The sequence below is a fragment of the Pseudochaenichthys georgianus genome, chromosome 17 (genome assembly GCF_902827115.2).
Source record: "Pseudochaenichthys georgianus chromosome 17, fPseGeo1.2, whole genome shotgun sequence".
Classification (NCBI taxonomy): domain Eukaryota; kingdom Metazoa; phylum Chordata; class Actinopteri; order Perciformes; family Channichthyidae; genus Pseudochaenichthys; species Pseudochaenichthys georgianus.
Window position 1 is genome coordinate 28,373,503 of NC_047519.1, and position 72,089 is coordinate 28,445,591.

At 42.5% G+C, this 72,089-nt stretch overlaps 3 protein-coding genes across 5 annotated transcripts; 1 reads left to right on the plus strand and 2 right to left on the minus strand.

Moving 5' to 3' along the window:
* Nucleotides 1-30,446: 30,446 nt before the first annotated feature.
* snap47 (synaptosome associated protein 47) lies at nt 30,447-37,641 on the minus strand. 3 transcript variants are annotated; one of them, XM_034103974.2, is made up of 5 exons: nt 37,552-37,641; nt 35,797-36,318; nt 35,106-35,608; nt 34,693-34,817; nt 30,447-31,896 (listed from the first exon to the last, which is right to left on the minus strand). In XM_034103974.2, exons 2-5 carry the CDS (start codon nt 36,291-36,293, stop codon nt 31,750-31,752), a joined length of 1,272 nt encoding a protein of 423 aa, XP_033959865.1. In that variant the 5' UTR covers nt 36,294-36,318; nt 37,552-37,641; the 3' UTR covers nt 30,447-31,749. The 3 variants fall into 3 exon arrangements, with proteins under 3 accessions (XP_033959865.1, XP_033959864.1, XP_033959863.1); XM_034103973.1 differs by lacking the exon at nt 37,552-37,641 and adding an exon at nt 37,109-37,168; XM_034103972.1 differs by lacking the exon at nt 37,552-37,641 and adding an exon at nt 36,931-37,152.
* Nucleotides 37,158-44,965, plus strand: jmjd4 (jumonji domain containing 4). Its single transcript, XM_034103971.1, has 6 exons — nt 37,158-37,868; nt 37,973-38,138; nt 38,227-38,352; nt 43,829-44,096; nt 44,201-44,347; nt 44,450-44,965. The coding sequence occupies exons 1-6, from the start codon at nt 37,616-37,618 to the stop codon at nt 44,783-44,785; spliced, it is 1,296 nt and encodes a 431-aa protein (XP_033959862.1). The 5' UTR covers nt 37,158-37,615; the 3' UTR covers nt 44,786-44,965.
* A 14-nt stretch (nt 44,966-44,979) lies between these two features.
* Nucleotides 44,980-47,547, minus strand: iba57 (iron-sulfur cluster assembly factor IBA57). The gene is made up of 3 exons (XM_034103975.2): nt 47,109-47,547; nt 45,799-46,148; nt 44,980-45,681 (listed from the first exon to the last, which is right to left on the minus strand). The coding sequence occupies exons 1-3, from the start codon at nt 47,447-47,449 to the stop codon at nt 45,290-45,292; spliced, it is 1,083 nt and encodes a 360-aa protein (XP_033959866.1). The 5' UTR covers nt 47,450-47,547; the 3' UTR covers nt 44,980-45,289.
* Nucleotides 47,548-72,089: the final 24,542 nt, after the last annotated feature.

The following is a 72,089-nucleotide window of genomic DNA, read 5'->3' on the forward strand; positions in this document are numbered from 1 at the left end:
CCCAGTCAAGTCTTAATAGGCTTGAATACTGTTATTTTATCTACTGTGTTCATAGTGTAATATCAAACTGTTTCTAATTAGAGGGAGGTGAATGCAGGGAGAGGCTGGGAGGTCTCAGGAAACCGAGCCACCGTAGGTGTGAAAGATGAGGACAGATGTTGTGTTGTCTCTGATGGTGAGGTCACTTTGATGGCTTTGACCTCATGAGTGCGAGTCAGCAGGACTCTCGCAGCCAACAGGTCATAAATATATGCCTGGGATCGTGAGGCAGACATTACCAACATAGTGGTGCATGACCTAATGATCTGGCAAGCTAAGGACGTCGTAGTGTTTTGTTTTGCTGTGCCCCTACTACCATTCATTCAGCAAAATAATGGAAAAAAAAAAAGATTACTCTACTGGCGTGAAAATAGTAGAGCTATACTCACCAAAGATGGTTATAAGTTGTTCTAATAAAATGTAAAGAATACAATACAACAGTGAATGTTAATTGAAGAAAAGTTTGAAGAATATTTACATTTGCACGTTTTATGTAATGCTTATTACGGGTGTCATGTCAATAAGATGTCCTTGACCTACATGTAACACTTGCACAACAGCAGTGGAATTACAAATTGGCCAATTGAGCACTTAAGACTCATTATAAAAATGAGTGTTGGTCTGACCGTGACCCCTTAGTCTGTGCTCGATAAATTACCGAGAGTCATGAAGCAAGAGAGAGTGACACACTGCCAACTACAGGCAGGAATGCATATTAACAATATGGTCAACATTACACCCCACATCCATCACCTAGCCCTGTAGGATTTCGTGGGTCTGCTTTACGTGAGCTTTGTTCTCTTCCGAGCATGTTTGCGGACTTCAACTCTGATGACGTCCACAACGGCCCTCAAGCTCTTCCCTGTTGTTTTGCAAAAAAATGACTGTATCAGTGGTACGTCCCCAAACAGGTCAGGCAATTCCAGTTGCGAAGCCCGCATGGAGGATTTATTAGAACCAGATGGGCTGTGCTCCCTTACAACCCGGCCGAGTCAAAAAACACTGGGCTGGCTTCTCCCAGGCCTGCTCTGGGGGAACGGAGAGCGGCTGGTCCACCCATTTCCTTTCCTTGCCCTTCCCAGGCATGTCAGAGAGGAGCCAAGCCAAAAAAAATCAGACCTGCAGTGGCTTTTGGACAGGCTAGGACTCGAACAGTGTGGTAATTACCGATGGCAAGAGGGAAGGTGTGCGGTAGAGAGGAGGGGGGCTGCCAGGCGAAATCATCCCATGCCAAAGGCTTTAAAAGAGCCACAAAGGAACTAAAAGAAAAATAAACAAACATATTGCTAAAAAACTTTTTTGTTTTTGACATTACCTTGACACTGACTTTCAAAGTGAGGTATCTAAGGATGGGGTTCTTAATAATCTTTAATGGTGACGTGAGACACGAGACCCATTAGGTCCCTGCCAGGAATGAAGAAGACACTCCACAATCAGCATCAATGTATCTGTGAGTCCTATCTCCAACACAAGTCTCTCTAGACATCTCCCACCCAGCCTTAAAGTCCTTTAATTATTGCCAACAGAAATTTACACTTGTCCTTACGACTCGTTTACTTCTGTCCAACCACCTGTTTTTCATTGGCTAGACACACTTCTGGTATCCCTCCACATGTCTTAACTGAGGCAGCCGCTCTGCTCAAATGGCTTAAACCTGGCTGGCAGACATATACTCAAAGTGGTTTTTAAAAGGCCATATCTTGGTCGGTGCAGGAATCAAAAATAAATGACACCTATCTGCATGTACAGAACATGTACTCTGACCTGTTACAATTCATGTAGGCATAGTATTCGTTACTTTAAAGTGTAATACAAACTGTGGACTTGACACGTCGGCTCAAGAAAGACAGTCAGAAAAACAAGACTTGGACTTGATTCTTTCTTTCTAGAGTAAGTTTGAGAACAATTATTGTTTTCGTGACTGTCTGAAATAAAGTTTCTTCCCTCAATTATAGCTTGTATTATATAACTTGTAATTAATAGCATTTATTTTTCATGTCTAAAATCATGATGTGGTGTTCTGGAGTCGACCGTATGTGTGCTTGAATCTGTGTTGAAAGACATTATCCCACATCGGACAAGATGTTTTTTGGTCAATAAAGAGCACATTCACTCTTTGAAGTCTTCCAGCTGTAAGCAGTGGAGTTAGTGTGTGTACAATTATTAAATGTTAGATTTAATGGAGCTGGAATTGGTTGTTCAGTTTGGTTTAATGGAGCTGGACTCAGCTATGGGACATCAAGGCTCAGTTCTTCCACATGTTTCTTTTGACATGTCTTCATGAATCACAAACAATATGAGGTGTTGCAAAAGATGAATCTGCAGAATGATTCATTCTCTCCACGTTTGGGTGCAAAGCATTGCCAAACTTTATTTTCTCATTAAGGGCCTTGCCTATGATCCTTCACAGGGACCAGAAACGATTCTAAGATATTTCCAAACAGGTGGAGAAACTTATGACCATGGGTGGATTTCCTGAGGAGAAGCATAAAATAAAGCAGAAAACTGGAAAAGTAGCACAGCCCTATTAGGAGGATCTGGCGTTTTCTCCTGTTAGTAGTAAAGCACTGGAATAGTATAACATTTCACAATTTTGCTTTGGGTGGCCTTGCATATCCCCCCCAAGAAAGTATAAACAGCCGCTGGAATGCCCAAACATATTTTATTGCTTGAGGAGAAGTTTTTACTTGCAGCTGTCATATTTTGCCATGACAAGTACATATCTCAGAAGGATCATGTCGGAGAAATATTGGCTAGATGTACAGTTGATTTATTCCATGAGTTGCTCAACATGAGAGGGGCTTTTGTTCAATCTGTTGACACAGATTGAGGAAACAGGTAAGTATCAAGGCCAAACACAGAAAAACAACCTGGTAACGAGCTACTGTTTCATGATGTCAAGGACAGAGGCATGTCTTCAGTTCAGTAGTTTGTGACCGACAGTTTGAGACATCCGGGACAGGGTGGATAATAAAATGACTGAAAACCTTGGAAGAAGAAAATCTATCATTATTTATTTGTCAGAGGTTTTATTCAAGCACCAGATTGCCAGAGATTCGTATTTCCAGTAAGGCAAGTCGGTTCTATGAGACACAGATGAGATGAGAATTGTAGGATTTACATTACATTGCAATGCCCAGGAAGAGCCAGCAGAATAACATGCAGTAACATGTAGCTGTTAGTAAATGATTTGCCTGTTAAATGCCACTCACTTGGAAGAACATCAGTCAACTAGTGATGGGGTCAAGTCAATAAATTATGAAAATGTGGCATTCATAGGTTACACAAATATTTAGATGTGGCATTTAAAAGTAATTATTTTGTTATAATTAAGTTAAAGTCTTTGTCTCTTTATTAACATTACATGTTTTTCAAGATGTTTTGATCACTCACTGATGTCAGGGTTCAGTTCTTATAATTTGGAATACGTTGGAATCAGTTTGTACATTCTGCAGGTAAAGTACAAAGCACAAACCTAATAGCAAAGTAAATGAAACACAATCATGATAACTGATGGCTAAGTAATGAATGGATTACTGTGTATAAATACTTACAAACTGGGCACAGTTTTAATGGCATTTCATTGTAGCATGATGTGTGGGTAGGGTGAATATACAGTAGGTCATGCATGGTGCAAAATGAGTGAAACCATTTTTATTTGGTGTGCTGTAGCTACTGCCAACTTTGCAAAAGACACCAACAAAACTGTTGCAAGAGCGTCTCCCTCTCTCCTGCAGGCCGGCTCGAGCACTCCTGTCAAAGCAACGGCGAGCTTCTTGATGTGGTCTGTCATTTCCTCTAAGCTGGCCTCACTACAGCATGGGGGTTCGAAGAGTGTGGGAAAAACCAGTGTGAAAGGGAATAGAGGAAGTGTGTATTTATCTCTGTTGGTGGGGCATGATTCCAACTTTGATCTGTCTGCAGACCAGCTCCTTGCGGGCAGCAGAAGCCATAAGGTCACTGCCTCTGCCAAAAAGACTCAAGTCTGATGCTTGGGAAGCACCTGTAGATAAAAGGCAAAACTGCTCAAACATCCAGTAATGTAACAGCAGGTGCAGTCATGTAGTTTGTCGACCTTTGTTACACTTTAAATGATTGACAAGTCACCCCAAAACATAGATGATATCATGTTGTTCAAGTGTCATGACAACGTCCATACTTAATTCAAATAAAGAATAATTTATTATTGATTGCTCAACAGAAATCAAAGGAATTAAACAGACTTCATGATGACAGACTCTGTTCAATGCTAATGAATTGTGAAGTGTATTTCATGGAGGAGATTTACAGTAAACGGTATGATATCATGGGGTTTGGTCTCCTTTGTAGTTATCCATCTTCAATCCATCTCCAAATCTTAGTCACTGAGCAAACAATACTTTATTTGCTCTTCTCATTCAGCTGATTAAAACATCAATTTTCCATTTTCTGGAAAATGTTATATTTAATTCAAGCACATGCTGCATGTCAACACCTCCCACGGTGTACAGAATTATATAATACAGTTGTATTCACATGACAATATGTCTTCAATTTGTAAGCAAGACCGCACTTAGCTCTGAATTTAAACTAGTTTTCCAACCGGCTGTCCCTCACCAGGAAGTGTATATCCCAGTGTTCAATTGCATCTGATGTTTTGTAATCGTCTCCTCCTGCATGTATATCTATACTCAGGATTTCCATCTGCTTGGACATCCACACCCTCATCACGTCTGTCTGTGTGCAAATGGGGGAAGTCGGTCAGTGAGAGTGCAAGTGGCACATGGTGAATGGTGGCCTGATTAGCTGCTCCTGTGTCTATCTGGTGCTGACAGTTCACACAGGCCCTTTTTTCCACTGCCCCTGGGCGTATCAACACACTGTTTCCCTTCTCAGAGGGCTCTATCTCCAAGCCTCAAGGCTAAAAATGTGAAGGCACACTGTATACAAAGCTCAAAACATAGATGTTAAAAGTAAATGCTTAAAAAACTGAATTGGTTGATGAAAGTTGGTCAACATCTTGTCATGATCTCTTTTCATGTAAATGTTGCATTGTCATATTTTGATATCCCAGTAAAAATAAAAACATTAAGGACTTGATCCTTTATAGCCCTAAAAGTCCCTGTTCTTTGAAATAACTCATGAGTATGTCAGAAGAGCAGTGTTTCTCAAAGTGGGGGGCGCGCCCCACCAGGGGGGTGCAGAGGCATGACAGGGGGGGGCGCAAGAGACCAGGAGGAAAACATTTTATGACAAAAAAAAAGAATTCATAATTTGAAAGATTATTGATTCGAAAATAATATGCTACAGTACAGCCCAAGTACGTCTGGGTCTCTGTGTTTCATTCAAGCTCGGCTCTGTGTGTGTGTGGAACGAGCCATTTTGTGTGAATGGGCGCGCGAGGGAGAGAGCGCACCGGTACCGGAGATCGTTGTTGTTAGCTTCTGGTGCTAGCGAGCTACGCTAATGGGTATAAGGAGCTTTTTCAACAACAAGGTGGAGGAGAGTCCTACTTTGTAAACAATTATTTCCAAGGCACACGTTTATATGATCATTATAGGTATACACAAATTGAATAAATGAAAAACAGGTATGATTGAGTGATTTGTAAAATATCCATAAAGAAAAAGAAAATCTGCTTACAGTTCTGTTTCAAATGGGTGTTGAGAGATGTATCCATAGATATCTTCATGTTGCTCTCAAAATGCACCAGATTGATGCATTTAACTTCAATATTTGTAAATGGGAAACCTTACATGTTTGAGCACCCTCTATGAAACGTCAAGCTACCCCACAGCACCCCCAAAAGAAAATCTCTGGCGCCGCCACTGAGCCTGCAACCCCGTTTTGAAAAAATGTAGAATGCAAAACAGGCTCATTGCAGCCACCTGTGATAAGACACACTTTTTTGCCAAATATCAGCATTCTCTTTCTTTTCATTTTTTTGCACAGATTGAAAAGTGGCAAAGTATTATAACGTATTGTTCTAGCAAAGGGATTGCACAATTGTATTATGTATATATTTTTTTGAGCACACAGACTTATGGAGCATTGTCTTATTATCACTGTTCTAGCAAAGTGATTTTTTTGAAAGCATTGCTCACGTTCATATTGATGTATTTTAATACATTTTAACTTGGCCCATTACGTGACTATTTGTGTTGGGGGGGCCAGACTTTTTTTTTTCTCCAAAAGGGGGACCTGACAGAAAAGGTTTGAGAACCACTGCAGTAGAGTAATAGTGTTAATGTCTGGTTTTATCACACTGGTGTTAACCTTTTTGTTTGTCCAAACAAAAGCAATTGTGTCTGAGCTTATCGGGTGAAAAATCAAAGGAGTGTTTTTAAATCTGGCAGAGCTGATGTTAATGAGTCCCTTCTAGTTATTAATTATTATTTGATAATAAGTGCAAAGGAATAGCTGATAGCTTAAACAGTGAGGTGGTGGGCTCAAGGCGAATGAACAATTGTATGATGATTTAAATGTCAAGTTATTCATAGCAACTCACATATTGTTTTTCTGATATTCAAAAAATTTGCTACGCACATTACTCAAATAGTTGCGAACATATTTCCAATTGGCTTCCATTGTGCTAATCTATCTGTAAATCGGCTATTAGGCTTATTGTTCAATTTTCTTGTGTTTTTAGCCATCTTTTACAAACTCTTCCTACAGTGAGGTCATAGACTCAAGGAGAACACAATATTTTTGGGGGATTTTCATGTGTTTACTAAATATTGTAGGCTATTTTTCATTTCATTTCAAACCTTTATTTATACAGATAAAATCCCATTGAGATCATTGATCTCTTTTCCAAGGGAGACCTGCTCAAGTAGTTCCACATGAAACATAAACACATAAATAGAACAACAAAAGGACATCATACAGCATCATTTACAAAATTATCCACATAAACAGGTACCAATAGCTTCCGATTGAGTAGCATCCAACCGAGCTTTAAAAACATTTAGTGGCACCAGATTGTTCAGTTTCCATTTAATTTGCAGACTATTCCATGACAGTGGAGCTGCGCATCTAAAAGCTGTCTTCCCTAAGACAGTCCTAGCAGTTGGCACATTTAATAAAACCACAGCATTCGATCTCAGGCAGTAGCCACTTACAATTCTCCTTGAGATCAGGGAGCAGATATAAGATGGAAGTTTCCCTAACATGGCTTTGTATATAAAAATGTACCAGTGACTGAGCCTCCGTACAGTTAGTGAAAGCAAACCAGCCCTTGCATACAGGGTACAGTGATGGGTTAATGCTTTACAGTTTGTCACAAATCTCAGTGCACTGTGATACGCAGCATCTAACTTGACCAGACAATTGGCAGGTGCATTCATATAGACCAGATCCCCATAGTCCAGCACAGGTAAAAAGGTCACAGTGACTAGCCTTTTCCTGGCCTCAAGCGAGAAACAGGACTTGTTTCTGAAAAAGAACCCTAGCCTAACCCTCAGTTTTTTTAGCAGGTTATTGACATGAAGTTTAAAAGAGAGACAATCATCAAGCCAGATACCAAGGTATTTGTAACAGGCAACAACTTCAAGTTTTGTTCCTTGTGTAGTTACAATATCTAAAACAGGCTCTGGTGTCTTTTTTGCTTTTGAAAAGAGCATTACCTTGGTTTTATCCACATTTAAAAGAAGCTTTAGTTCAGAGAACTGAGTCTGAATAGTGTTAAAAACAGCCTGTAATTTAACAACAGCCTCCTTAATGGTGGGACCTGCACAATACATCACAGTATCATCCGCATAAAAATTGAAAGTAGCTTCATCCACATTATCACCTACGCTGTTAATATATATGGAGAATAAAAGTGGTCCTAAAACAGAACCTTGTGGTACACCATTAGAAATGTTTAACCACTCAGAAGACAGTCCATCACAAATGAACACATTGGGACCTTTCAGAGAGGTAGTTCACAAACCACCCCACTGCAAGGCTGGATATGTCAATACTGAGTAGCCTCTGCTTTAAGATGCAATGATCAACGGTGTCAAACGCTTTGGAAAGGTCAATAAACAGAGCTGCACAACTCTGCTTATTATCTAAAATACTAGTAATGTCATTCACCACTTTCATTGTGGCAGTGATGGTGCTGTGTTTCTTTCTGAAGCCTGACTGATGATTAGACAGGATGTCATTTGTACATAAAAACTCCTTTACCTGTTCACTCACTAGGCGTTCAAGAACCTTAGCCAGAACTGACAATTTAGAGATTGGCCTATAGTTATTTAAAATAGTTGCCTCCCCTCCTTTCAGTAAAGGCAAGACATAAGCAGACTTCCATACTTTTGGAATTGTATTTGTGCTGAGCAGTGGCGGCTGGTGGAAAATATTTTTGGTGGGGCTGTTGAGTATATTGAGAGAAATGACGCCTTAAATGAGGACTTCTGGTGATGTAATGGCGCGTTTCCAGTGCAGCGAGGAGCTCGCTTTAATGCTGCGTTCAGACCGGACGCGATGTGAATATTCGCTTCGCTCTAAACGCTCCTATCGCATCGCTCTAGTCGCTCGAGTTTCACCGCGGCTGCCAGCTGTGTTTACTCGCATCATTCAAACAAGACACGCTGGCTCGGGAGCTACAACTACAACAAAATGAACATATTTGACCGTGATTAAATTGTAATACACGTTTCTAAATGATGCCGACGTAACAACATACTGATACCGGTTAGTAAAAACCATGAATTAATGCTTTGACAAGTCTGCAGACAGACGGCAGGCGAAAAACCTTTTAGAATGCTTGTTTTCTGAATGGAGATTGGGTCGACCAGGCTAAGCTAACGTTGTATATGCTCACTCCACACTCATAACAACGGCCTACAGACATAAATAAACCAGCGACTGTATTCGCCATGACACAGACAGTGCCGAGCCGTGCGGGGCCCGTTTTTGGTTGCGTTTCCACTTGGCCTAGTACCGGCTAGCGGGTCCTAATTCACAGTTTTTCTGGCCCCATAAAATCGTGGTTCTAGGGCCAGGAACAACCAGGCTGAGTCGGGCTGAGTATGCTAAACTAGAGAGAGAATCGCTGGCAAGGGGGCTACAACTACAACAAGATGAACATATTACTGTGATTTAATTGTAATACACGTTTCAAAATGATGCCGAATTAACAACATACTGATACCGGTTAGTAAAACCATGAATTAATGCTTTGACAAGTCTGCAGACAGACGGCAGGCGAACAACCCTTTTAGAATGCGTGTTTTCTAAATGGAGCTTGGCTAAGCTAACATTATATATGCTCCGACCGTCCACACTCACAACAACGGCCTATAGAGACATAAATAAACCAACGACTGTATTCTCCATGACACAGACAGTCTGTGGTTTGTACTTGTTTAACTTTTGTCTAGTTTCTGAACAGATCGTATCTGTCCCCGGCTGTTTGAAGAGCAAGCATGGGAAACAAAAGACAGCATTTACCTGTTTGCATCCAGCTAGCCATGCCTTTCTGGTGTACCAGCTACGTGAGAAGCCTCGTTGATACGTTTTGTCTTTTTCACGAGCTTGCTGCGATATATACAAATCGGGTTGGTCCGGTCCAAGGTCTTTAAGCAACAGTTTATCTCCCAAACTTCTCCTTTCGAAAGGATTGGAGATTAGCTCTTGAACGGAATTGGGCGGGGACCGAGGTCCGGCGACTCCACCTGCACACAAAGCCATTCTCATCCAACTACTGCGTCACCTTGGTCACTCACGAGTCTAAATAACAACTCACGTCAACGCACGTCAGCAACGTGGGCGCCAACGTGAGCGCCCTCGTCACCAAAATAGTTGACGGCGCTGATTGGCTGAAATTATGTTTCGGCGGCACAGTTTAATATTGAGACTTTTGCAACATGCTGGTTGCTGCTGTTTGGCTCGGGGCTCCTTGCACGGCGCCCGGTAATGATAAACTAATGCCACGGGCAAGGCCAGGCAGGAAACATGTGACTTATCAGTAACTTTAGACATCGTAACACAATTTTAAACGAGATTTTATTGTAGATCATACATTTTACTGATACCAATTGTATGATATTTACCTTGTTCATTAAAAATAAAAATATAAAATATAAATATGTTTTAACTATTTTTTTTTTAAATATTTTTTTTTTTATTTAATATAATATTTTTTGTTGTATGTGGGAAGAGGTGGGGCGGCGCCCCTAGCGCCCCTATGGGCCGGCCGCCACTGGTGCTGAGGGAGAGGTTAAAAAGAGAAGTAAGAGGTGGAGCAATAAAATCTGCAGCTATCTTTAAAAAGAAAGGTTCTAAGTTGTCCGGGCCAGCCGGTTTCCTAGGATCTAGCTTAGATAAGGCTTCATGAACAACAATGACAGTAAAAGGAGTAAAACTGAAAGGGTTTTCCAGACCACGTTGTTCAGAGTCACAGACTGTAGTGTTCACAGAAGCAGAGTTAGTCACAGAATCAAACATAGAACCGCAGGACACAAAATGCTCATTAAAGCAATTGAGCATAGTAGCCCTGTCCGATATAGAGCCAGATGCTGTGGTAAGGCACGGAGGTAGCTCATTACGGATATCACCGGTTGATATCGATTTTATTGCTTTCCAAAATTTCCTAGGATTATTTAGGTTTTCTGTGGTAACTGACAAATAGTACTTCGACTTTGCACTTTTGACATGTGAAGTGAATCTATTCCTTAGCTGCCTAAAACGCAGCCACTCTACCTCTGAGCCTGATTGCCTAGCCTTTGCCCAGGCCTTGTTTCTCTCATGAAGGACACTAGACAGCTCAGCAGAAAACCAAGGATTGTCTCATCCCTTTACTCTAAATGTATGCAGGGGTGCATGTCTATCAATGATCTCCATAAAACCAAGATAAAAATAAGACCATGCGGTTTCCACATCAGCACACAGATCGATTTTACCCCAATCAAAATCAAACAGATCATGCACAAAACCCTGCTCCACAAAATGTTTTATGTCTCTCTTGATGATAATGCGAGGTTTAACCTTTTGGACCTTAGTGTCCCTAATTGTGGCTACAACACAGTGATCGCTCAGATCATTTGCAAATACTCCCACAGATGAATATTTATGGGGAACATTAGTTAAAATGATATCAATTAGGGAGGATTTATTAGGGGACTTAATATGTGGGCGAGTAAGGCAAGGCAAGGCAAGGCAAGGCAAGGCAAGGCAAGGCAAGGCAAGTTTATTTATAGAGCACTTTTCAACGCAAGGCAATTCAAAGTGCTTTACAAAACAAAAAAAACAAAAAAAAATGAAAGACATTAAGCATTAAAAAAGAAAAGCTAATCAAATAAACATTAAGAAAAAATACATGGATAAAAGTTACAGTGCAGTCTAAAATATAAATAGTTCAATTAAACATTACAAGAAAAAGTACATGGATAAAAGTTACAGTGCAGTTTAAGATATGAATAGTTCAAATAAAAGCAGCGACAAAAAGAAAAGTCTTTAGCCTGGATTTAAAAGTAGTCAGAGTTGCAGCGGACCTGCAGGTTTCTGGGAGTTTGTTCCAGATATTTGGAGCATAATAACTGAACGCTGCTTTACCATGTTTAGTTCTGACTCTGGGGACAGAAAGCTGACCAGTCCCTGAAGACCTGAGAGATCTGGATGGTTCATAGTTTAGCAGGAGGTCAGTAATGTATTTTGGGCCTAAACCATTCAGTGCTTTATAGACCAGCAGCAATATTTTGAAATCTATTCTTTGACACACAGGAAGCCCGTGTAAAGACTTCAGAACAGGAGTGATGTGATCCACTTTCTTAGTATTAGTGAGGACTCGAGCAGCGGCGTTCTGAATCAGCTGCAGCTTTCTAATAGATTTTTCAGTGAGAGCTGTGAAGACACCATTGCAGTAGTTCAGTCTACTGAAGATAAAGGCATGGACAAGTTTTTCCAAATCCTGCTGTGACATTAGTCTTTTAATCCTATTATGTTCTTTAGGTGATAGTAGGCTGATTTAGTAACTGTTTTAATGTGACTGTTGAAACTCAGGTCAGAGTCCATGACTACACCTAGATTTCTGGCTTTATCTGTTGGTTTGAACATTGCAGACTGAAGCTCAGCGCTAACTTTTAAACGTTCTGCCTTGGCTCCAAAAACCATTACCTCAGTTTTATCTTTGTTTAATTGGAGAAAGTTCTGACACATCCAGTCATTGATTTGTTCAATGCACTTACTCAGTGTTTGAATTGGAGCATAGTCTCCTGGTGAAATTGTTACGTAAATTTGTGTGTCATCTGCATAGCTATGGTAACTTATTTTGTTGTTCTTCATTATCTGAGCCAGTGGTAGCATGTAGATGTTAAAGAGAAGAGGCCCCAAGATGGAGCCTTGAGGAACCCCACAGTAGGACTGTCCACAATCTGAGTAACATTCAATGAGATACAAAGGTTTTTAAAATCCTCTGACACTGCAGTTAACCAGTCCCAGTTAAAATCTCCAAGTAGGAAAGGCCACAACTCTCTCACCATTAGTTTGGTTGACTGGAAATGTTGATTTGGCACACATATCCAGCTGAATATGCTCTGCAAATAAAGGTTCAGGCAAAGCCCCGCCCATCTGGAAGTCGGCCATTTTGAATAATGTGCGATAATGCACGTTTCCTGTATTTTCAATGAACCTTTACTAACTCCTCCTAGAACGTACTTTGATTCAATTCAAATTTTTGATGTAATAACCCCTCGTCAATAGCTAAAAACGATGAGGTCATAGGTAAGACACACACCATTTATGACAAATTTCATGTGCGTACTGAAGATTATCTGTTGTGTTTTTGAAGGCCATACCTCTCTCAACTTAAGTCCGACTTGACATTTGTCACACATATCTAGCGGAATATGCTCTACAGAAAATGCTCTACAAAAAAATCCAAATGTAACACAAGGCTGGAAGTTCTATGTTTGGAAGGGATACAGTGGGGCAAAAAAGTATTTAGTCAGCCACCAATTGTGCAAGTTCTCCCACTTAAAAAGATGAGAGGCCTGTAATTTTCATCCTAGGTACACTTCAACTATGAGAGACAAAATGAGAAAAAAAAAATCCAGAAAATCACATTGTCTGATTTTTAAAGAATTTATTTGCAAATTATGGTGGAAAATAAGTATTTGGTCAATAACAAAAGTTCTTCTCAATACTTTGTTATATACCCTTTGTTGGCAATGACAGAGGCCAAACGTTTTCTGTAAGTCTTCACAAGGTTTTCACACACTGTTGCTGGTATTTTGGCCCATTCCTCCATGCAGATCTCCTCTAGAGCAGTGATGTTTTGGGGCTGTCGCTGAGCAACACGGACTTTCAACTCCCTCCAAAGATTTTCTATGGGGTTGAGATCTGGAGACTGGCTAGGCCACTCCAGGACCTTGAAATGCTTCTTACGAAGCCACTCCTTCGTTGCGGTGTGTTTGGGATCATTGTCATGCTGAAAGACCCAGCCACGTTTCATCTTCAATGCCCTTGCTGATGGAAGGAGGTTGTCACTCAAAATCTCACGATACATGGCCCCATTCATTCTTTCCTTTACACGGATCAGTCGTCCTGGTCCCTTTGCAGAAAAACAGCCCCAAAGCATGATGTTTCCACCCCCATGTTTCACAGTAGGTATGGTGTTCTTTGGATGCAACTCAGCATTCTTTCTCCTCCAAACACATCTAGTTGAGTTTTTACCAAAAAGTTCTATTTTGGTTTCATCTGACCATATGACATTCTCCCAATCCTCTTCTGGATCATCTAAATGCTCTCTAGCAAACTTCAGACGGGCCTGGACATGTACTGGCTTAAGCAGGGGGACACGTCTGGCACTGCAGGATTTGAGTCCCTGGCGGCGTAGTGTGTTACTGATGGTAGCCTTTGTTACTTTGGTCCCAGCTCTCTGCAGGTCATTGACTAGGTCCCCCCGTGTGGTTCTGGGATTTTTGCTCACCGTTCTTGTGATCATTTTGACCCCACGGGGTGAGATCTTGCGTGGAGCCCCAGATCGAGGGAGATTATCAGTGGTCTTGTATGTCTTCCATTTTCTATTAATTGCTCCCACAGTTGATTTCTTGACACCAAGCTGCTTACCTATTGCAGATTCAGTCTTCCCAGCCTGGTGCAGGTCTACAATTTTTTTTTCTGGTGTCTTTTGACAGCTCTTTGGTCTTGGCCATAGTGGAGTTTGGAGTGTGACTGTTTGATGTTGTGGACAGGTGTCTTTTATACTGATAACGAGTTCAAACAGGTGCCATTAATACAGTTAACAAGTGGAGGACAGAGGAGTCTCTCATGCCCCTTTCACACCAGCGCCTTTTCAGCTCCGGCTCGGAGCTAGAGCCTGAAAAGCGCCGGGTTTTCCAGTTCACACCGGAGCTGCGCCGGCTCTTAGCTCCGGAATCCGCTTCATTTCCAGCTCCAAGCAAGAGCTTTGGAGCTAAGAGGTGACGTCGCTTACGTCTCTCTTACGTCGAGGCGTGCAGGAAACTAAACCCACCTCCCATGGGTCGACTGTTATGCCTGCCTACAAGCAGTAGTGCCTATAAACACACTTTATAAAGTCAGGCAACACTAACCAGGCTTCGTGTGATTCTGTTTATTTGTGCCTTACTTTGACCATCCGTTCACTGTTATCGATCATTGTGGAGAGAGGCAGACGTGTTGTTTTGTATTATTGCAGCTATCGGATGCAAGTAGTCAGTTTAGCTTCGGTTGCTATGCTAACATCACCCGTTTTATACCAGAGAAACTTTCATAACAGCGTTGTGATACCAAACAGTGTCAATTCAGACTGACACACATTCACTTAGGCTAAGGGGAACTGGGGATATGCATCAGCTGCTTGTGTGAGTCGGACAGTGAATACTTTAGAGCAGCCGCTGCAGTGTGAGCTAACCGGGAGCTAACGGGAGAATAAACTCCCGTGGAAGAGCAGCCAGCACTGCAGCGGTCGGTAAATTCTGCAGAAACACATTAATAAACAATGAACCACGGCACTCTGGAGAAAAGTATAAGGTTGGAGAAGTCGTTATTCAATTTATTCTGGCTTCGTGTGATTAAAAGCAACACGATCATCGACCCGACGCAGTTGTTGTTGTTGTTGTGAGCTGCCGTAATGGCTGCCGTTGGGGGGCAAATCAGCAATGTAAACGGTGACGTCATGACGCAGCAAGGGCAGCTCTGGGGCGCCAGTGGGCGGTGTGTACAGAGCGGGAGCTGAAAAGGGAAACCGGAACTGAACCAGAAAAGCTCCCGCTCGGAGCTAGAAACTGAAAAGCGCTGGTGTGAAAGCCGCATTAAAGAAGAAGTTACAGGTCTGTGAGAGACAGAAATCTTGTTTATTTGTAGGTGACCAAATACTTATTTTACTGAGGAATTTACCAATTCATTCATTAAAAATCCTAAAATGTGATTTCCTGGATTATTTCACCCCATTCTGTCTCTCATAGTTGAAGTGTACCTAGGATGAAAATTACAGGCCTCTCTCATCTTTTTAAGTGGGAGAACTTGCACAATTGGTGGCTGACTAAATACTTTTTTGCCCCACTGTAACTGCATGTCAAATGTGATGCAATATTAGGAGCATACTGCATTTTTTCCACCATCTGTCATTATCTACGAAATTCGCAAGAATGCCAATTGTATAATGTGGATGCATGTATGCCCTTATGCACACAAAGGAGAACCAACATGTACAAATCATGGCTCCATATACTGTAGCTCCAGTTGTGGTAAAAACTCACTTTAAGAAGACAGACGCATTGACGGATTATGAGTTGATGTGCCCCATGGGCACAGGTTGCTTAAAAGGCCCCTCATTCCACATGAACCCCTTTCTTTGATGTGACATCTTTAAAGTTAAGATTTACATTTTCAGAAGGATTTGATTAAATGACTTTGACTCTCCAGCAATAAATGTTAATGTCATGTCATACAGATGTTCTTTCTTTGGGCCCCCTGACCTCCTGGGCTCCTGAACCTGTGTCCAGTCAGGCAATTGACACGTTTGATGGGATCCTTTCCTACGTTCAAACAGAGTTCCCATCCTGAGGTAAACTGACACCTTGGCACTGTTTCCACTGCTCGTCATACAAGAGTAGAAAATGGTTATGTGCAGCCATCAAGTCAATTAAAGGTATACTCATTGACTCATCTTTGGCAAAGCTGGCTCACGTGTTTACTGTGTGTGGTTATTCAAGGTCAGAAACACACAGACATTTGTTAAGCATCCGGTTTCTTTATCCGAGTGTCTCTCAACAAGCTCACCCCATGCCTTCACCCCTGACCAAATTCTCAGTTTTTACCCCAGCCACCCATTAGAGCACTCATCTGCTTCATTATCTTTATTAATGATGTAACTTCCCTCTCTGTCACACCAGAGGCTTTCACTTATAGTTCTGGTGATACTGCAGGTCATTAGGGCAGCTCAAAGTGTGGGATCCCATCTGGACTATCTCACACAAATGTCGGGCCACATGGGCTGCCGAGGGTCCAGAAAACTTTCAACAGTTGTCTCAGGCAGGTCCCCGTGCTCTGGAGTAGGGCTTTAAGAGAGACAGAAAGTCTGTTGGTTGTAATTCTCCATACAGATGGCTCACTGAGTGCGCAGGAAAAAGTAGTCATATTATTTGGAAAAGCCTTGAAGAGGAAAATTAATGGATATTAAGAGTGGATGTGGGGGACAAAGGCAGTCGTAAAGAATTTATTACAATGAAATTAGCTTTTCATCCCAGTGAAAGGAAGAATTCACAAAGCATGATAACATTTGATGTGTCCTTCCAGCTTTGAGTCATTTAGACATATCAAATGGCAAATCATTTAAAAGGAAAAAGAAAAAAGCCAGTTGTTACTGATTAGCATAAATAAATGAGAAGTAAATGTTAGCATTGGAGCCTTGACAGTGATGAAGGGCTGCAAAATTTCCATTTGCAGTCACGCACAATAATGTCATCGCTTAAAGGGAATTCAACCCCCTTGTAGATTAACTATCCCAGGAAGCTTTGCAGAGCAGGTTCAAGCACCTGACGTCACGTGCTGGGGTGGGAGTAGGGTCTTTAATATAGAGTGGCATGGGTGTGGTGCTTTGAGCTTGGAGACTATTAAACTGTCACCACTCTATTTCTGAGGTGGGACTACACGGATTTCTACGGTCCCCTGTAGCACTGGTAATGATGAGATTTGAGGTCTGACAGCCACTTTGCTGTGTGCAAAATCAAAACTCAAGATGCTACTGTTGAGCTGCAGCGAGCATGAGCATGTGGAGATGTTGTGTGCGCACATTGTACACATGTATTCTCGTGTGCTGGATGAGGTCAATAAGGGTGAATGTAGGGCACATGTAGTCATGTAACAGACCTGCAAAGGTTAACCAGACCACACTTTTTTTCTGAGTGACTGATTGTAAATCTACAACTCTTTAATAAAGTAGAATTATAGCCCTTCACGAAAAACAATTAAAAACGATTAAAGATAATTGCCAGGTATGTCTGCACCATAACATAGGCATGTCTGTTACACAGTGTGCTGAACGGTAACTATAGCAACAAATGTTTTTGTGTTAATCACTGTCAACTTACAGTTTACAGCTGACTTAATTCAAGGGTTTCACTGCAAAGTGCAGTTTTGCTATTATTACCATCTTATTTTAAAAGCGGCTTGTTGTAGACTAACCTTTCATTTTGTCTCATGGAAGGAAATATCAGTTTAATTTGAAAATGAATTACCATGCTATGCTTTTATGAGAAAAACTTCAAGGTGGTTGGGGATAAAAGATAGTTGAGTCAACTATGAAAAAATTATGTAGCTGTATTGGGAATGCATGACCCCTCAGGCAGTACAGAGTGCAGGATGACGTTCTTAATCATTCGTTACGGGAAGTCAATTTGGATGCCGACATTATAAAACAATCCTGATCTCTAAACACGTAGCATTTACCCGTTGCCTGTTTGGCTTTGTTGCAGCCGTGCTACTGCATAGCAGAACAGGAAGATACAGTAGCACCACCTTGTGTTGTGGCAGTCAAAGGTTAAAAGGTCTCCAGAATACCCCCTCTTTATATATCTTTATATTATAATATTTATATCTTTATACAATTTGTTTAATCTTAAGCTTAACATGCAACAGGAAAAATACATTTCAGAATAGTCACTAGACTGAGTGACCAACATGATATCATTAACGATTAACGAGAAATGGCGATTTCTGCTCTTGAGAATTTCTCACATCGCCAATGACGAAGCTGGGCGGTATGAGGGCATCCCCTTGGCCTTTGTGTCTTACGCACAGAGAAGAGGAGAATGGCTTGTGTTGGCTATTCCTCTGGCTAAACGCAGCCAGACACTGAGTTGTTCTGGCATAATTAGAACCTGCTGCAGATGTCTGAAGTATTACCTCACTGCAAAGAACACGGCTTCCCCAGCTAACAGGCCCAGCTGGCTGGATCTGGATTCTGTTCCACTACTGATCAATGGGGAGCTCCCTGCACTTACAGCCACCAGTGGTGCTGTATATTGACCGAATCGAATAGGAGGGGAGGCCCCCAGGGTAAGATGTGCTCTTCCATCAAGCTCTTTGCTGAGTGGGAGCCAGGTTTCCCTGTATGAAACTGGCTGTTGCCACTCTAAGCGCCTTACACCGATCATCCAGAATAAATGATTTCCTCAACATGGATATTAACATTATTCACTTTGAGGATAGGACTCTTCTCTTTTTACTCTATACTATCAGTCTTGCAAAACACAGAACTAAATTAACACTCTTTACCAGGCAAATGCTGGTAAAATACACGGCTAGTAGATTTGCATCATTCATCAGCCAAAAGAACAATGGAAATGTTTTTAGTGGCTCGTAAAATGTATAACAATCCAGCATTTTAATTTTGCCCCTTTTTTGAAAATGAAACAGAAACCAGAAGAGGCCATGCTCCGAAGTATGAGAAATATAGTCTGTATTTTTTCCAATGACATTCAGTAAGTACTCAGAATTTGTTAATAAAGAAATTATTACTGCACTTATATCATACACAGGCTCTAAAATGTCTATGCGCACTTCCCCAGTGGCAAAGTATAAGTAGAGTCTCAAAGTATAAGCATGTGAGGGACAGCCCGGGGATCAAGGCCGTCTCCAAGGTCTCCTAACTGCCTGAATCTAAACTTAAGGTCATTCCTCTGCTGCTAGAACCAATTACCCACGCACGCAGCTCTGCAGAGTCTCAGCCAGACGCGTTGGCTGAATTGTTCCAGGACATCCTCCTGTGGGTTTTCATTGGAAATATGTGCTGCCATCGACTGACATTTTTTCATAAACTAACCAATACACAGAGGACGCGGGGGATTGATTTTTTAAAAAGCCAGTTGCAGTTAGTCTGGTAAATATACATTTGCCATGTGGCGAGAAAGATTTGCTCTTTTTTTTCTCTATTTGATTACGAAAGTGGCATTCAGTGATATACCACATCTAAAACACATCTTAATATTTGTTGTATGTCATAGAACATATGTGTAATTACTTCCTAAAGTTTTCTCAGGGATGTGAACGCTTTTAGTATCCGAGACATAGTGTCATTGACATCCGGCACATATTTGGAGACGCTGTTTGGCGGGTGAGTCATGTCATGACTCGTCTGAATGTGTGTTCCATAACCTCTGGTCCCGGCAGAGAGTCTCATTACAAGGAAAATGGTGGTGATTGTTTTTGTGTGACGGGAGGAGTAATCTAGATATGTCAAAGCACAGACGAACAACATGTCGGAAAGACACAGTGGAGGTAATATTAATGGCCAGACATAACCAAAAAGACTGCTGTGATAGTGGTGACGTTGATCCAGATCAGCTAACAAAGGTGTGTTACTGATCTTTTTAAAAGCATGGTCAACCCTTTTGCATATTATCTGAATTACAATGTCATGTTCCCTCATCATGACATGTTTTAAAATAACTTAATAAGGAAGAGACATCTGTAGTTTATAAAGTGGTAAAGAACATTGATCACCCCAAACAACACTCACATGCATCTGTTTCCAAACGTTTTGGTAAGTGTATTCTTTTGCTTCACTTATGAGGGCGTCCTCATCAGTATTTAAAACAAAAATGTTTTTAAAAATCTACTGCATACTTCTTGCCAAGCACCAAAGGGAAGACATGCAACGTTTTCGACTATAAAACTAGCAGCGACTACTTTTTTAAGGATCATGGAAATAAATTAGGACATTTTTTAATATGCTTTTGGTTATCTTATCAGCTTTCTAGCAGTTTTATTCTTTGTCTTGCTAAAGAGGAATCCTTTGTTGGTGTCTGGTGTACGTTTTCAAAGAAATAAGTGACCATCAATTTTAATAAAAAGTGAGAATACATATTTTATTGACAGTATTTATATTTAAAGCCAAATTCACAGCAGCACAGAAAAAGTTAATTCCAACCTTTTTATATTTAAAAAATGAACATGCTCTGTTCCTATTCAAAGCCCCTAGACAGGGCGTGTCCGTATTGATTTATGGATAGGAAATAGTTGCGTTCTCTTTGCGGGTGGGCCTGTAAAACCCATGTCCCTCCTCACTCTGGTGTGGCGACCTCGTGTAATCTGCAGCGTAAGCCCGAATCACAAGAGGTCACCATGTCCAATAGTTAGTTGCAAGTCTTAAATTACAATGTGGTCACTGTAGAGAAATAGTCCCAGATGTAGCTTCAGTTGAAACGGAGAGAAGATACTTGATCATTCCAACAACTCTACAGGGGCAAGGTGGTTTTCTGTAAGCTTAAGAGCACAGAAATGAGTGAATCCCTCGATCGTTGACAAGGAAAGAGAAGTGGGCTCTGATAAAACAGGGAAGTCTGTTCGAAGAGTAACTCTTATGCATAGGAGTTACTTTAAATGATGTGCAAGACACTTGTAATGAGGGAGTTATGTGTGAACTGACACATGAGGGTAATAATAAAACCAGACATGGTGTCGTAGTTGAACACTCATTTACTGCTTCTCTGGTTCTCGGTTACTTTTCGATGGACTGTAAAAATGCAGGATGGGTCCCATGAACTCACGTAATCGATGGTGGTTATAACCTCTCTAAAGACCACAAGGAGAATGCATCAAGAACAGGTGTGCACATATAAAATCCATAACAAAATCACAGCATATGACTTTGCAAAGTGAAGAGATTAAATAACTTTATTTGACACCTGGAATAAAACGGTAATAATACTGCGCACTGGGCATATAAAACTAAAACAATCTTCCAAGAGGGTTAATAGGGGTCTATAGCCATGAAGAGAAATATTATCGTGAAGCAGTCCAAAACAGTTGAGATATCGTGCGAGTCTACAACAAAGTAAATCATTTTCCTGATGGTGGTCAGGTCCAATTTACCGCTTACGCAAAACTGTGACATCTATGTTGGCCTGCTCGTTGGGGAGACATGATGTAATTGCGATTAAGTGGTTGGTTTTGGTATCGCCTGGCGTGATGTTTTCATGTCGTCATAGAGTGATGTGTTTCAGTGCACCGAGGACTGTAGACCCGATGGCCCTAGCTGCTTCATAACTCTGTAACTGATCTAACAAACATAACATTTACTTTGCGTCGTCTCTCAGATATCCGTCATATCTCTCAGGAAAACAAATTGCGAGCATCCAACTAATTATTTGACATTCTAATACATTGTGAAATGTTATGGGACTGGGGAGTGAGCAAATTAATGATCCACCAAAACTCTTTAACTCATGAATGAAAGCACAGGATATGAAGTACTGTATGTATTATGTAATGTGATGTAATTGTAATTATTTTGTACTAATTATGATTGTTTTGATCTGCAACTTTCAAAAAAATCGTACAAGTAATTTCATGAGAGCTCCATTTCTGTAGCTCGTTAGTAACTAGATATTTTTTATATATTATAAAGCTATGCAAGTAATTAGTTTAACATTTTAACTTTTAAAGACATTTAATAGCACAAATACTGATTTTGCAATCTTTAAATTGTGTTAAAGTCAGTGGATTGAAAATAAGACAGATAATAACAAATTTTAACATGATGATGTGTTTTATCAGGATTTAGTCTATTCTATTTTCTGTCAAAATAGAGGTTACTAGGTTGAGTACAGATTGCATTTTTAATATAGTTATACCCTGGACAGATTACGTAACAGTTCAAACATGCACACTTGTTGAATGCTCAAACTTAACATGATTATACAATTGGCTTGCTTTGAAACCGAAGAACCCGACTGCATAATGAATAATGTAAGTTCACAACCAGATGTACACTTTAAACAGATGTGGGTAATAAAAGAGCTGCTTAAATGCCTTTATTGATATAGATAATGATGGTGCATTAAATTGTGTTTTGTGACTCTCCTTTAAATAATGCAATTGCATTGAGAAAGTAATATAGTCATATCAGATCGGCAATAAGTCACTTAGCAGCCTGTGCACCACATGAACTACATGTCAGCCAGCTGCTTTATTAAAAGGGAAACTCTCATCATATGTGTTCCTGTTTGCAGATGTAAGCAATATTTAATGATTGACCCTTCTAATTTGGAGATTAAAGTGCACCACTAATGACAGAACACCGCAGTAACTTATAGATCTCCCTCGAGTCTTGAAAACCGCAGAGTAGGAGAGGAGGGCGGGCTAGTGACGCACTTTGTCATATATATAGACACGGTGATTCCACCTCTCTCTCACCAGAATGGAAGGAATGTCTTGATAAATCCCATCCCACATATACATACACACATGCAGGAACGTAGCACCAACATAATAACCTGAAAATAATGTGAAGCCAATCTGCTTTTAATTAAGGTCCTAATACAGAATACAGTTATTACGTGTAAGGGTGAAGCAAACAGCACAAGGTCAGGGATGATATTTACTCATTAGGATGCAAGCATAACACATCTTAAGCATTGCAGACATTGGGGATTGACAATAGTATGGTTCCCCCTCTACCATATTGCCAACAACAAATACAGAAAAAGAGCCACGACACCAGCTCAATAGGCAGTAAATAGAGCTGTGATTGTCATCCTTTTTAACAGATTTGGAAAGGACTGTGAGGATCCACAGCTCTTGCTTAAGCTTGAAGTAGGCAGACCGCTCCTATGCAGAATAGTGGATGAACAGTGAGTTTCCAAAAGCTATAGCATTGGTGAAGGAATGTACTGCAAACACGAAAAAAGGGATCTTAAAGCCGGCACTGTTAGCCGGCATCCTTATTGTAAAGGGTGTGTTGGATATACTGTTAGTAAGAGTGAGTCGTATATCATATGATTGTAGAAGTGCAAATGACATGGACTTCGCTGAATTAGTGCTGTGACATAACACAGGAAATATCTAGCGGGTTGACGTATGGTGCAAAAACAATGATGTAAAGTATGTAAGCACTCAATTCTGACATGGGATGGTCAAATCCTGTACATGGCATAATTGTTAACTGCTCAATCTGAAGTATCTGGTATCAAAGTTTTGTAATGCTTGTTTTGTTTGATGCCATTATCTCTGTAGAACTAAATGGTTTATAAATGCTCACGATGAGTGACAAATTATACTGCACCATGAAGTTCAGAGCTTGAAAAACTCACAACCACTGTGTGACTGTGTTCTTCCAGACAATATTACATATCAGATCCAGTCTGGGATTGTTTTTGGGATAAAGTCAGGCACACACAACACAACATAAATATTCAATGTTTCTGACTCTGAAAACATTGGTCTACCACAGGTGCAAGTTTTCCATACCAATTAGCAAGTGCTCCACCCACAAATTTTCCATCAAAATAAACTGGGAGCACATAAAAAATGCACATTAAAATGGGAGTGATTGTCTTTGATATTCAATGCTTTAATTGAAACCAGGCAACAGAATCACTGAGCCCTGTTTTGACGGCTCCATGGTTTCCATCAGTAAAAGGGGATTCCTGAGTGATATACTGACGAACACTAGATTTCCTTTTAGAGGAAAACCAAACAGAGTTAACACGTCATAGTTTTGCATCAGCTTCATGGTCAATCGGCGTTACAGTTTTTGCTGTACCTGTAATGGACACTGGGTCAAAGGTTTACACTCCTTCTGTCTGCCACTCACACATTTTACACATGAGTTCAGTAACCATCTCACATATGGCAGGGCTGGGTAAACATCTGGTAATCTTTGTTTCAGCTTCTCAATAGCTCACCAGGCTATGGTCTCTCTGTGTGTACTCAATCTTCTCCAATTACATAGTTCCTAGCGGCTCCCCTGAGGTTACGTGGACAAACCGTTTGGGATTGCGGAAGAAGTTTCCACAAAATAGGTGTTGTCCAAAAATTCCTTGCAGTTATGGAAATAAACCCACAAAAAGAGAACGCGATATAGAGACTCAGAAAAGTAGAGAGCAGGAGCTTATGGCATAACATTGGTTTGCTTTTTTCTTTTGTTTTTAACTTTTTATCTCCAAAATCTGTGATGAAGGAAAAGAATTTCGGAGGCAAAATCTTTCAACAGACGGTCAAGTAAAAACAGACAAAAATGTGAAGGCATGTTTGTTTTAGTGGTGTCAAAGAAGAGAATAAATGCATAAACTGCTTGACTGACAGTAATAAAGTACATTTTATTTTAAATTGAAACCATTCATAGACCAAAGATGGTTACCATTATTCTTTCCTTTTGTCGTTGTACTGATTTTAAAAGTCAGCCCATGGTATTAGGCTGGCGGCTTCCTTTTGGGAAGTTCTTTAAAGAGCACATCACAATAAATCCAACCTGATCGTGACGGTCCACACCCTCATTACAGGCTCAATCTAATGTCCGGGCATGGCTTTGCGAACTTTGTCAAACATGCTCTTTGCCCCGTGTGGACGCAAAGATAAAACCAATGTGTCTATTCATTCATTTGCATTGCTCAACTGGTGCATATGGACACTTATTTCACAGGTCCTACTGTCAAGGTTGTTCTTACCATGCTGGCATGGAGCCAGACGGGGCTGCTGGGCCAGGTTCTTTTTCCCAAGTTCCACCCAGACGCTGCGTGCGCCGTCATCCTGCTGAAATGTAAACCCGAGATTCAGCTGTGTTTGTTATGGTTGCGCCGGCCCTCAGCGAACACACAACGCTGTGACAACGTAGCTACAACAGCGGGGCAATATTTCAACAACAATCTATTTGGTCAGCTGCAATTACATCACTAGGTGGTCAAACTCATTCGTTTGCTGGAATGATAATTAGGATTATTTAACGGGCACTCTTAGCAAGGGTCCTAGACGCTGCTCTTGCTTCCTAACACACCTTGAAATGTAATAGGCTACAGAAGTTTAAGTCAACTGCTTTAAAGTATGTTTTCACAGAGTCTGAACTTGACCCCACTGGACTGTGTTCATAGGAGCATCATCATTACTGTTTTTGCTGGGGATGCTCTATTTAACAGCAGGGCCTGCTCCACACCGTCTCCTCTTTTAGGCTGCGGCCCCACGAGGACGAATTCGGTCGTTTGCGTTACTGTTTAGTGTCATATAGACCGTTCAGCCACACGAGGACGACCGAATATGGCACTAAACGACTGAGGAAACGACAACGGGTCCCAAGGTGGATAGAAATGCATACGCCACTCTCTGGGGGGTCAAACAGCTCCGTGTGTGCGCCCTATACGGACATTTTCAGATCACTGATAGTGATTGCGCAATAGCCCCGCCTCTCCCCACCTCTGCTGCTCACCCCCACGTCAAAGTAAACTGCACCCTGAATTCAGATTATTTATCTTTCTCTCGCGAGTGAAGTCTAATCTGACAGGACGGAGACACGCAGCTCTGCTCACCTGAAGCTCCTCCCGCTGCAGCAAAACACACACTTCAAGTCAGATCATCGCCCTTAGCTATTTTAATTACCTCTCAAACTCCCTAAACTAGTTATAAATATGTTTATGTTTACAGTCGGCCGGGTCACTGATTACTGGATGAGCTGCTGCATGAGACAGACACTGGCGCTGTCCGAAGAGAGGGAGGAAAAAGAGAGGCTCCGTGTATTTTATCATTATATTATATAGAGTCGTTATTCATTTGTTTTAAAGCTCAATAAATAACAAAGAAGACCTTTGACCGGCACTTTTATAATTTTGTCCGGAAGATTTCAACTTTAATACACGCTGACTGGCGAAAAACTCTGCCCGGTTCCCTCGGCCCCCACCGTGGAGAATAAACAGAAGGGCAACCATGACAACCATGCTTCTTCGCTGCTTTTGTGGAGGAAGTTACAGCGCCACGTAGAGGCTCCTGCATATGTACTGCAGCTTCTCCAGCGGTTGGAGCTAAACGGAGCGGTCTCGTGTGGGCAGACACTATCCGGATAATTATTGCATGTGGACGGAAGCCGTTTGCGATTGCGTTAATCCTATGCGTTTAGCCGTTTTCGTCCTCGTGGGGCCGCAGCCTTAATCATCCAGCTTCAGTATAAACAATAGTTTAGGCTGAACACTAGCGCTGCCCTTGAGATCACCGGCCTGCTGCACTAATGGCTATTTACTTTCAAGGGACAATAAGTAACCAAGAAAGTCTATTTTTATCCTGAAATGACCCTAAAGTCAACCCTGCTGTGAAGGGGGGACACATCCTTAACTTTAATCAAGCCGCCGGACCTGCAGGCTGAACGCTGGTGCAACAACCTTTGCGTAATACTCTTTAAAACAATTATTGTTCTTTTGTTAGCTCATGTGACCCTAAGTCACTATAAAAAAGGAGATTCCAAGAAGATTTAATGTTAAAATATCTGTCTGTGTGCAATTAGCTGGGGGTCTGTGCAGTGTGGCATGGGGTGTGTAATTTAGTGTAGTGTTTCCATTTGCAGTAAGAGCCACTGAAAACAGACTTGCTGAAGGTTTCTGGGGGGCCTGCTTGTAAAAGTACTGATGCAGTGTGAGCTGGCTCGTAGCCTGACAACCTGTTTGGGGAGCTGTATGGATGGGGTTTTAATGAATACATAATCCAGTCATTACAAAAAAGAGTCTTCACACTTGCAGATCTTGCAACTCTGGACCTTTGTGTTTTCTTATTAACTCTTATTACTCCTGAATCCTATGGAAAGTTAGAAATAAAGGAACAAATGGGGATCTTTTGTGTTCATGTGTACATATACATAGAGACATTTACATTGACATTTGTACTTCATACCCAATAGACGCCACATTACCAAATCAGACCCCGAACCATGATACTGTCCAACGTGCTCAGGTCATAATGCACTGAATTATTGTAATGCGCTTAAAATCACCAGCAACAACTCACTGCTGCCCTCTACTGAATCTACAAGCTCACAATAACAACAATTTTCTAAATATTATTTTTTATTAAATATATTTCATCCCCTCATGGCAAGTTTAACAAGTTTATCCTGTGTTTTGGTAATGTTAACATTTGTTTTTCTGTGGAACTGCTCCTCACACTTGCTCACCTGACCTAAAGAAATAACACTTAACACAAGTAAGTAATACAGTGGGTTTGTTTGCTGAAAAGCCAAGCACTTCAGTAAGGTTCAGGTATGTTGTAACGTGGGAAATCACCTGAAGTTGATTTGAGACCGATACTACTGTACAAACTACAGTCAAGTTTGGTTTGGCTGACTAGCTGTTAAAATCTGTCGCAAATAAATGAGAAGAAATTGTGAAACAACGGCCAGAAAACCAAAGTGCGCTTCAAAGACCAAGGAAAACATAACAATACGAGCAAGAGCACATGATATCATCATCCAGCTCAGCATCTGGGAAAGTACCATATGAACTGCCATACGGAGCACATTTATGGTTTGTCTAAACCAAAGAAAGTTCCGAATCCAAACAATGTATGTGCAAGGAATGTATATTCACAAAAAAAAGTTCCCATGTTGATCCACCGGCTGATGTCCGTGTCTTTTAAACAGAAGAGAAAATGGTAGCACGCTGATAAACATAGATTATGTTTTTGTTGAGTTTCATATCACATTTTTGTTACAAACTACATATTCATCCCCTGGTTGGACTCGAGCAACTTATTTCCAGCAAGTTTTTTTCCCAGTTTTAACATTAACCAACAGGCCTTATTTCCTGAAACCAGAAACTCCCTCAGCAAAAGGAAACCCAGCAACACCTGCAGTCGTGGGAGGCCGGCCAGGACGTGAGTCAAGAATCGACTGAGACATAGTCAAATAGAACACTAGAAGTGAAATTCCTCTAATATTTGGTTAATATATTCTAGGTCTGCTCAACATCAACGATTAGTCGATTACTCATAAACATGTACGTGTAATTCATTGTGAATATGATGCATTGCTAATTACACATCTTAATGAAAGCATAACACTTTAAATCATTTATTTAGTTTAAACAACTTTTAAGTGTAACGTGCTTCGATTTTATTAATATGTCACGACGAGACGTTGAAAAATATACCCATTTGGATGACGATTCAGCCCATTTGTATTGCAATCACATGTCTCCATATTTTGGAGCTCAGTGTAACCCACATGTGCCCTCGAAGCCAACAAACTCGGGCTGCTTTTTCCCAGAAGAGAGTTGATTGATTGGCCATCGATAGAGACTTGCTCGTTGAATGAGAACGCTCGCCACAGAACTATCGAGTAAACAGACTTGGAAGTCAAGGCCAGCAAAATCCCTTGTGTCTCCATACCATCCGTTAGGAAGGCAAAGCCGGATCTCATGTATCTGTGGTCAGACAAGACCGCCACCACTTCCTCGTATTGCAAGGCTGCTTCAAAACCACGCCAGTGTGTGCTCTATTTCCCTAACCTTTTTTTAAAGTGTTGGAATTCACATAACCATGTGTTGTGCTTCTGGAGTTTGGGACTTCCAGAATCTCACTGTGTATCACTCAAAAAGACAAAAATAAACAATCCATGCTGAAAACATTTTCAACCGTGCTGGAAGAGATTTTCATAATGTCATAACTAGGCATCCCTTTATTGTTTTCATGTGTTGTGCTTTCAGGCTCACATCTTTCATGGTGGGCTGTGTTTAATAGAAGTGATAAGTTCATGCTAACTGGGACCAGACTGTTGAGTGAGGCTGTCGGTCTTCTTTCAAACGGCTTTGTGTAAGGCGTCTTCTTGATTCATAATTGAGAGCTCAGTCACTATCCAAAACAAATCTGGTCCACTGTTGACATAAAGTCATTCCCCCCTTGTTAAAGGCAGTCCAACAGGGGTGACCGTCTGATGCCAACAGTCTTGGTGCCAGCAGGATATTATAATAGTAGTAAAAAGTTAGACACTTCCACACAACGGCACGCACAGCGGCTGAAACTCTCGCAATTTGTCACATGGTAGCCAACTTTGAGGGAGGTTGCCTGTTGACTTTTTATTATGGATTGCATTCAAGAGGTTTATTTCAATTATGTTTGTTGTACCAAAAAAAACTGAACCCAAATCTCCATCCAATACAAAGATTATGCTGTTAAATTATGCCCTTTTTCTGGCTTTAATAGTCATTTTGTGCCATGCTCGAGTGTTCTGTTGAATTCACTCAATTGTTATTCCAAACTTACTTTGAAATATATTTCCATAACACTCAAACTAGTTTAAAAGGGGATACAACTTACATAAACATTTGAAGTGGTACCAACATGTGGCTTATAATGTATTCAGTGCCTTGATGTTCACATTTTAATGTTAAAATAGTTTGGATTGTTTCAAAGTTTTTACATGTAATTATTTCCGAGGCCACTTTGCTCTTTGGAACCTTGAATAAAGCAGAAATATTTTTAAAACGTTCTGGACATAAATACAATCCGGCTTGATGTATGGTCTGATAAGCATCGTCAGCTGTGAGACCAACACAGCCTTTACAAATCATGTCCAATCCCTTGAGTTTACCACAGGTGAAGCTAATCGAGGTTTGGAGACATCTCAGAGATGATCAGGATAATTATAAGGTACCTGAGCCATATTTCAAGTTACATAGCATAGGGTCTCAATACTTGTGTCAAGGAGAATTTCATGTTTTGGTTATTTCGGTTTTTTAAAATAACATTTGTAATAAATGATTAACTCCTGATTCATTACGGGGTATTGAGTGCATTTCAACTTAAGGCTGCAACATTGGAAAACGTTAAACATGGAAGGGGTGTGAATACTTTGAATGAACAGTTTACAGTGATTATGATTGTATGGTTGATGAACATATTCTTTCCAACACAGCTGGCAGCAGTTATTAAAGTGTGGGTTACACAGCGTCATTTAAAATGATATTCTTGTCGAACAAAGATTGTAATGAATTGTTTGATTTTGTTCATAATTATGGAAAGTTCATAGGGTTTTATAGGCGTAAACCAATTGTGTTTTTTACCCTGTACCGTTCAGTCTTAACGTTTCCCAGTTCAGAAAAAATCCAGTGCTATTTAACAAGAAATTATTATATCAAAGAGCAGTTGAGCAACTCGTCGAACTAACCAAACTTCAAAGTTGAATACATTGTTAAAATAAACAAAAAAAAACAGTTTTACTTTTGATAGTTAGAGACTTACTTTTATTTCAGATCATATGCTATGACAGGCCTACAATTGTGATACTTTTCAGATGAATTAAATCATTAAATAACTCCAATATCTAAAATGCAAGTGTTGCTTCATTTATTCCATTTGTTTGCTTTAAACAGATGCAGGTGTACCTTTCCCTTTATATTTATTATAGCTGATTGTTTATTTCTATCCAATGTCAAGATAAGTTTAGTATCATCAGCAAAAGAAGCGTATGTACAGCTCCGAAATGATTATTTTAAAAATAATTTAAAGTATAACTTTCAGCTAATTACAAGTTGACAGTAATAAGAGAACACAATAAAATCACAATACATGCATCTGTCGTTTACAGATTATACAGAATTAAATTGTCAATTGTTCACAAGATATACAGTAGATTGTGAGCTAAATATGGAGTATTTAGTTTACATTATTTAAAAACAAATCATGGAAGTGTTTTCCGTTCTGGTTTCAAGATTCCCAGAACAAGTCGCACGTTTACAGTCTTCGGCTATATCTTAGAAATGTTGGGACCCTTTCTCTCGATGCAATACAACGCAGCAATATTAAGACCTGCAACATAAAGCAGCACAGAGACAATGTCTGGAGAGGACAAGTGACACAGATACAGCAGGACAATAATGTGAAAGCAAAGGTTATAAAAAGAAAGAATGGCCCTCCATCATCAGTAACAAGGATATTACGGTGATGCAACAGGAAAGCTTTAACCGTCATTATATTGCTTACACCTTATTTAGTGGGGAATATGTCCGCCCAACTTAAATAAAACAAATGTGTTTCTTCAAAGATAAAAAATAAGGCTTGTTATATTTCGCTTTCCGAAGGCATTAGATGCAAGCTATTTACCAATATACAACTCAGGTTCCAAAACCAATAGGTTAAATAGGCAGAGCCAAATCATCAGCATCGCCTAACATAGTGCTGGATGGGCAATTGGGTGCCGCTTTTACTTTAGGCAATTGCCTTACAAATGGCAACTCCACAAAGTAATGACAAATGAAATGCTTAGTAAGCTGTGTTGAATTATTTCAAATAAACAAAATAAACAAAACAAAAAACTCATAATCTAAAAGGCAAATATCAGGGATTTTGGTAAATGTGTTTAGTGTCAAGTTCCTGGACGTTCCGTTAGCTCTGTACGCTTAAATCCGTGTCAAGTATCTTGAGTATGCATCTCCCAACTGCTGTATTCTGCTGGTCCAATGTTGTACCAATGAAGACGATTAGGAAGCTTGCTGTGCATCCCTAAGGGGGGGCATGGGGACGCTGTCACAGCTACAGCAGTTTTTTCATGCGGCAAGTGTGCTTCTCCACGTTCATGGTGGCTCGGTCAGTGGAGCTGGTCAGGTCGTTCAGAACATCATCCTGCCGCTCCAGCTCTGTCTCTGCCTCCAGGGCAAGGCTCTTCAGCTGCATCAGCATCTACACACACACACAGTCATGTTTTCATCACTTTAGAGGACTTTGTCTTACAATCCTTTCCAGGAGACTTACCCTATCCCTAACATGCTGACTAGTCTAATCATAACCCTTACCCCCTAAATTCAACTTAAACTTGAACCAATTCCCTATATAGCGTAAGGGTTTATGTTATGAGGACTTTTTTTGCATGGGCGAGTCCCCACATTGTGAGTGTAAAATGAATGGTGTCCCCACAATATGAGTAACACAAACTCACACACACAGAACATTGGGGAGAGTGGAACATTCAGAGAAGAGAGGTGTATAGATTCAGATTGTGTTAGTGAGTTAGAGAATGAGTGTGTTTGTGAAACAGAGATGGGGTAGATAAGAGGGAATTTTTCATTTAATTCAGAGTTTATTTCGGATCACTTTCGCTACAAAGACAACAGTCTGCTGTTAAATGTCTGCAGGTGAGAAGTCAACACCAAACCGATACTCGTGTTGCAGATATAATATGTTGTATTATGCAGAATAAAAAGCTTACGAACTTATTTAAATATCTTGGAGGCTATTCTCCTGGGATCATTTATAAACAATACAGTTTGTTTTTCTGCTCTCTGTGATTTTAAGGAATATGCGACTTCATCTCCATGGCCCAAAAACTGTGTATGTTATAGTTGATGGAATAACTTAAATACAAGGTGATGTGCCAAGTACAACCTTATAAACACTACTCCCAACCCCACCACCATCGTTTCTAAACTAATATTATGTTATACACACATGCTCTCACACACCCACCGACATTAAGTCAGTTTTCACTGGCCGGTACACGCGGCCATTGCAACTGAGCACAGTAACAAGCCCAGACAGATAGTATGTCAATACACAAAGAGGAGCAAATGTATTCGCTCACCCAGGTCTGTGACTTTACTATTTCAACTGGGGGAACATGACTAAATCACGACTTGCATTTAACATTCACAGGACTTTTTGTGTCATACATAAACACAGAAAATGAATATTTTTAGCTATTGCTTATACAATGGTGACTGGTGAGAGGATTTAAGTCATGTAGAAAGCCCTAAAATTAAACATTTAGGCTAGAACTGAAAAAGCACATGAGCTTCAATGCTAGTCTTGTGGATGAGCGGGGTAATTTAAGGACTTTGAATTGATAGAAAATACAGTACACGAAATCTACGAATGAGTTTGTGCTGATATTAAAGATGGAATTTCCAACCTCAAACAATAATACTGGTATGAAATGATCGGACAAAGGGGAATATTTGCTAAAGCACTTAGTGCAGGAAATTAAACTCAGTGACCCTCCGAACAAGTTGCAACACTGTAGATTTTAATCTCGACATGAATTACAATAAGAATAGGGTGTCTACAGAAGCATAGCATTAACTTCAAATTTGCAGCCTTTGAAGTCTGAACCATTATCAGCTCTCGACAATGCGCCATTTATGAACACAATAAGCCAACCTGTATAAATGGCCTATTGCTGTCACTGCTATTATACATTTGTTTGAACAATGATTATATAGACAAAGACAACAGTGAAACAGTGTGCATTGTTATTGTGAACACAAATTAATTCAATAACAGGTATAAAGTTGTCGTGGTACTGATTCCCCAGATATTATCCGATCTGAAAGAACCCTGAGAACTAGTTCCTAACCAAATGTTGGAGACACGTACTTACAAGTATCTTAAAAATGACAACTTTCCTCCTTTAAAAAGTTTCTATGGTATGGCATTCAGAGCATTAATATAGCATACACATCTATTTGCTATGTAAGATATAGAGGAGTAACATTGTCCTAAACACAGAATGAAGTCACACTCTTTCTTCTTCCTTTTGCACAATTAGAACCAACATCTGCCATGCTGCAGGTAACCTAGTAGAAATATGTTTTTTGTTATTCACTTTAGCTAGGTTTCAGAGTTGCTCAAAATCCATCTCAATGAGAAAAGTTTAGAGAGCAAAGAAGTCTCAAAAGAACCAAGAGTTTCTGGCAACAAATATCAGCAGAAATTAGATGTGAATTACAACAAGGAAGGATTCAAATGTCCTGGGTGTGTGATTCCCTACATCTCTAAAGCCCTAAGGAGAGGGTGTTGTCCCCCCTTAGGAGCCAGTTGTTGCTTTCCTTGAAACTTTTGAGGGGCTTGATTTGAGACATGTTTTAATCAGTGTGGGCAATTTGATACAATTAAAGATGGGCAAAAATGAATAATTTGAGGTATATTTACCAAACATGTATATTTCATGCATTTAAAATAACATAGAAATCAGCAAATATACAATTAGAGCCTTAGTGTCATTTCATAAAATTAATTCAAACCTCTCAATGCTGCTTGCAGCTTTTATCTAAGCATAATTTAACAAAAGTAGATTACTAAAATGTTTTACAGTATATATCTATTTAGGATATGGAATAGTGTTCCACACACCAAAAAAATATCTGAATCATAGCTCTGAATATGCATCATTGTTTACATTTTGCCACCACAGACCATGTCGCTAACATTTCTCAGCATTGAGAGGTTCTGAATGGAAAGACGTTGTGAAGTCTGACCAGGTTTCTTTCCAACTCTTAAAACTAGGATGGACTTTGGTTTGTGGTCTCACTAAATAACATTTTAATCATACAGGATGAAAACTTAAAATCATTATAGTGAATGGAAGGTTGGAATCAAAATACATTTCACTAAAACCATAGGGTTGTTTACTAAAATACATATAAATACAAACGTGAAAAATGCGACCTTGGTGTATGCATGATATATTAACACTGGTCTCACCTGTTTCAGTTCCTGGGCCTCAGACTGACTGACAGATGGCTGGAGGACGTGCACCTGCAGCTGGGACAGCGCTCCTGCTGGGACCTCTAGTGGGAGCTCCGTGTCTTGGCACCTCTGTAGCAGACCTGACTCCATGGGTGGAGAATGTGAATAAGTGCAGAGTGCATATGTAGTTTATGAGAAAACCAGACAGTAAACTCAAAGTAACTGTGGCAATCAGGACAAAGTGACTCATCAAAACACATTTCTGTCAAGGAAAGACACCAATAACCGTGTCCAAAAGTCATGTGCATGAAATGTTTTTACATTTGGCTAGAAATGGAGACATAGAGCTTTACTGCCACTTAGTGGTCAATTTCATGCTAGATGTGGAAACAGTGGAAAATTATTTATTTATATAAAATATGCCTTACCTTCATTCCAGGTTTGCCCCTCTGTGTCACACGGAGATGAAACTGGAGTTGCTCTGAAAGCAGTGTATTCACTAGTGAACTCCACTTTTTTTCGGTATTGAATCTCTAACACCGACATTGCCTCCGGCATCTTGGCAGACAGGAACCTGTAGCATATATCCGGCTTCCCAATGAACCGCTGTCTTACAGTGATCTCATACGGACTGTGCACTCTAACTTCGTCAATGTCATTTCTTTCAAAGCGGTGAATGAGTTGGCAGTTTGTGTCTAGCACCTCCAGTGAGGACACCAGCACCAACAAGCATCCAGGTTTTAAGTCTGAGTCCCCTCCTTTGGTCACTATAGCTGGGATGCTTGCGATTACCTTATTTTTACCAGAGCCTTTACCAGCTGCTGAACGGGCCGCAGCTCTTGCAGCGTCCTCCGCCTTAGCTTCCTGCTGAGTTTTCCAGGGGAGTTTACCAAAAGGCCACCAGGGGGGAGATTCCAGCTCTGACAAAAGTCTGCAAAAGAGTAAAAAGGGAAATGACAATTCATGGGATTATGACTTGCTTTAGTATTACATTAGGCTTGTTTTGCATTGCAACTACTTAGTGATAGCAGTCCACACTACACAAATTAAACATGAACAAGACTTCCAAATAGAAAAGTGCATAATATCATTGAGTCAGGAATTTGTTGAGATAATTACTTATCAGCCACGCCCAGATCTGAGTCAATCTTCTCCAGTCCCTGCATCGCATTGCCAAACTGCTCTCCTTGGTGGCTGAGGACTTTGCCGGTGTCCTCCAATCTTCTCTGGGCCCCCGCCACCAGGCTGATCAGCTCACTGCCTTTAGAGGGTTTGCATTCGGCCCCCCGTGCCTCTGAGCCAGGGGACAGGAGGCGTTCCCTCCAAAAATGCTCTAACACGTTATAAACCACCACCCTGTTAGGTTTAAGGGAACCAAACCAGTGTTTCACATTGCCCTCTTCAAGCACTGTGAGAGTACTGAAGATGAAACTGGATGACTCCATCTTGATATCCATGATCCTGGAAAGGCGAAAGCTGGTAAGACTCTCCTTACTCTGGTTAGAGACAAAGCGCACCATGGTCCTGGTGAGGGACAGGGTGCCAGTTTCCCACCGTTTCTCAGTGTTGATGTAATAGGAGCCAGGCCAGCTGTGGATAGGAGCATCCCGGCTCATTTTGGAAGGAGTTACACTGATTCACCTAGAACGACAAATATGCATATGCATTATACTTACACGGAGATATGGAAAAAGTACTAATATCTTATACCTAAGTAAATGATGAGAACCAGAGTGTAGGAATACTCTGCTACAAGTAAAAGTCCAACAATCAAAATGGTACCGAGTACAAAAGTATTGGCTTCAAAATATACTGACAGTAACAAAAGTACCCATTATGCAGAACGGCCAAATACAGAATAATAATATATATCATATGTTTTGATTATACATATTGATGCATCAAAGTGTGCAGGTAGTTTTAAATAGTAGCTTGTACATTTGTGAAAAAGTCTTAATTAAGTGTTGATTATATTTCACATCATTAACCAGAATCTACAAAGTAACTAAAGATATCACATAAATATAGTGGAGTAAAAGTACACGATTTATCTTTGAATTGTAGTGGAGTAGAAGCAAAAAGTAGCAGAACATTGAAATACAATTACCTCAAAATTGTACTCAAGAACAGTACTTAACCACTAAGTTACTTTACACCACTGCTAATGCACACATATTTTCTGTAAATGACATTATGAAGACATTGTTTTTAGTTATGTCTTCAATTGTCCTGATAGTAAACACACACACGTACCTCAGGGTGTAATAATAAGGAATCCAAGAAGCAAATGAGCTGAGGCGTTTACACTGACATCTTCATAAGAAACGGCCTTTACGATTGCGTCATTAAAACATTATAAACCCTCTTAGCATTTATCACTTCCTCTTGGACTATTATATCCGTCTAACAAGACATTAATCGACAACATTACCTTGTTGTCCTGAGCAGTGTAACCCTACACTCCTCTCTGTAAAGCTGTTTATTACGGAAGTGACGTCACTCAGAGGCACGGCTGTATTTACTGTCCGACTTGAATATTCTGCTGTCAAAAGGCTATCGCGACAAGGTTTTGTAAAACATAATTATTTGTAACTAAGACGGCGGTTTCTGAATAAGCTAAAATAGCATACAGCTTAATCTTTAAAATAAATAGAAACAAATAAAACAAAAATAAGCACTATATTCTGTGTGTATTTCGGGAACCTTACGTTGCTATTTTCGGGATGGGGTCATATTCAGCGACATGTTTTCAAATAATTTTAGCATTATGTTTTTTTCTAGCATGATATAGCCCAAGAGTGACAGTATAATTGAAAAGGCGTACGTTATGTAACAGTGAATGTAAAACAAATCGACCGGTTAGCTTTTCCTTACCGTCGTTTGCTGTCCAAACGCTGACCGCTTAGCTAACAGGCTAGCACAGTTCTTGTTTACCATTATGGACAGGGACGCGTACCGTAACTGCTGCAGCCTGGTAAAAATACCAAGACCGTCTTATGAACAGTTCTGGTCTTCACATTTTGTAGACTACATCGACAAGGATCTGAGCTATTCTAAGTTTTTTAAGAAGTACTTGCTTCCCAATCACCCATGCATGTTCTCACGAAGGTTTACAGAGGACTGGAAGTGTAGAAAACAATGGGTGTCGGAGGAAGGGAAGCCGAATTTCCAGAAACTGCTGCAAGAGTTTGGTATGTAGCCCTATGATATTAACAAACTATATGTATCATGATGCAGCTTCTGCATTGGAAGCTGTCATGCAGTGTAACAATAATGTGTGTGTTGCTTGTTTCAGATGAGACTCCTGTTCCTGTTGCAAACTGCAATGCAAAGGAGTACAATGCAAACCCTAAACAAGTAATACCTTTCAAAGAATTTATACACTACTGGAAGGAATACATCAAGAATGGTCACTCCTCACCTAAAGGATGTCTCTATCTGAAAGACTGGCACATGGCAAGGTATGAATTGATACAGATAACAAACATATTTCTAAAGCACATTTTTCTAAATACTTTACTGTATGAAATTATTATTGTGGTTCTACAGGGACTATCCAGAGCATAATGTTTACAGCACACCAGTCTTCTTCTCTTCTGACTGGCTGAATGAATACTGGGATACACTTGAAGTGGATGACTACCGATTTGTCTACATGGGACCTAAAGGCTCTTGGTAAGAAAAATGTAAAATAATGTTGGTAAAACCAACATTATGTTACCTTGGTCTCAATATATTTAAAGGTCCCATGTCATGGCCATTTCTACTGATCATAATTCCATTGTTGAGGTTCCCCCCCCCCCCCCCCCCCCCCCTCTGATTGGTCAGCTCGCCCACTCTGTTCTGATGAGTCTAGCACCGTTACAGCGGAACATCAGTGATTATGTGTTACAATGGCGTTAGCAACCAGAAAATGACACCTGTGTGTGTGTGTGTGTGTGTGTGTGTGTGTGTGTGTGTGTGTGTGTGTGTGTGTGTGTGTGTGTGTGTGTGTGTGTGTGTGTGTGTGTGTGTGTGTGTGTGTGTGTGTGTGTGTGTGTGTGTGTGTGTGTGTGTGTGTGTGTGCGTGTGCGCGTGTGCGCGTGCGCAACACGTTCTCACTCCCATCCCGTCACATATTGACGGACGGTCAGGGCCCCTCCCCGTCGCTATATTACGTACAGGGTACCCCTTGCCCGTCAGGCTTCTACGGGCAGGGCGTCCCATAGACCTTCATTGCGGACAGCGGACCCCTTGACCGTCAGGCTTCTACGGGCAGGGCGTCCCATAGACCTTCATAATGCCTATTTTAAGGTTAATTTGGCCATTAAAATGCGTTTTGATGTCATTTTATGCGAGTAATGAGTTCTTATTTCTGATTATTTGTGCAGTACATGTACATGATGTTTAGTTTGCTAGTTATGACGAAGATTACTTCATGAATGTGTACACATTCATGGTTGCTAAGGTGGTTGCTATGGACGCTGCAACAGCTCCCAGACCACGTGATCAACAACAATGGCCGACCTTCGTGTTATTCTCGGTGGAAAATGCCTATTTTAAGGTTCATTTGGCCATTAAAATGCGTTTTGATGTCATTTTATGCGAGTAATGAGTTCTTATTTCTGATTATTTGTGCAGTACATGTACACAGTGGCGACTGGTCATTAGGGGCAGGTGGGGCACAGCCCCACTTAGTGTCAGCAGAAAGTATTAAAATAATGATTACAACAAAATGCAAAAAAAAAATATATATATAAAATATATTTTAAGATCGTGTTTAATCATCTGATTCGTCTGTACATTGCTGTTTTAGTATGTGTTCTTCTAATTAGTGTCTACAGTGTGTGCCTATTGAGCTGTTTAGAGCCATGTGGGACAAAACCTGATCCTGCCCCTCCCTCTGACTGTCTAAGTGAACGGTGACTGCAAAAACTACACTGCGCATGCTCAGAGTATTTTCCTATTTAATGTGTGTGGCAACAAATAAACCGATGGACTGTCCACTCCAAGTAGGGAATGAGTCCTTACCCCAAGTGAAGGAGTTCAAGTATCTCGGGGTCTTGTTCTCGAGTGAGGGAACAATGGAGTGTGAGATGGGCCGGAGAATCGGAGCAGCGGGAGCGGTACTGCAGTCGCTTTACCGCACCGTTGTGACGAAAAGGGAGCTGAGCCAGAAGGCAAAGCTCTCTGTCTACCGGGCCATTTTCGTTCCTACCCTCACCTATGGTCATGAAGGATGGGTCATGACCGAAAGAACGAGATTGCGGATACAAGCGGCCGAGATGGGTTTCCTTCGCCGGGTGGCTGGTGTCTCCCTTAGAGATAAGGTGAGAAGTTCGGTCATCAGGGAGGGACTCGGAGTTGAGCCGCTCCTCCTTCGCGTCGAAAGAAGCCAGTTGAGGTGGTTCGGGCACCTAGTTAGGATGCCACCTGGGCGCCTCCCTAGGGAGGTGTTCCAGGCACGTCCAGCTGGGAAGAGACCAAGGGGTAGACCTAGGACCAGGTGGAGGGATTATATCTCTTCGCTGGCCTGGGAGCGCCTTGGGATCCCCCAGTCAGAGCTGGTTGATGTCGCCAGGGAAAAGAAAGTTTGGGGCTCTCTGCTGGAACTGCTACCCCCGCGACCCGACCACAGATAAGCGGGAGAAGATGGATGGATGGATGGCAACAAATAATGACCATAGGGGCAAAGTGCTGCCATCCCCACCATACGTCATCTCACATAATTCAGAACTGATTGGCTGTAAGTACGTGTGCTTTTTAAATCTTTTTTTCCTTCTAATTTGTTATTCTTTTCAAAATAACACACTGTTATTTACTCACCAATAACACACAATTATCCTTGCTTTTATTTAATGGTTTAATTCCATAATCTCGGTCTTTTTTGGTGTTCGTCAGGAACTGAATTTCAAAATAAAAATAACCGGAAACAGACGTAGCATTTCGAGCGATTACCCAAGATTCTCAGCTACGCTGATTGGATGTTTTAGCCGCAATGCATGCTGGGATTTGGTGTTTATATTATATGAAATCCGGAAAACATTTTAAAAGAATAAAAGAATACTTAATTCCGAGTGCTCTTGCTTTTCTCTTTGAAAGTCATCACATAACGGCATTGTAATACACGGTTCGGCTGCATTAAATATTACAGATCTGCCGTAGTTCTTTATTTATAGCGCCCTGATGAGAAGACCTTTGGAAAAACTGAAGAAATGCCGCCGAAACTGAATACTTGACGTGGATCATAAATATATCGAAAATTAAAAAACATCTTCAATTTCTCTTCACACAATACGTCTCCTTGCAGTATCAACACTAATTCGGCTGACTTTTACATTTGATATAATTCATAGATAGGTTATATTTACACCATAACGGTGCACAGCTGATATAAAAGGACTTGTAGTTTTTAAAGATATTACTGATTTGAATTGGATTGAATTTTGAATGTAAGAATGTAAATACTGAGTCTGAAATAGTATAGCAATATGCTGTAAAATTATGTGAAAGCATGAATAAAACTACACATCTTCAGATGTTGTACATACAAGTGTCTGTGTGTACCTTGTGTGCACCGCCTAGTGGTTAAAGCACGTTATTGAATTATTGTTTTTATGTGTTATATTTGATTAAAAACATATTAAGAGTGCATATACTTTCATAGGGGGAAAGTAGAAGGTCTGTGATATAAATATAGAATATAAAAAATCAAGAAGATACTATAAGTGATCTCTTCAATAAAACAGTTTAGTGCATGATATACAAAGATATTAATAGGAGGAGGTGCAAAACAGAAAAACGAATTAACCTTTATTTAAACATTAAATAACAGATTAAGGTCTTGCTTTCCTGCAATGTTAACTATGTTGAAGCACTTATTTTAACTGATATTATACATATGGATTATACTCTTATGTATGTAGATAGAATAAGAAATGTGCAGAATATGACAGTTTAATGGTGGAGGTACACACATATTGATAGATGTCTTGTAATGCACTGTTGAGGGACCTGTGACCCAAGTTTTTCATTCATTGCATAACTACACCATAGTTGTGTATATGATATGTCAATAAACCTTTAAAATCTTGAAATCTTGAAAGGGATGTGCAAAATAGCCATAATATATAGTCTTTAATTAACTATTAGTAGAGAATAACGAGTAATCAATATACTTTATTACTCGTTTCCATTCATGTCAATTGCAGATACATGTTTAGTCTTCTCAAGCACCAACTATCAAATATCTCATTTTACTCCGGTGTAACTAAAGTCTGATTTAAGGGTTGTTTATATTTCACATCATTAATCAGAATCTGCAAAGTAACTCAAATAAGTGTACCAGGTTAACCTCTGAATTGTAGTGGAGTAGAATTACAAAGTATCAATGAGCTCTCATGTGGGTATATATTAATGCTATATATTAATGCTGCGCATTATGGACAGCGATTTTCACCCATTTATTAATTATATGTTTTAAATTTGATAACACCAATGTGTTTAATACTGGCAACTTCTAATTGTGGGGAAAACCAAAAGGTTCAGTAGAGACGTCCCATAGAACATTTTGCGAAACACATTTCCACCAACTATCCAAAACTGGAATCGAACGCCCCCCAGAACTACACACTACACTGTAGTGTGTAGTTCTGGGGGGCGTTCGATTCCAGTTTTGGATAGTCTGGCGTGGTTTCGTTCCATTTCAAACAGCTGTTTGACGCTGCGTAACCTTGGCGCACTGCCACTCCAACATCCAATCCCAGACCTTAAAGAGTAATCACGGGGACTGTAGTCCTAAACGATAGCTGGGGATTATGGGTAGTGTAGTGTCTTCGGCCATCCTAAACTCAAAAATGTTGACAATCGCAATGATGCTCGAAATGTCCCTTATAGGCCTACGTCTGTTTCCGGTTATTTTTATTTTGAAATTCAGTTCCTGACGAACACCAAAAAAGACCGAGATTATGGAATTAAACCAATAAATAAAAGCAAGGATAATTGTGTGTTATTGGTGAGTAAATAACAGTGTGTTATTTTGAAAAGAATAACAAATTAGAAGGAAAAAAAGATTTAAAAAATACGAGGCTCTGAGTATTTTCCTCACAGACGGCAACACTAAAGGTCTACAATAAAGACCTAAATTAATATTTGGGATGTTCTTGCCTTGAGATTCTCCCAATAAGTCCAAGTACAAAGGATGACTTTGCTGTGAAAAAACACATTTCCACCAAAAAAACGTTAGCATTCATGAAGTAATCTTCGTCATAACTAGCAAACTAAACATCATGTACATGTACGGCACAAATAATCAGAAATAAGAACTCATTACTCGCATAAAATGACATCAAAACGCATTTTAATGGCCATATGAACCTTAAAATAGGCATTTTCCACCGAGAATAACACGAAGGTTGGCCATTGTTGTTGATCACGAGGTCTGGGAGCTGTTGCAGCGTCCATAGCAACCACCTTAGCAACCATGAATGTGTACACATTCATGAAGTAATCTTCGTCATAACTAGCAAACTAAACATCATGTACATGTACTGCACAAATAATCAGAAATAAAAACTCATTACTCGCATAAAATGACATCAAAACGCATTTTAATGGCCAAATTAACCTTAAAATAGGCATTATGAAGGTCTATGGGACGCCCTGCCCGTAGAAGCCTGACGGTCAAGGGGTCCGCTGTCCGCAATGAAGGTCTATGGGACGCCCTGCCCGTAGAAGCCTGACGGGCAAGGGGTACCCTGTACATAATATAGCGACGGGGAGGGGCCCTGACCGTCCGTCAATATGTGACGGGATGGGAGTGAGAACGTGTGTGCGTGGCTCCACACGGATTGGTCCATTTGGATCAATGGGTCCATTTGGGTATGGACACATCACTTGGTTCCCAGAAGAGAAAAAAAATGGAAAAAGAGAAATCTCCAACGAGGCGTTCTGGGGTAGCATAGACAGGTATTTTCTGTGTTAGAGTTTTACTCACTACAGGGTGTACTTTGAGGGTTTGTGACTTTGCAGACCGTTTACATGCATGAAGACCTTCATCACACACAAGGACGGGTAATAACCGGAAAAGCATGACATGGGACCTTTAATGTTGTTATAGTTGAGGCAACACATGTGGGACGTCTATCAATCATATTCACTTTCTTGTCCCCAGGACTCCGTTCCATGCCGATGTGTTTCGCTCCTACAGCTGGTCTGCAAACATCTGTGGCAGGAAGAAATGGCTCCTGTATCCTCCCGGTCAGGAGGAGTTTTTAAGGGACACTCACGGCAACCTCCCTTACGATGTAACATCAGCTGAGCTTCGAGACAGAAGCCTTTTTCCCCGCTCTGAGGAAGCTTGTCAACCTCTTGAAATTATACAAGAGGCAGGTGAAATCATTTTTGTGCCCAGTGGGTGGCACCATCAAGTTTATAATCTGGTAAGTATAAAATCACCAAATGCAAAAATTACTCAATAATAAATACAGCTATTTACCAAACTTCTACTCCCACAAATTCTCTCTCTTAAATGACTGTATTACAGGAGGACACCATCTCTATAAATCATAACTGGTTGAATGGCTGTAACGTAGACATCATGTGGCAGTTCCTTCAGAGTGAGCTATCGTCCGTTCAAAAAGAGATCGATGAGTGGAGAAACACGATGGACTCGTGGCATCAGCACTGCCAGGTACTTCAGACTTTTTAGCTCACATGCTTTCTTGAAACATTCTGCTGCCATGAATGTTAGCAATCTGATATTTAAAGTCATTATTGTTTTCTTACTTTTTAGGTCATTATGAAGGCCTGCTCTGGCATTAATTATGCAGAATTTGCCTCGTTCCTGAAAATCCTTGCTGAACACCGGATGTCTGTCCTGAATGCCTGTTCTTCTGGGAATTCCTCCGATTACCCTCGGCATCTCTCGGAGACCCTCACCACACTTGGACCTTACCATGCTGCCTTTGACCTCCAAAGAGTGGCTCACATAATTGAATGCCTTCTCTGCAATGAAGATTTTAAGCGGCTCGATCATTCAACTTTGACTTTGCAGCCAGAAACCATGTTACAGCAAATTCGGGACACCATACAATCCACAAGGGGGCAGCATCTCCTTTATCAGGAATAAGATGTGCAGTGGTGTCTCAACAATGTTATCGCCTGGAAATGGCTTGAATGAAAAGTGCCAATATGTTCAGTGGAAATAAGTTAAAAAAAGGTCTTTCTTCATCTTTAGTTTGAGATGAGTTTTACAAGTTGAATGTTTTCTTTTGCACTGACAGATACAAAAGATAAAATAAAAAATACACAAAGGTAATTGAGTTTGTATTGATTTTTTTCCATATTTATTCAACAACCACCAATACCAAACGACTGTTGGTACATCCTGTTGTATAGTGCTGCAATAGATTTGATAAATAGCATAATTCTGTCGTGATTAATACTTTACATTTTTGTCACTGTAAAACTAGATTTTATATAACAAACAAAACAAAATCACTCAAATATGGATTGGTACCACACAGCTGTTAAGCAATGACAGTGTAATATACTGTACTTCAGGGTTGAGTCTGAGAAGTCTGTCAGATTCAATGTGCGTCACATTTTAGGGAACTATAAGACGTCCTTCTCTTCAGTTGTTCTTCACGTCTTTAGGCCACCAGGCTGGCACAGAGGCCTCAACTGCCACTGTGGTGTCATCAGAAGATTTGAGTGTCAACGCTTCTTTGGCATGAGCCATGCGGATTAAGCTCAGACCCAACTCATCAACCCCCGCTCGGTGCTTCCCAGCTGGCTTGCCCGACTGTGTTTGCAGCGCTGCTGCGTCCTCGAGGTCTGGGAGAGGAGCTGACAAGTGTACTGGCATCAGGCGTTTCCGGATCACCCCTGTGTGATGAGTTCTGGCTGTGAGCTCCTGGCCAATGTAACAGCCCTTGCTAAAACTGATACCCTGCATGTAGACGAGATTTGATTCTAGTGGCAGTGCCACCCCAGGGGGAAGGTCCTTCACTCCCTCAGGAAGTCCTAGACAACAATGACAACAGAGGAAGTAAACAAAGTGTCAAGAGAACATGTGCATACACACTCTTAATCCTCGTTTAACTTTTAAATACGATCTGCAAGTATTCTACCCGACCTTACCTATTGCATAGCGATGTCTTTGATAGTCCACCGTGTCACCTTTCTCACATGATGCAATGATATCCAAGGGGTTATCTTGACTGTCCAACACCAATCTCCAGCCCATTTCCTGAGTGCGAGGATCAGCCTCCCATACAAGAGCTTTGTCTGGGGAGGAGAGCTCAGGTTTACCGGCCTCCTGACCTGCTTTCTTTTGCTTTGAGAGCACCGCCCATACAGACAGCTCTGGACAGGGGTTTATGTTGACCTTTCTGCGGAGCTTGTACATCTTCAGATGTCTCAAGATGGAGTCCTTAATTGTGCTGTCACACTCCAAGAAAACGCCCGGCCCTGCATCAGCTTCTTTCAGACTGAAAAGGAAATACAGCAAATGATTTGCCACACACAATAAAAATAAATCATAAAAACTACTATCGGTTAATACAAAACATAATATTGTGATACATTGATACTTAATCTGACTGGACAAATAGAGATAAGGATTTTAATTTTTCCTGGAGAGGCTTTTGAATAGCACAAAAAGATGTGTAGCATAGCTCGATTAGAGGTCCAGCTTGCTAGGCAAAGTTTCTAAGAACTCAAGTATCACTGGTTACTAAATCCACTGCCAACTAAAATATGTACAGTTCCGTTGCATCAATATTGTTTCAATATTTGAGTTTCGTTCATGCCTGGAGCTAGAAGTTATGAGTTTATGTTTGTACAGTACATTTTGGTGGATATTTATAACCATTGTTTTCTTACAGCTATTTACATTTCATTTTAGGGCTTCTTCTGTTTTAAACAAATATTGTTTTTAAAGTTAAGCTGCTTAAGATGCTGAATCTGATGTGACTCCAAATTAACGCAGCAATTTAGTTAAACACTGGTAGCACACACATCTTTTATAGGATTGTAGTCCTTTTTCTATATATATATATATATATATATATATATATATGTTATTGATAATTACGCAACCTTTTTTATTGAAAAGTTAAAAAAAGTTTGAAGCACAAAGGTATTCAAAATAGCATTAATGTTGTGTCTTTCAAATGTCTGTCACATATCAAACCTAAAACTAGGTACAACACACAGCTGCACCTCTTCTACTATTTGTGACTGATCTAAATTGTGGACTGTTTGTTGCTCAAACACTGTGTTATATTACTTGTTGATCCAGGTTGTATAAATAACACTGGGTTTAAAAACCCTGAGGTTTGTTGGGCCAGTATCTACGCATACAACTGCACTCCCAAGATAAGTAGCCGCTCCCTCCTGTATCCACTGAACACACATGTAGTTTAAATAGTATTACAAAAGTACTGCACCTGTACAACATGATGTCAAAAAGTGTTCGCCCTTGTACATTTAGCACATGTGAGTACATGGCTGTGAGTCCAGGCTCCTCCAGCAGACTCATGTCATTGGTTATAATTCCCTGAAGAAACGGACTCGTGTCTTGTCCCTGGATTTTGAATAAGGTCCTTTGAGGAAGGTGATAGCACACAAACTGTCCTGCAACATTTCTCTCCACAGTGTCCTGGCTGTACCCTCTGACACGGACACCCCCTGGAGCCGAAACACCGGAGAAAACCGTGAGGCACAAATGCCGACCGGTGTATTTTCTGGCGGACGTGAACGCTCCCCTGGCGAAACACAGAACCCCCATGTTGTATAATGTCACAGGAGTGTGTTCACTGTTTAATGTATAGGAGACACTGCCTTTGTTGACTGTGGTCGACGGCTACATAACACAGGACATCGCAGTTGACTCCAGCAGCCGGGGCTCCATTTTGAAATCCCACAATGCATTGCTCGATAATAACAAAACAAGTGTGTTTTTCCCCCCAGTTACACTATTTTTATGTCTGGAGCATACATATTGTATAAATACAACTGAATATTTAACAATTATTATAATAACATGAACTTGACTTATTTTGCAGATAAAATAAGTACAGTGACAATTATATTTAGGCAGATGCTCTTTGAATTATATTCTTTCACACACACATACGGGTTTTGGGCCGAGGGCGACACCGTACTTCCGGCATTTCACGCGAGGTGCAAGCAGAATATCATAGTCTATTGCCTTAATCAATATCTAGTCAACTCTAAAATACCACATATATGCATTGGCATGATAATATTATTTTGACAAGTGGGGTATTCACCTGGTGTTTCCAGAAGATAGACGTAGATGCTGCCAAAATCGACCGAAGTCCACTTTCGAGGGTCGTTTTTCCATACATCTGCAGGCAGTCTGTAAGGGCAATCGGACAACCCACACAGCTCTAGTTTACGCTGGTAACGACCGAGAGCACACCCCTCAAATCCAGAGATGTAATCCGAAAACATGCAGCGATTTCTTCGGTTGTTAATTCAGAAAAAAAACCTAGTGCGCTCTGCCTGGCTACGTTAGCTAGCTGTTTACATTAGCACAACCTGATCTCACCAGAATGCGTGACTCCACCACGACACTGCATTGCGTGGTGGACTCACGAACTTTGTTACATTTACGTGTCTGCACCACGCAAACAACCCCAATGTAAAGTGAATGAGGCTCTTTTGTCGTGGTGCACACACGCATTTCTACAACTTCCTGCAGGGAGCTTTTATTCTATAAAACGTTTTAAAATATACTTTATAGCTTGTAGTAACTTGCGGGAGGCTTCTTTTATTTTATTTGTATTCATAATAATTTTTATTTTTCGTCAGAATGTATTATGGTGCATTATTTACGATTTTTTGTTCTCAAAAAACAGTGCATTGTGTGTAATACAACTGTGATTTTTATTAAATGAGTTCGTTTTTAAGGAAGGCCAGAGCTTCAGCTGTGTCCAATAGATTGTTCCCTTTAGTTAACGTTTTTTAAAAGAACATTATATTCCAATTTGATCATGTTCCCTTTATTGTATTACGGAGAGCAATGTGAGCATCCATTCCCATTGGATAACGGAGAATTTTACCCCGGAAGTAAGTATTATCCTTACTGTCGATTGATTTTACAGTCCTATCTGCATTACTGATCAACTCAAAAACACCAGATTATCCTTGTTGATTACACAACATTGATTGGTTTAAGTTGTGTACAATACTTTTGTAATTTTCCCCTTCGATTCGGAGAAACAAAGATTTGTTCAGTTTAGGATGGCCGAAGACACTACACTACCCAGAATCCTCAGCTATTGTTCCGCGTTGCCTCAAGCTCTGTGATTGGTTGACCTCCAACGGCATTCCATATAAAAAAAACGTTTCGTAAAAGATAAATCATACTTTATTCAGCAGTGCTTTCTTTACTCTTTGAAAGTCATCACATGAATGCATTGTAAATAGTACACATCTGTCGTAGTTCTTTCTTTATCTACAGAGATCTGGCCTCAAAATAGACCGGAAACTATTCTTTTACCGTTCTGTTTTAATTTCACAATAAAGTTAGTAGTAATAATTTGTTTTGATATTATTGTTTTTTATTAACTACTCATGTTAAGACTATCTTTTCTGTGTTGCTGTGGGGTTTTTCCATCGCTTTTGTGTTACAAATATCAAAACAATAACAGAATATATCGGTCGTAAACTAAACCAGAAACAGCAGTATATTTTATTTTGTTAACACTGTAAACTTGACAGCTTTTTAACCCAAACCACCTACTGGTTAAAGCACGTTATTACACGTTTAGAGTAATATTGAAATCTTGAAAAGGGATGTCCAAAATAGCAATTATATACAGTTTTTAATTAACTAATTAATTTGTAGAGAATAACGAGTAATGTATATACTTTATAGGGATCTGCAGACAAATATTTAGTCTTCTCAAGCACCAACAATCATTACATTACATTACATTGCATTTAGCTGACGCTTTTATCCAAAGCGACTTACAATAAGTGCGTTCGACCAACAAAATATAAGCTTGAAGAAAACAGAATCATATAAGTACATCAGGTTTCATAGAGCCAAACATTTCAAGTGCTACTCAACTGGCTTTAGATAAGCCAGTCCTCCAATCAAATATCTCTCCTGATTGTTGGCACTTGACAATCACCTTCCCTGTATTTTACTCAGGTGTAACTAAAGTCTGCTTTAAGGGTTGTTTATATTTCACATCATTAATCAGAATCTGTAAAGTAACTAAAATAAATGTAGTGGAGTAAAAATACCAGGTTAACCTTAAAGAAAGCCCTCATACTGACGCTGCAGAAGGGGATGAACAGACTCTATTTTCTGAGGAAGCTGAGATCCTTCCACGTGTGCAGCAAGATGCTGGAGATCTTCTAGTCTGTTGTGGCCAGTGCACTCTTCTTTGCTGCGGTCTGCTGGGGGGGCAGCATCAGAGCCGGTGACACCAGCAGGATCAATAAACTGATCAGGAAAGCTGGGTCTGTCATCGGCATCAAGCTGGACCCCTTTGAAGCTGTGGTGGAGAGGAGGACACTGAACAGGCTGTTGTCCATGATGGATAACCCACCCATCCTCTCCACCTGCAGCTGGACAGTCAACGGAGCTCCTTCTCCAACAGACTGCTGCAGCTCCGCTGTCACAAGGACCGATACAGGAACACATTCCTGCCCACTGCAATAACTCTGTACAATAAATCACCTCTGGCTGGAAGAGAACTCTCTGCTCCATAGTTTCTCTAATACAACATCGCTGTACATTGTACACATATATAATCTGTTCAATATTTGATATTCCATATTCCATTGTCATATATTTTTGAATATGTATATTTGCATATATAATATCTACATGTATATTTTTTATTTCGACACGTAGCCTATATTTTCTATTTTCTTTTTTTTCTATTCTTGTTTGTTTGTAGTTTTGTTTTATTGTAAAATGCCTTGTCTTTTATGCTGCTGCAACAAAAACAATTTCCCAAATTGGGATCAATAAAGTACCATCTTATCTTATCTTATTTTATCTTACATCCGGACTAAAACCACCAGACTCAGGGACAGTTTCATCCCACAGGCCATACAACTATTAAACACCTGAACTTTGAAATAACATCCATAGCATTAATCTGGCTGCTACTTAGAAATGATTTGTTTAATATATCATATTCCAATCCCTTGTATAGACTCTTATTGCACTATTTCACTTTTTACTATTTTACTAATTTTCTTTTTGTATTGACTTGCACTATTTTTTCTGTGTATCTGTTTTATTGTGTTGCACCGTTGGAGGAGCCTGTGACCTAAGGGGGGGGAGACGTTCGATTCCTGTTTTGAATAGTGTGCCGTGATGGGTTTCATTCCATTTCAAAATGCTGTTTGTCGCTCAGCGTACACTTCGCGCACTGCCACTCCAACATCCAATCACAGAGGTTGAGGACAAATCACGGGGTTTGTCAAGCAAAGCACATGGTGGAGTCCCAAACGATAGCTGAGGATTCTGGGTAGTGTAGTGTCTTCGGCCATCCTAAACTGAACACATATTTGTTTCTCCGAATCGAAGGGGAAAAATACAAAAGCATTGTACACAATTTAAACCAATCAATGTTGTGTAATCAACAAGGATAATCTGGTGTTTTTGAGTTGATGAGTAGTGCAGATGGCACTGTAAAATTAATCGACAGTAAGGGGAATACTTACTTCCAGGTGTAAAATCCTCCGTTATCCAATGGGAATGGACGCTCACATTGCTCTCCTAATACAATAAAGGGGACATGATCAAATAGGAATATAATGTTCTTTTAAAAAACGTTAACTAAAGGGAACAATCTATTGGACACAGCTGAAGCTCTGGCCTTCCTTAAAAACTAACTAATTTAATAAAAATCCCAGTTGTATTACACACAATGCACTGTTTTTTGAGAACAAAAATTCGTAACTAATGCACCATAATACATTCTGACGAAAAATAAAAATTATTATGAATACAAATAAAATAAAAGAAGCCTCCCGCGATTTACTACAAGCTATAAAGTATATTTTAAAAACGTTTTATAGAATAAAAGCTCCCTGCAGGACGTTGTAGAAATGCGTGTGTGCACCACGACAAAGGAGCCTCATTCACTTTACATTGGGGTTGTTTGCGTGGTGCAGACACGTAAATGTAACAACGTTTGTGAGTCCACCACGCAATGCAGTGTTAAGGAGTCGTGGTGGAGTCACGCATTCTGGTGAGATCAGGTTGGAAATATGGCACACTTTTGAACGCCGTTATAATACAGTGCTGAGAATGAACGCACTTTTGAACGCCGTTATACAGCGCTGAGAATGAACGCGTTCTCAATTGCGTTCATCTAGCGGAAATACAGTACGTTCAGTTCACGTTCGCCCAAAATATGAACGCGTTCATGAACGATCGTTCATTGAACGCGTTCAGGTACATCACTGGACAGCAGATGGTCAATAATTACACCCAGATATTTGTATGAAACTCCCTGCTTGATCTCATCTGTATGGATGACAATGGGGACTTTATGGGAGTCAGATGGTGAGCCAAAAATGATTTCCTCAGTTTTCTTGGTGTTGATCTCAAGAGCATTGTTATCAGTCCACTCGACCACCTGATTTACAGCCTGTTGGTGCAGCTCAGGGTCGTCTGTGTTACTGAGCAGAGATATTATTGCAGTATCATCAGAGTACTTAATGATGAATTGATTTGGTGTGTTGGTACGACAATCATCAGTGTAGAGAGTAAAGAGCACAGCTGAACTCACGCAGCCCTGGGGGGCCCCTACATTGGTTGTGATGGCAGATGACAGGGTTTTGTTAACCTTCACAAGTTGCTCTCTACTGGTGAGGAAAGCAGCATACCAGTAAATCAGGTATGGATTTACTTCCATTTTGGCCATTTTTGACACCAAGATGTCTGCTTGTATTGTGTTGAATGCTGATGAGAAGTCTAGGAAGAGGGCTCTTGCATAAGTGTTACGTTTGTCTAAATGTTTAGTGATGATGTGAACCAAAGTGGCCACAGCATCTTCCGTACCCGTACCCTTGTTTATAGGCAAATTGGTATGGATCAAGTTTGTCTTGTGTTGTACTGATAAGGAATCGGAGCAGAATTCTTTCTAGTGATTTCATAATCACTGATGTGAGGGCTATTGGTCTGTAGTCCTTATGTTCTTTTGGGCATGGCATTTTTGGCAGCGGTTTGATGTGGGAAGTTTTCCATGACAGAGGGATGGTGTGCGTGTCAATGGAAGCCTGAAAGATGGGTTGCCACACAGGAGCCAGCTCAATAGCAAAGTTTTTCAGCAGAAAACCGCTGCACCCATCTGGCCCAGCCGCTTTCTTGGTGTTAGTGCACTGAAATGTTTTTCTGACCTCTTCGACACTGATGGTAATTGTGTCAGAGGAAGTAGGTATTATGGTTTCGAGCATTTCAGTGCACTTTGCAGAATTATCCAGTGACTCGAAACGGGTAAAGAACGTGTTTAGTTCGTCACAATGGGTTTAGCTGAGGGTGACATTCCTGTCATGGTTTTCATGGTGTCCCATACTTTTTGGGGGTTTTTGGCTTTAAAAGCATTTTCCAAAAGCTCTCTGTGTGCCAGTTTTGATTCCCTCAATTTGACTTTCAGTTCTTGCTCTATCTGTTTAAGTGCTCCATAGTCTTTGTTTTTGAAAGCTATTTTCCTGGTATTTATAACGGTTTTAATGTCCTTGGTCACATAAGATTTATTATTTGGATAGATTTGTATTTCTTTAGTGGGAACAACTAGTTCTACACAGAAGTTGATATAGTCATTGGTAACAGTAGTTATTTCATCTAGTGAACCTTCCTGAAAAATGTCCCAATCTGTCAAATCAAAACAGGCTTTCAACTGTTCCCTACTTTCATTTGTCCATGTCCTTATTACTTTCTTTTCCGGTTTACTTCTCTTCAGTTTGGTCTTATACACTGGTATCATATTCACAACATTATGATCAGAGTTCAGTATTGGTGGTCTACATTTAGTCACATAGGCTCCTTTAACATTAACAAAGCATTTGTCCAGGATATTGTCTTTTCTGGTGTGATCCTTAACATACTGTTCGAACCCAGGTAACACAGTCTCCAGGCGACATTGGTTCATGTCCCCGAGCACTATTGCCGGTGCATCGGGGTGGCTGAGTTGCAGCTCATGGACACAGTCAGCGATAGAGCCTGCCGCCAGTGACGCTCTGCCGCTAGGAGGCACGTAAACAACAAACAGTAAAATACACCCGAATTCTCTAGGCAGATAAAAGGGTCTTAACGTCATACCGAGAATTTCTACGTTGGGATCACAGGTTTTACATTTTACTGAGTATGATCGGCACCACAGATCATTAATATACACACAAATACCGCCTGCTCTGGTTTTCCCCGAGTTCGCATCCCTGTCTGCTCGAACAAGGGTGAATCCAGTGACTTCAAAGAGAGATTCAGGCATCGTAGATTGTAGCCAACTTTCCGTGAAACATAGTAAAGAGGCCTCACGAAATTCATGACAGTACCTTGTGTATATCCTTAGTGTGTCCACTTTGTTGCTCAATGAGCGCAGATCTGTCAGAATGATGGATGGAAGTGGTGGTCGGCTGAATCTCCGCCGTAGGCCATTCCGAACGCCTCCCCTCCTTCCTCGTCTCTTTTTCCTGATGTTTCTAAGAAGCTCCCGCGGGATGTCATCCAGTAACGAAGAACACGGGTGGCTTGGTGTGTTCGTAGCAGGCCGATTGCATTGTAGCTCCAGCATAGCCTCGCGGCTGTAGCAGCGTATAGGCCGGGGCTCCTCGCCATACCTGTTCGTGTTGTGGCTCAGGTGTGTTTTAAAAAGTTGTATGGCCAGACAAGGTCTGCAGAAGGCAAAAATAATCCACAGGATCAAAAGCATGGTCTCTCAAAAATGATGTTGCATACAGACAAACAAACTTTTAGACAATAATTAGCCCAAAAAAAAAAAAAAAAAAAAGGGCAAAACACAAGACGGACGGATCCATACTGAGATGCGGTGCGCAGCCGAGCAGCGCACCTTCCGTATGTTTAATTATGTTTCTAAACACAGGCAAATAGCTGCATACGTAAGGCAATACAATCAAACACTATTATTTTATCATCCACGCACCAACAGAACATTTGGAAATCAACCATTAATCAGAGGTTGTCGAAGTAATCAGATCTTGTACTTGAGTAAAAGTAAAAGTACTCAGATCTTGAACTTGAGTAAAAGTAGAAGTACTCAGATCTTGTACTTGAGTGAAAGTAGAAGTAGGCCTACTCAGGTCTTGTACTTGAGTAAAAGTAGAAGTACTCAGATATTGTACTTGAGTAAAAGTAGAAGTACTCAGAGTGTAGGAATACTCTGTTACAGTAAAAGTCCTGCATTAAAAATGTTCAAGTAAAAGTAGAAAAGTATTCTCATCAAAATATAGTGAAAGTAGCGACAGTAAAAGTAGTCATTGTGCAGATTGGTCCATTTCAGAATAATATATATGATATGTTTTATAATGATTGATCATGAAAGTGTTCTCAAAGCTGGTAAAGGTGCAGCTAGTTTGAATGACTTTGTATACTGCAGGGTAGCTTGTGAATGTACTCCAGGTGGAACTAAAGTCTGATTTAAGTGTTGATTACATTTCACATAATTAATCCAAATCTGTAAAGTTACTAAAGGTTTTAAATACATGTAGTGGAGTAAAAGTGGCTACGCTTTAAACTCTAAAATATAGTTACAGAAAGACAGACAGACATCGAGATAGACATATACATAGAAAGACAGACATACGGACAGACTGTCTTCTGTACTTGTATGTATGAATTAAAGCAAACAGATATTGTTCTAAACTGTATTAAAGTAAACAGGTATTATCTTCCTCTCTGAAGAACCAGCACCTTACCGTGGTAGAGAGGTTTGTGTGCCCTGATGAACCTGGGGGCTGTGTTGTCTGGAACCTTGTGTTCCTGGTAGGGTCTCCCATGGCAAATTGGTCTCAGGCAAGGGGCCAGACTAAGATTGGTTCAAAAGACCTCATGAAAGACGACACAGGAAGTGAGGATACCCGGCCCGGAGGAAGCCCGGGGTCCCCTTCTGGAGCCAGGCCCAGAAGGAGGACTCGTTGGCGAGCGTCTGGTGGCCGGGCTTGCCACGGAGCCCGGCCGGGCCCAGCCCGAAAAGGCAACGTGGGCAACACCTCCGCTTCTCCGTCCCGCGGGCCCACCACCTACGGGAAACATCGATGGGGTCGGGTGCGCTGCCAGAAGGGTGGCAGTGAAAGCGGAGGGTCTCGACGGACCAGACCCGGGCGGCAGAAGCTGGCTTTGGGGACGTGGAACGTCACCTCTCTGGGGGGGAAGGAGCCGGAGCTTGTGCGGGAGGTGGAGCGGTACCAGTTGGATCTGGTTGGGCTCACCTCTACGCACAGCGTCGGCTCTGGAACCTTACTTCTGGATAGGGGTTGGACTCTATTCTTCTCCGGAGTTGCTCAAGGTGTGAGGCGCCAGGCGGGTGTGGGGATACTCACAAGTCCCCGGTTAGGTGCTTCGTTGTTGGAGTTTACCCCAGTGGACGAGAGGGTCGCCTCCCTACGCCTGCGGGTTATGGGGGGGAAAACTCTGACTGTTGTGTGTGATTATGCACCCAACAGCAGTTCAGAGTATTCGGCCTTCTTGGAGACCCTGGAAAGAGTCCTGTATGGGGCTCCTGAAGGGGACTCCTTAGTCTTGCTGGGAGACTTCAACGCACATGTGGGCAATGATGGAGACACTTGGAGGGGCGTGATTGGGAGGAACGGCCCCCCTGATCTGAACCGGAGTGGTGGTTTGTTACTGGACTTCTGTGCTAGTCATGGATTGGCCATAACAAACACCATGTTCGAACATAAGGATGCTCATAAGTGTACGTGGTACCAGAGCACCCTAGGCAGAAGGTCCATGATCGATTTCGTTATCGTATCATCGGACCTGAGGCCGTATGTTTTGGACACTCGGGTAAAGAGAGGGGCGGAGTTGTCAACTGATCACCATCTGGTGGTGAGTTGGGTCGAGTGGCGGGGGAAGCCTCTGGATAGACCTGGTAAGCCCAAACGTGTAGTTCGGGTGAACTGGGAACGTCTGGAGGAGGCCCAAGTTCAGGAGGCCTTCAACTCACACCTCCGGCGGAGCTTTTCGGGCATTCCTGTGGAGGTTGGGGACATTGAACCAGAGTGGTCGGTGTTCAAAGCCTCTATTGCCGAAGCCGCGGTGGGGAGCTGTGGTCTCAAGGTCCTAGGTGCCTCAAGGGGCGGTAACCCTCGAACCTCCTGGTGGACACCGGTGGTCAGGGAAGCCGTCCGACTGAAGAAGGAGGCCTTCAGGGATTTGTTATCCCGGGGGACTCCCGAGGCAGTTGCAAGGTACCGACAGGCCCGAAGGGCAGCAGCCTCATCCGTGGCCGAGGCAAAGCAGCGGGTGTGGGAGAAGTTTGGAGAAGACATGGAGAAGGACTTTCGGGCGGCACCAAAGTTGTTCTGGAAAACTGTCCGACACCTCAGGAGGGGGAAGCAGGGAACCATCCAAGCTGTGTACAGTAAGGATGGGACGTTGTTGACCTCAACTGATGGAGTGTTGGGGCGTTGGAAGGAACACTTTGAGGAACTCCTGAACCCGACAACTCCGCCCTCTATGTTAGAGGCAGAGCTGGAGTATGACGGGGGATCAACACCAATCTCCCGGTGGGAGGTCACTGAGGTCGTTAAACAACTCCACAGTGGCAAAGCTCCGGGGGTGGATGAGATCCGCCCGGAAATGCTGAAGGCTCTGGGTGTTGAGGGACTGTCATGGTTGACACGTCTCATCAACGTTGGAAGTCGGAAACAGTACCGAAGGAGTGGCAGACCGGGGTGGTGGTCCCCCTTTTCAAAAAGGGGGATCAGAGGGTGTGTGCCAATTACAGAGGCATCACACTACTCAGCCTCCCCGGGAAAGTCTACTCCAAGGTACTTGAAAGGAGGGTCAGGCCGATTGTCGAACCTCAGATTGAGGAGGAACAATGCGGATTCCGTCCTGGTCGTGGAACGACGGATCAGCTTTTTACTCTCGCAAGGATCCTGGAGGGGGCCTGGGAGTACGCTTATCCGGTCTACATGTGTTTTGTAGACTTGGAGAAGGCGTATGACCGGGTTCCCAGGGAGTTACTGTGGGAGGTGCTGCGGGAGTATGGGGTGAGGGGGTCTCTACTCAGGGCCATCCAATCTCTGTACTCCCAAAGCGAGAGCTGTGTCCGGGTCCTCGGCAGTAAGTCGGACCCATTTCCGGTGAGGGTTGGCCTCCGCCAGGGCTGCGCTTTGTCACCAATCCTGTTTGTAATATACATGGATCGGATTTCGAGGCGTAGTCGTGGGGGGGGGGGGTCTGCAGTTCGGTGGAGTAAGGATTGCACCACTGCTTTTTGCAGATGATGTGGTTCTGATGGCTTCATCGGTCTGCGACCTTCAGCACTCACTGGATCGGTTCGCAACCGAGTGTGAAGCGGCTGGGATGAGGATCAGCACCTCCAAATCTGAGGCCATGGTTCTCAGCAGGAAACCGATGGACTGTCCACTCCAAGTAGGGAATGAGTCCTTACCCCAAGTGAAGGAGTTCAAGTATCTCGGGGTCTTGTTCTCGAGTGAGGGAACAATGGAGCGTGAGATGGGCCGGAGAATCGGAGCAGCGGGAGCGGTACTGCAGTCGCTTTACCGCACCGTTGTGACGAAAAGGGAGCTGAGTCAGAAGGCAAAGCTCTCTGTCTACCGGGCCATTTTCGTTCCTCCCCCCCCCTATGGTCATGAAGGATGGGTCATGACCGAAAGAACGAGATCGCGGATACAAGCGGCCGAGATGGGTTTCCTCCGCCGGGTGGCTGGTGTCTCCCTTAGAGATAAGGTGAGAAGTTCGGTCATCAGGGAGGGACTCGGAGTTGAGCCGCTCCTCCTTCGCGTCGAAAGAAGCCAGTTGAGGTGGTTCGGGCACCTAGTTAGGATGCCACCTGGGCGCCTCCCTAGGGAGGTGTTCCAGGCACGTCCAGCTGGGAAGAGACCAAGGGGTAGACCTAGGACCAGGTGGAGGGATTATATCTCTTCGCTGGCCTGGGAGCGCCTTGGGATCCCCCAGTCAGAGCTGGTTGATGTTGCCAGGGAAAAGAAAGTTTGGGGCTCTCTGCTGGAACTGCTGGAACTGCTACCCCCGCGACCCGACCACGGATAAGCGGGAGAAGATGGATGGATGGATGGATGGATGGATGGATGGATGGTATTATCTTGAACTGTATTGAAGTGAACATGTATTATTTGGGACTGTTTTTAAGTAATCCTATATATATAAACCTTTTTACATACACTTTCCCAGACACCCTGACACACATACACTCCCTGACCAAGATAACACACACACACACACACACACACACACACACACACACACACACAGACCAAGATAACACACACACACACACTTCCTCTTTACCAAACACACACACGTCCTTTTCAAAGTTCTTTTTGCGGCCAATGTTTGATACTAATATATTTGTGTACAATGTTTGATTGTTTGGGAAAGAATAGTTTGTGTGAAACCTTCCCTGGGAAATTAAAGGAGTGAAGTCCGGTGGAAGATAAGCAGTGACTCTGCGCCCCAAAATGTCCATATATACTGTTGTTTATTCATGCACGGGGCCCCCCTGTTGCTGACTGACCGGTCCCGATACCTGTTTCGCACGGCAGTAGAGCGGGGAGCGCTCTGTTACAGGACACTCTGTATTTTCGTATTGTGTCTTTTTACCATTAAAATTAGATTATTGTTATAACTGTTATGCCGGTGTTTTGAACTCCTTTTCTTATTAATCTGACCAGGCTCATCTAACGGACGGCGCGGAGTAGAGCTGGGCTTTAAGCCACCACAACTGTGTCTGCTCCTACAGAATGTAATAATATACGTATATTTGTAACGCAGTCTAAAGGCTAAGACGTAGAACCTTTATTTTGAAGAGTACATCGCAAGCATAGGGCACACTAGCCAATCAGAAGCAAGGAGGCACTGGAGACACACCCACTTATGGAAACGAAACATTGTGTGGTATACTTGTTTTAACAGTAAGAACAGAAAAACGAAAAAACGAGCTGAATTTCCGTTTTGGGGCAAAATTGAAAAACAAAAAAACCACCCGTTTCTGGGTCCGTGTACTTTTTGTCAGTTTGATTTTTCGTTTTAAACAAAAGCCATAAAACGGAAGTACCAGCCTTTTTCCGTTTTTTATTTAAAACGAAAAAACGGGAAACCAAAGCCGTTTTTCCGTTGTTGTCTGAATAAAAAGACGGATAACGAGAAAACCTAATTAAAAAAAAGGTAGTTGTACGTCTTGTTAGTTTAATTTTTCGTTTAAACCAAAAAATGAGAAATGAAAATACCAGTGTTGCGACCTGGCTCAAAAGGCCACAACAAAAAGGAGACACAACATGTCAACGGGTAGGTAAAGGGTGTTTATTTGCACAACACTGTTCAAGTCAACTGTGGTTCATACTCATCAGAGCCGGGTGCCTGCAGGAAACAAGAGAGAGCACAGACAGGAGCAGAGAGGCTTTAAAATAGCTGCAGAGCACCAGACCCAGGTGCCCTGAGTTACTGCAATCAGTGCAATCAATGCAGCCAATGCAGCACAGACAGAACAGCCACACCCTCTCTACTGATGGACCCACAGGGGCATCACAGCCCCCCCCCTTAAGACGGGGCCCCAAAGGGGTCCACGACAACCCAACATCCTTCTTCTTAACTCCAGCCTTGCGATTTCGTACTGCTTCTTCGCCTCCACTGCCTTTATGTCCCACTCCTCCTTGGGTTGGCTGGCGTTGAGCCACAGCATGTAGGCGCTCATCGGCATTCTCTTCTTCGGCCTCCTCTCCTTCGGCCTCCTCTCCTTCGCTTTGCGGGGTTTCCTCTCTTTCACCACTTTGACTGTCTTCTCCTTCTTCTTTGTCTCGATCTCAAAGTCAAAGGACCATGCTGGACCACTTTTTCCAGACTCCGAAACAGGTAGGTCAGTGGACATCCTACGGCTCTGCACACGTGCAATATTATAAACTGGAGACACACTTGGAAATTGCAAACCACTCTCATCTGACTCCCCAGATGCCACCGGCCTGGAAACCACCACAGGCGGTGGCACACCAGCCCACACAGCACTACCAGCGAGATCGTTGCCCAAAATCATATGTATCCCATCAAGTGGCAACGCGGGACGCACGCCGATAGACACAACTCCACGTACCAGCTCACAATCCAGCACTACTGTATGACGTCGCACAGGAATCAAGCCCATCTCCATGCCCCTCATCAGCACAAAATCCCCCGTTTCTGTCTCTGACGAAAAAGGCAACACTGACTCAACAATGAATGAGTATCTAGCCGCTGTATCACGCAACACCTTAATTGGCACATATTTGTCACTACCGACTACTGATACAACCGCTTCAGTGATGAACGGCTCAAAACCAGAACCCGCATCCGGGTCAGCACAAATCGGCTTCCTATCAGGCACCATGCCCGAGCCTACACCCAACGGGTTTTTTTTCAACACGGCAGAACAACACATGGCTGGAGCATGTGGTGCCAAACGAGGCTTCCCCTTAGTTTCCAGCAACGGACACTGCTCCTTCCAATGACCCTCTCCTCTGCAATAATGGCATAGGTCCACTTTGGCCCCCTCGGGTCGCCCTGTACCTACAAATCTACGGGAGGAGCCTGGTGAAAACTTTGCACCACCGCGGGCATAGCCATTGTCTTCTCCACGTTTCCAATCACCCCTAGAATACTTCTCAGTAAAACTGCCCTTATGTGTCAACACAAAATCGTCTGCTAATTCAGCAGCTCTAAACGCGGTGGAAGGTTTCTGTTCATTCACAGAAGTGGCCACACGCTGAGGGAGAATGTTTTTAAATTGTTCCAAGACAATGAGTTCACAAAGACCGTCAACACTTGCAACCTTTGCTGCCGTGCACCACCGCTGAAAATGAGAAGTTAAATCACGGATAAACTCCACATGTGTCTGCTTATCTCCCTTGACCCAATTTCTGAACCTTTGACGATACGCTTCAGGAACTAGTTCGTAAGACTTCAACACCGCTGATTTTACTCTATCATAGTCCAAAGCCTTTTCGCCACAAACAGCTGAATAGGCTTCCTGTGCTCTCCCAGTGAGTACACACTGAAGTAACAGCACTCTGTCCGAATCTGACCAGTTTCTTGCCTCTGCTATTCGTTCAAATAGAGTGAAAAAAATGTCCGGGTCACGCTCATTGAAATTTGGCACTAATCGCAAGTAAGAAATGATATCGCCACTGCCTGATGCCGACCTATCACCACCAACCTCCCCTGGAGAAAACTTGCCCTCTCCCATCAGCCGTAATCTAGCATGTTCCACCTCACATTTCATCCTTTCCACCTCCAGCGTCTTTTCCACCTCTAAACGCTTCTCTACCTCCTGCTGCTGACCCCTCATCTCCAACTGCAACTTCTCCTTCTCCAACTGCAACTTCTCCTGCTCCAACCTCATCTCCAACTTCAACTTCTCCTGCTCCAACCTCATCTCCAACTGCAACTTCTCCTGCTCCAACTGCAATCTCTCCTGATCAAACTGCATGGCCAAAAGCTCCTTTTGCTGCTCGAACGTCAAACCAACTGTCTGAACCACTACCGGCACGAACCCTGCCGCACCAGACTTCGCACCAGACTTACTCGTCTGCAACACCCCCTGCTCAAACAAAGATGACACAATGACAGTTTTAATGTCATGTTTCCGCTTGCTCCCCACCACAGCAATGTCATAGTGCTCTGCTATTTCGATCAACTGCGCCTTCTGGCAATCATCTAATAAAGACAAGAGAGAGCACAGACAGGAGCAGAGAGGCTTTAAAATAGCTGCAGAGCACCAGACCCAGGTGCCCTGAGTTACTGCAATCAGTGCAATCAATGCAGCCAATGCAGCACAGACAGAACAGCCACACCCTCTCTACTGATGGACCCACAGGGGCATCACAGCCCCCCCCCCTTAAGACGGGGCCCCAAAGGGGTCCACGACAACCCAACATCCTTCTTCTTAACTCCAGCCTTGCGATTTCGTACTGCTTCTTCGCCTCCACTGCCTTTATGTCCCACTCCTCCTTGGGTTGGCTGGCGTTGAGCCACAGCATGTAGGCGCTCATCGGCATTCTCTTCTTCGGCCTCCTCTCCTTCGGCCTCCTCTCCTTCGGCCTCCTCTCCTTCGGCCTCCTCTCCTTCGCTTTGCGGGGTTTCCTCTCTTTCACCACTTTGACTGTCTTCTCCTTCTTCTTTGTCTCGATCTCAAAGTCAAAGGACCGTGCTGGACCACTTTTTCCAGACTCCGAAACAGGTAGGTCAGTGGACATCCTACGGCTCTGCACACGTGCAATATTATAAACTGGAGACACACTTGGAAATTGCAAACCACTCTCATCTGACTCCCCAGATGCCACCGGCCTGGAAACCACCACAGGCGGTGGCACACCAGCCCACACAGCACTACCAGCGAGATCGTTGCCCAAAATCATATGTATCCCATCAAGTGGCAACGCGGGACGCACGCCGATAGACACAACTCCACGTACCAGCTCACAATCCAGCACTACTGTATGACGTCGCACAGGAATCAAGCCCATCTCCATGCCCCTCATCAGCACAAAATCCCCCGTTTCTGTCTCTGACGAAAAAGGCAACACTGACTCAACAATGAATGAGTCTCTAGCCGCTGTATCACGCAACACCTTAATTGGCACATATTTGTCACTACCGACTACTGATACAACCGCTTCAGTGATGAACGGCTCAAAACCAGAACCCGCATCCGGGTCAGCACAAATCGGCTTCCTATCAGGCACCATGCCCGAGCCTACACCCAACGGGTTTTTTTTCAACACGGCAGAACAACACATGGCTGGAGCATGTGGTGCCAAACGAGGCTTCCCCTTAGTTTCCAGCAACGGACACTGCTCCTTCCAATGACCCTCTCCTCTGCAATAATGGCATAGGTCCACTTTGGCCCCCTCGGGTCGCCCTGTACCTACAAATCTACGGGAGGAGCCTGGTGAAAACTTTGCACCACCGCGGGCATAGCCATTGTCTTCTCCACGTTTCCAATCACCCCTAGAATACTTCTCAGTAAAACTGCCCTTATGTGTCAACACAAAATCGTCTGCTAATTCAGCAGCTCTAAACGCGGTGGAAGGTTTCTGTTCATTCACAGAGGTGGCCACACGCTGAGGGAGAATGTTTTTAAATTGTTCCAAGACAATGAGTTCACAAAGACCGTCAACACTTGCAACCTTTGCTGCCGTGCACCACCGCTGAAAATGAGAAGTTAAATCACGGATAAACTCCACATGTGTCTGCTTATCTCCCTTGACCCAATTTCTGAACCTTTGACGATATGCTTCAGGAACTAGTTCGTAAGACTTCAACACCGCTGATTTTACTCTATCATAGTCCAAAGCCTTTTCGCCACAAACAGCTGAATAGGCTTCCTGTGCTCTCCCAGTGAGTACACACTGAAGTAACAGCACTCTGTCCGAATCTGACCAGTTTCTTGCCTCTGCTATTCGTTCAAATAGAGTGAAAAAAATGTCCGGGTCACGCTCATTGAAATTTGGCACTAATCGCAAGTAAAAAATGATATCGCCACTGCCTGATGCCGACCTATCACCACCAACCTCCCCTGGAGAAAACTTGCCCTCTCCCATCAGCCGTAATCTAGCATGTTCCACCTCACATTACATCCTTTCCACCTCCAGCATCTTTTCCACCTCTAACCGCTTCTCTACCTCCTGCTGCTGACCCCTCATCTCCAACTGCAACTTCTCCTTCTCCAACTGCAACTTCTCCTGCTCCAACCTCATCTCCAACTGCAACTTCAACTTCTCCTGCTCCAACCTCATCTCCAACTGCAACTTCTCCTGCTCCAACTGCAATCTCTCCTGATCAAACTGCATGGCCAAAAGCTCCTTTTGCTGCTCGAACGTCAAACCAACGGTCTGAACCACTACCGGCACGAACCCTGCCGCACCAGACTTCGCACCAGACTTACTCGTCTGCAACACCCCCTGCTCAAACAAAGATGACACAATGACAGTTTTAATGTCATGTTTCCGCTTGCTCCCCACCACAGCAATGTCATAGTGCTCTGCTATTTCGATCAACTGCGCCTTCTGGCAATCATCTAATAAAGACACTGAGGGCGCATCCACAAACGCTGACAAGTCATAATAGCCAATCAGAAAGCAAAGTATTAAACTGCCAACACGCATGGGCATAAGATTAACCCAACAGAGAACTTCCCCCTAACTGCCTAAACAAAATCTTCCTAATCTCCCCTAGTCTTCATGTGGCTTGCGGTGGGTAATTACGCACTGGAACCCGGCGGAGTTATGGAGCGACCTGCACGCAGGTAACACCAAGAACTCACGTGGACATGCCCCCGAGACAGCTGTCCGAAAACAGCTGACACTAACCACGTCGCCACAACACTATGAAAAAAAACAAAAAACAGACGCAACACAAGGGGAAACGCCACCTAAGCCTAGCGGGGAAAATCTCTTTTACAAAAGCGTAACAAACAGCAACATCTTACATTGGCACACAAAACCTGACAACATGTCAAACACCACAGCTTCCTGAAACCCCAAAAGCCATGATGTGTCCCCCAAATAGCAGCGACAAGCCAGCACACAGCTGGACCACAACAATGAATCAGCTGCTCAATGACACCATGTGCTCTGAGCACTACACAAACTTTTTAAACAAATAACCCGTCAGACGAGCCCCCATTTGTTGCGACCTGGCTCAAAAGGCCACAACAAAAAGGAGACACAACATGTCAAAGGTAAAGGGTGTTTATTTGCACAACACTGTTCAAGTCAACTGTGGTTCATACTCATAAGAGCCGGGTGCCTGCAGGAAACAAGAGAGAGCACAGACAGGAGCAGAGAGGCTTTAAAATAGCTGCAGAGCACCAGACCCAGGTGCCCTGAGTTACTGCAATCAGTGCAATCAATGCAGCCAATGCAGCCAATGCAGCACAGACAGAACAGCCACACCCTCTCTACTGATGGACCCACAGGGGCATCACAACCAGCCTTTTTTCGTTTTAAATCAAAAACGGGAAACCAAAGCCATTTCCCCGTTTTTGTTGTTGTTGTTGTTGTGTGAATCAAAAAACGGATAACAAGAATACCTAATAAAAAACGGTCTGATTTTGGTTTTTGATAACAACTTCATTCAATTGTCCGTTTTGTATTGTCTTCAGTGCCATACAGTAACTATATGTTCATGTCATCTTCACTCTCAGTAAATTCATTGTGTCTGATACTGTTATGAGTATTGAGAATAAACCTATTTGTGTGTTTCCACATTGCATGTGTTCATTCATAGTCCATATTTACAGCGTGCTCCGAATGAAAATGCCTAAAACTTTGACTTGAATGTCTTGTTTATTAATCAACTAATGGACAGTGTTTCAATTCAGTTCATGTAAGCCTTACACACACTCTTTTGAGCGTCTAGTGATTATGGCCTGCATGTCTTTCTGTTCTAACTCAGCTGTCAGCTTCTTAGCAGTTTAGACAAATATCAAATTCATAATGTAGAGACTAGTTGGACAAAATAATGCTTAACAACTGTTCCATTACTGTGTGAACTGTATGAGATATCGTTCTCCCGCTTGCTGCTGGGTGCAGGTGAAAGTAGGGTGACAGTTCTGTTCACATCGCTGACATTTGTCACAGGTAAATCTTGCAGGTTTGCAACAAACATGACGTTGTTCAATGGTTGTCACACAGCGACAAGCTGGACACTGGATTTGCCGACACAGTACAAACCGAAAGTCGTACAAAGCGGAAGTCAGCGAAATAAAGTTATGCACAGAGCTTGCATACAAGTATTAATCTCTATAAACGCATATCTGCATGTGAATGCAGAAATAAACGTATCCTCGTCAGCGTGGGTGCCGGAAGCAGGGGGGCCAAGGGTCGTCAGACTTCTGGGTCTTTTACAGCATTGCTATTATATCCTCGTGTCTTTTATTTTGAAATATGTTCTTTAACTTCCGGTCCACCGGATTGCTTTTCTTTTTCTTCAAAAAATGTGATATTTGTCTAAACTGCTTAGAAGCTGACAGCTGAGTTAGAACAGAAAGAAATGCAGGCCATAATCACTAGACGCTCAAAAGAGGAATGTGTGTGTAAGGCTTACATGAACTGAATTGAAACACTGTCCAATAGTTGATTAATAAACAAGACATTCAAGTCAACGTTTTAGGCATTTGCATTTGTAGCATGCTGTAAATATGGACTATGAATGAACACAACACATGCAATGTGGAAACACACAAATAGGTTTATTCTCAATACTCATAACAGTATCAGACACAATGAATTTACTGAGAGTGAAGATGACATGAACATATAGTTACTGTATGGTACTGAAGACAAAATACAGTATTGTAGTGCCGAGAGATATGGAGTCAGAGGCGGTGCAAGGAAGGTGCAAGAATAGTTATTTATTCACAAGCTGCAAAGGACATGTTGTCGGGTCGCAGCCCGGGTCGACAAGAGAGAGAGCCAAGAGGGCACACCTATTTATAGGTAACCCATAACATGTCCGTGTGGGAACAATAACCGCAACTGTAGTTCCAAGTTTGAATTATGTCCCAGTGGTTAAATAGGTGGTCACCACACAAGCCCCCCCAGAATTCAAACATGGCAAAAAAATATATCCCCACGTCCGTGGAGGAAGCACCACAAGGGCCGAGGAGGGTGGGGCCGCAGGTGAGGACCAGGCCATGGAACGGGCCATGGAACGGGCCATGAAAGGGGGCCGCAGGAGAGGGCAGGGGCCCTAACGAGGGCGAGTGCACCCACACCGGGGGCGGGCCGTCGTAAGGAGGCCGCACTAGGTGTTGCGGAGAACCCAGCAGGAAAGAGGGCAACCCGGCCGCAGGCAGACGCACAACGGCGGCGGGCATGAAGTCCTCGGCAGGCGTCGCGGTATCCCCGGAAGACCGGGGGCGGGCCGTCGTAAGGGGGCCGCACTAGGTGTTGCGGAGAACCCAGCAGGAAAGAGGGCAACCCGGCCGCAGGCAGACGCACAACGGCGGCGGGCATGAAGTCCTCGGCAGGCGTCGAGGTATCCCCGGAAGAGAGGAGCAGTCCCCCCCGGGAGGAAGGAGCACAACCCGGCCGCAGGCAGACGTGCAACGGCGGCGGGCACGAAGTCCTCGGCAGGTGTCGAGGTATCCCCGGGAAGCAGGAGAGGCCAGACAGGGTCCCGGAGCGCGCCACCCATGGGCCGATGGAGCATGGGCGACGTCCGGAACTGTCGAGGCGAGAGGGGGTCCAGGAGTGCGCCACCCAGGCGTCGATGAACGTGAGTGGCGTCTGGATATCCCCGGAAGGCAGGAGAGGCCAGACAGGCTCCGGAGCGCGCCACCCACGGGCCGATGGCAGCATGGGCGACGTCCAAAACCGTTGAGGCGAGACGGGGTCCAGGAGTGCACCACCCAGGCGTCGATGATACCGTGAGTGGCGTCTGGAACCGCCGTTGAGGTGGTGAAAAAGATGAGAGTGTCCACATGAGGTCAACCGGCTGGTCGAACCTCCTCTCCGGCACCGGAAAGAATTGTCAACAGTCAGATGTTAACAGAAATATGTCGACAGCCGTTAACAGCTAGCCGTTAGCCGCTAGCTGGCTGCCATGGGTAGCTGCTAGCCGTCGTTAGCCCCTCGTGGTTAGCCGCTAGTAGTCGTCAGCTAGCGCAGCCAAGACGTGCAGCCGCACGCCCCGAAGAAACAAGCCCACGAGGTAGCAATCGGGTTGCTGGTCGACCCAGCAGGTCGTGCCTCGACCCCCTGTTGAATGGAAGGCTGATGCGGGAATGGCGAGCAACGTCCCAGCTCTTCTGCGGGGCGTGCACCGAGCCTCAGTCCGCGTGCCGGTGGAAGCCACGGACGATTCCAAAACATCCCCGGCATTTCGAGAAAGAAACTTGAGTTCCTTTTGCCGTGTTCGGGTCCGTCCCGGAAACTTCTCGAGACTTGTCGGGGTCACCAGTGTAGTGCCGAGAGATATGGAGTCAGAGGCGGTGCAAGGAAGGTGCAAGAATAGTTATTTATTCACAAGCTGCAAAGGACATGTTGTCGGGTCGCAGCCCGGGTCGACAAGAGAGAGAGCCAAGAGGGCACACCTATTTATAGGTAACCCATAACATGTCCGTGTGGGAACAATAACCGCAACTGTAGTTCCAAGTTTGAATTATGTCCCAGTGGTTAAATAGGTGGTCACCACAGTATATTGCATTTACCTCTTCCTCTAACTCTCTCTCTGATATTGGCCTCCATTGTTGTGCACATAACTCTTGACCTCAAGAGACTTTAAGATGATAGTTTGGATTGTTTGAAATGGGGCTGAGGTTCTTATCCAGTCAGAAGACAGCAATCGGCACGACCCCAGTTAGTAGGAGAGACAGGAGTACCAGCACAGCAGCAAAACCTAATCCAGCAGCAATCCACCCAAAAATGAAGGCCCACCTGAAAAAAATCGTTATATTTAGCATTAAATAACTTACACTTAAACTGATATAGCTTTTTTGGGTGAATAAAATAAATGTTTCTTCTGCCCACGTCCTCAGCAGTACATGGCTATGCTCCTATATGTTTCTCCACTGGTCTACTGTAGGTAATACACTGATTATGGATATATACCACACACTACCCCACTTCAAAAGACCAGAACTATCCCCTTAAGGGCAGCTGTTGATGTTCACAACAACAAAAAACGCATGCAGATGGTTGTAGTCTGTAGCCAGACAGTGGTAGATCTGGCCGTGGTGGAGCATGGTGGTGGGCAGCAGTGTGACTTCTAGCTGTCATGGTGATGTTCATATGACAAGGGGACTGCCTGCTTGAACTTTACCAAGAGCAGAGTCCACTAGTGGCACCTCACAGGGATACCTATGGTGCAGAAGCAGCGGTGAAGTCCTTGTAGATCCCTGGCACTTTGAGGGCAGACAGATCCAGCAGCTCTCAGCTCTCAGAGACATCAACACATACACTATTCTGTGTGCATAGCTTACTTTCACATAACTACTAATCTCTCACTTTACTCTCTCTGACATTGTTCTCTGCTTTGGATTTGTGGACATCCCAGCCATGTTCTCTTCCGGGCCTGGTTTTACACACTGTGGGTTTAAGCAAGATATAGAAATTATGAGACATGATGAGTGTGTAGTTTTAGCATTTGAAATACAATGACATTATTCTCAGACTTGCCATAGTTCTTGGTTTGTACCACTGCTGCTCTGTACAGCTGAGTACTGGGGACCCACTGAGAGTCATGTGACTGGAGCAGGAGAGTAACACACGTCACACCTGCAGCCATGATGCTCCAGCTCAACGGGGGTCGAGTCTTTCAGCCCCACCTGTAAGAAGAGAAACAAAAATAAATACATATTCAGTTTGCTTTGTATTATTTATTTTATGGTAACATTTTGGTTTAATAACATTGTGCTATTTTAAGGAGTAAAACATAAGTCATATCTTTGTTCCTCTATGACTTTGTTCTTTTCTATACTTACAACTTCTTATACTGATATGAATTGATTTACTTTTACACTATGAACGAAGAAAAATAACTCTTTAACAACAGAACAGGAAGAAAAAAACACAACTGTGACCTCTGTGCAGCACACACATACCAGTCAGTCCATTTCTGGGGAGTAGCTACCTTGTGCTAGCTTTATTTAAGTTGATGTTTTACTATTGGCTGTGTCTAACCTGTCTGAAATGAGCCGAATCCCCAGGAACATGTTGAACCAGACGGTAACTAAGACCGTAACACTTCATCCTGAACTCACTGTGGGGCCTGTCCTCATGGACCTGGAGCATAACACCCTGACACGTACAAAAATACATAGTATGTTCATTAAGAACGCACAAAATGTCCCTCCTCTGTCTTTCAATGTAGTCAAACTTGTTGAAGAAAAACAATAAGTTTAACGCTACAGAAATAAAAGCTTAATTACTCACCCTCCTAATTGTAGACGTAACTTCACAAGTACAACTTGAAACATGTCTCCCGCTTGCTGCTGGGTGCAGGTGAAAGTAGGTCGACATTTCTGTACATCACTGACATTTGTCACAGGTAAATCTTGTAGGTATCGCAACATACATGACGTTGTCACACAGCGACAAGCTGGATACTGGATTGACCAAATAACTACACACTCTTAGACACGTTATTCAAAACCGACAGCCTGTGTGTTGTTTGCAAAACACTGCCACTGAAATACCACACTCAATTATCAAACCCCTGCCCCCAGAATGCACATGTTAAAAGCTATGTAACCAATTAGATCACTTAGAAACCTGAGCTTGAACACTTTGTTGTGCACAACAATGGAGGCCACTTTTGGAGAGAGAATTAGAGGAAGAGGTAAATGCAATATACTGTATTTTGTCTTCAGTACCATACAGTAACTATATGTTCATGTCATCTTCACTCTCAGTAAAGTCATTGTGTCTGATACTGTTATGAGTATTGAGAATAAACCTATTTGTGTTCATTCATAGTCCATATTTACAGCGTGCTCCAAATGAAAATGCCTAAAACTTTGACTTGAATTTCTTGTTTATTAATCAACTAATGGACAGTTTCAATTCAGTTCATGTAAGCCTTACACACACTCTTTTGAGCGTCTAGTGATTATGGCCTGCATGTCTTTCTGTTCTAACTCAGCTGTCAGCTTCTTAGCAGTTTAGACAAATATCAAATTCATAATGTAGAGACTAGTTGCACAAAATAATGCTTAACAACTGTTCCATTACTGTGTGAACTGTATGAGATATCGTTCTCCCGCTTGCTGCTGGGTGCAGGTGAAAGTAGGGTGACAGTTCTGTTCACATCGCTGACATTTGTCACAGGTAAATCTTGCAGGTTTGCAACAAACATGACGTTGTTCAATGGTTGTCACACAGCGACAAGCTGGACACTGGATTTGCCGACACAGTACAAACCGAAAGTCGTACAAAGCGGAAGTCAGCGAAATAAAGTTATGCACAGAGCTTGCATACAAGTATTAATCTCTATAAACGCATATCTGCATGTGCATGCAGAAATAAACGTATCCTTGTCAGCATGGGTGCCGGAAGCAGGGGGGCCAAGGGTCGTCAGACTTCTGGGTCTCTTACAGCATTGCCATTATATCCTCGTGTCTTTTATTTTGAAATATGTTCTTTAACTTCCGGTCCACCGGACTGCTTTTCTTCATTCTTCAATACAAAACGGAACATTGAATGAAGTTGTTATCAAAAACCAAAATCAG

Excerpts from the sequence above, each read along its gene's own strand:
- snap47 (XM_034103974.2), bottom strand. The coding sequence starts at position 36,293 with ATGAGCCGGGATGCTCCTATCCACAGCTGGCCTGGCTCCTATTACATC. Across the intron at positions 34,818-35,105 it reads GGGGCAAACCTGGAATGAAG|GTCTGCTACAGAGGTGCCAA; the intron begins GTAAGGCATATT and ends CCATGGAGTCAG. Across the intron at positions 31,897-34,692 it reads AGGCCCAGGAACTGAAACAG|ATGCTGATGCAGCTGAAGAG; the intron begins GTGAGACCAGTG and ends GTGTGTGTGTAG.
- jmjd4 (XM_034103971.1), top strand. The coding sequence starts at position 37,616 with ATGGACAGGGACGCGTACCGTAACTGCTGCAGCCTGGTAAAAATACCA. Across the intron at positions 38,139-38,226 it reads AAAGACTGGCACATGGCAAG|GGACTATCCAGAGCATAATG; the intron begins GTATGAATTGAT and ends GTGGTTCTACAG. Across the intron at positions 44,348-44,449 it reads CGTGGCATCAGCACTGCCAG|GTCATTATGAAGGCCTGCTC; the intron begins GTACTTCAGACT and ends CTTACTTTTTAG.
- iba57 (XM_034103975.2), bottom strand. The coding sequence starts at position 47,449 with ATGGGGGTTCTGTGTTTCGCCAGGGGAGCGTTCACGTCCGCCAGAAAA. Across the intron at positions 46,149-47,108 it reads TTTGACATCATGTTGTACAG|TCTGAAAGAAGCTGATGCAG; the intron begins GTGCAGTACTTT and ends TTTCCTTTTCAG. Across the intron at positions 45,682-45,798 it reads AAGACATCGCTATGCAATAG|GACTTCCTGAGGGAGTGAAG; the intron begins GTAAGGTCGGGT and ends ATTGTTGTCTAG.